Source organism: Vanessa tameamea, chromosome 9 (genome assembly GCF_037043105.1).
Source record: "Vanessa tameamea isolate UH-Manoa-2023 chromosome 9, ilVanTame1 primary haplotype, whole genome shotgun sequence".
NCBI classification, from domain to species: domain Eukaryota; kingdom Metazoa; phylum Arthropoda; class Insecta; order Lepidoptera; family Nymphalidae; genus Vanessa; species Vanessa tameamea.
The window spans coordinates 9,004,045-9,076,133 of NC_087317.1; the positions used below are offsets into that span (position 1 = coordinate 9,004,045).

At 30.5% G+C, this 72,089-nt stretch overlaps 6 protein-coding genes and 1 long non-coding RNA gene across 9 annotated transcripts; 3 read left to right on the forward strand and 4 right to left on the reverse strand.

The window, feature by feature from the left end:
- Positions 1-9,937: 9,937 nt before the first annotated feature.
- On the reverse strand, positions 9,938-10,415 carry LOC113394988 (uncharacterized). Its single transcript, XR_003368623.2, has 2 exons — positions 10,326-10,415; positions 9,938-10,239 (listed from the first exon to the last, which is right to left on the reverse strand). It is a non-coding gene; the product is annotated as an uncharacterized LOC113394988 (long non-coding RNA).
- A 628-nt stretch (positions 10,416-11,043) lies between these two features.
- LOC113394960 (DNA polymerase subunit gamma-2, mitochondrial) lies at positions 11,044-16,675 on the forward strand. Of its 2 annotated transcripts, none has more exons than XM_026632459.2 (7): positions 11,044-11,325; positions 11,544-12,091; positions 12,701-12,853; positions 13,079-13,250; positions 13,321-13,433; positions 13,765-13,869; positions 16,395-16,675. In XM_026632459.2, exons 2-7 carry the CDS (start codon positions 11,699-11,701, stop codon positions 16,449-16,451), a joined length of 993 nt encoding a protein of 330 aa, XP_026488244.2. In that variant the 5' UTR covers positions 11,044-11,325; positions 11,544-11,698; the 3' UTR covers positions 16,452-16,675. The 2 variants fall into 2 exon arrangements, with proteins under 2 accessions (XP_026488244.2, XP_026488245.2); XM_026632460.2 differs by having other exon boundaries at positions 13,079-13,238.
- Kdelr (KDEL receptor) lies at positions 16,538-19,356 on the reverse strand. The gene is made up of 5 exons (XM_026632461.2): positions 19,159-19,356; positions 18,816-19,075; positions 18,479-18,625; positions 18,251-18,356; positions 16,538-17,880 (listed from the first exon to the last, which is right to left on the reverse strand). Exons 1-5 carry the CDS (start codon positions 19,247-19,249, stop codon positions 17,846-17,848), a joined length of 639 nt encoding a protein of 212 aa, XP_026488246.1. The 5' UTR covers positions 19,250-19,356; the 3' UTR covers positions 16,538-17,845.
- A 128-nt stretch (positions 19,357-19,484) lies between these two features.
- LOC113394979 (translation factor GUF1 homolog, mitochondrial) lies at positions 19,485-30,355 on the forward strand. The gene is made up of 11 exons (XM_026632484.2): positions 19,485-19,636; positions 19,724-19,907; positions 20,575-20,697; positions 21,829-22,342; positions 22,443-22,653; positions 23,855-23,986; positions 24,421-24,536; positions 27,755-27,987; positions 28,423-28,551; positions 29,455-29,538; positions 30,196-30,355. The coding sequence occupies exons 1-11, from the start codon at positions 19,569-19,571 to the stop codon at positions 30,319-30,321; spliced, it is 1,920 nt and encodes a 639-aa protein (XP_026488269.1). The 5' UTR covers positions 19,485-19,568; the 3' UTR covers positions 30,322-30,355.
- A 909-nt stretch (positions 30,356-31,264) lies between these two features.
- LOC113394980 (WD repeat domain phosphoinositide-interacting protein 3) lies at positions 31,265-35,725 on the reverse strand. Its single transcript, XM_026632485.2, has 6 exons — positions 35,536-35,725; positions 35,137-35,418; positions 34,910-35,061; positions 33,563-33,766; positions 33,174-33,411; positions 31,265-32,672 (listed from the first exon to the last, which is right to left on the reverse strand). Exons 1-6 carry the CDS (start codon positions 35,600-35,602, stop codon positions 32,569-32,571), a joined length of 1,047 nt encoding a protein of 348 aa, XP_026488270.1. The 5' UTR covers positions 35,603-35,725; the 3' UTR covers positions 31,265-32,568.
- Positions 35,726-49,815: 14,090 nt separating this feature from the next.
- On the forward strand, positions 49,816-52,848 carry LOC113395113 (kunitz-type serine protease inhibitor A-like). The gene is made up of 5 exons (XM_026632674.2): positions 49,816-50,111; positions 50,973-51,051; positions 52,176-52,285; positions 52,417-52,507; positions 52,725-52,848. Exons 1-5 carry the CDS (start codon positions 49,889-49,891, stop codon positions 52,846-52,848), a joined length of 627 nt encoding a protein of 208 aa, XP_026488459.2. The 5' UTR covers positions 49,816-49,888.
- A 1,353-nt stretch (positions 52,849-54,201) lies between these two features.
- Positions 54,202-59,220, reverse strand: LOC113395061 (ubiquitin carboxyl-terminal hydrolase 7-like). 2 transcript variants are annotated; one of them, XM_026632605.2, is made up of 11 exons: positions 59,155-59,220; positions 58,957-59,033; positions 58,462-58,781; positions 58,227-58,390; positions 57,896-58,155; positions 57,618-57,792; positions 57,155-57,347; positions 56,814-56,967; positions 55,882-56,015; positions 54,612-54,708; positions 54,202-54,414 (listed from the first exon to the last, which is right to left on the reverse strand). In XM_026632605.2, exons 2-11 carry the CDS (start codon positions 59,011-59,013, stop codon positions 54,382-54,384), a joined length of 1,587 nt encoding a protein of 528 aa, XP_026488390.2. In that variant the 5' UTR covers positions 59,014-59,033; positions 59,155-59,220; the 3' UTR covers positions 54,202-54,381. The 2 variants fall into 2 exon arrangements, with proteins under 2 accessions (XP_026488390.2, XP_064071890.1); XM_064215820.1 differs by having other exon boundaries at positions 54,369-54,521.
- Between the last annotated feature and the right edge of the window lie 12,869 nt (positions 59,221-72,089).

The following is a 72,089-nucleotide window of genomic DNA, read 5'->3' on the forward strand; positions in this document are numbered from 1 at the left end:
CCAATATTAAAAAATATATTATATACCTACTCTTTTTTATATTACTACATTTTATATGACTACCACTCCTCATGGACATCTGCAACACCGAGGAACATGCGTGAGCGTTGCCAGCCTTTAAAGAATGAATAGGCTCTGTTCTTGAACGTTCACAAATCGTATCGGCTCGGTAAAACCACCGGCAAAAGCTGGTATTCATATGTAAATCATTCCAAATTCGAAAATTTCGATCTTTCCACCGAGTGTCATGAATTTATTTAATAAATGGCAATAAGTAGTATAAAATTAAACAGAAAGCCTTATTTAAAAACAATATATAATATTAAAAGAATAAAACTATGTAGTTAATTTTAATTGGACGTGAGTTTGCAAAGTTGACGCCTCATATCACTAGCAACTCATGTTTTTGAGCACATGCTAGGTCAAGGTCACCCCACTACATCTGTCAAGCTTGAAGTTAACGAATAAAATATAAAGCTCGATTCACATCTACACACAAACTCATGACTTTTATCCAAAGTTTGTCCAGAAGAGATATCGTTCTTAGTCATAAGACCACCTTTACACACCATTTTTTTGTCATAACTGTATTTTGTTTTACTCTGCTGGTGATATCTCTGTAATATCTTATGAGTACTAGCACAAAATAAAAACATTATTGCGTATATTATTACCTAATAACGATTTTAAATAGTGAACAATAGTGTGAAATATCCGCTCAATCACATTTGGTACCGTCAGGCATTCTCGGCGACGATGTTTTGTCTGAACCGCTGTTGGTCATTACTAGTCCATAGTAACTGATGATCTATACGGTTATAGGTGATCTTAGATGCAATCGTAGATACGGCGCATGTGAGTGTCAGTCAGACGTCTAGCGGTAGATATGTATAAATACTAGTGTGTTTGCCGCCTAGGCTACGCCTCAAGCTCATAGATATGAATCGACCTTAATTCGTTCGTTCTATAACATAAGAGCATGTATAAAACAGTAAATGTTAATGTTTTAGCTCTTATTGTATATACTAAGCGTGTACACATATAACTGTTCCAGCTCTTAGTGACATATAAATAATTTTAAATTATCAATGTACATTTGTTTACCATTAAATTATCAATAGCTTGTGGATTCTTGGTTGTCTTGTAATAATGTGTACTGTTCCACATGAAATTGAGAATAAATGGTTTCTTGAAACCAGTAAAAATTCCGTTAAAACGTCTGTGTCTTACGTTTATTTTTTTTGTAAAAGATGCAGGCGGTTGAGCAAACAGTCCACCTGACGGTAAATCACCATCACTCTTAGAAATATGAACCATTCCTTAGAACACCGATGCGCCATCAACCTTGGGAACTAAGATGTTTTGTCTCTTGTGCCTATTACACTGGCTCGGTTACCTTTTGAACCGTACACCGGGTGGCATATTCTATGGCTACTTTAGCTTTTAACATTGTTTCCCTGATCTGCAATGGGGCTAACATGTTAAGGAATTTAGCGTCTGACACTGTATACATAATAATATAATATAATAACAGCAGAAATGTCAATACTGGCAATACTAATGGGAATTTATTATTTCAAATCTTTATTTTATACCCATCTAAGATTACGGATAGATCGTTATCTCCGATTATCAGTAAGAACTTATCTATCTTTAATTTGCCTTTCACAATCAAGGATAAGTGTTTTATATATCTTTAACCAATGACAGATTACTTTTTCGCTCTCATCTATTTAAGTTTCTTCGAACGTTTCGTTTTACTTTAACTAAAACACAATTTTACGCTCAAAATTTAATTTACTTTTATTTATTTTTAATTTTCTCATTATATCAAATACAGTAATAAATTATTTTAAATGTATATAAAGTTTAATTTATAAATAGGTTTGTTTCGTTTGATTTACAATGCTTTTTAACGTTTATAATAATGAAACAAAACGAAAGTTTGACAGTTTAAAATTGCTTTTCGGGAGTTTATTTTTATGTAAATATTTAGGCTAACGTATCCAAAGTATCACGGCCGTAAGCGAATGACGTTACTAGAGACAGCTTCGTCTATCCGAGAGTATCTCGAAACTGTTTTTGAAATGCTGGTAAGCATGATTTGTATAAGCGTTCCTATCTCTAGTAAGCTATCCGTCCTCCCGATGACAGATGGCTCGTTTCGAAAGGAAATGCTAACCGTCAGTATTGAAAAGAAAGTATTAGCAAAGTAACAGAGTTAACTATCTTTAGTTACTGAAATTAGAGAGAGATAAGTTATTGAAAACGGCCGTTAGACACGCACAAACCAGCATTACCGTTTTTACCATAGGGCACACGGGGCACGTGCCCAGGGCCCCCATCCTTAGAGGGCTCCAAAGAACCAACAATTTGTTTCACACGTTTATGCTCACGTTGACTGCTATACATTATATTTTCGAAATTGTCATATTTGTAAGAAATAACTAACATATTTATCAAAAAGCTAGTGACGACAGTCGATATTAAAAGTAGAAAGCTATAGACGTGCTCTTCATGATAGAAATTGATATACTATAGCCATAAGATTGTACAACCAGATTCCTACGAATTTACGAAAATTACCGCACCGTTTATTTGAAATTATACTTAAGGCCTGGCTATAAGCAAATTATTTGCACATGGTAGTAAATATCTACCAAAAGGGCCCTAAATTCATGGGTGCCCAAGGGCCCCAGCATAGCTTGCGACGGCTCTGCAAACCAGTTATTTTTTAACAAACGGTCACAGAAATAGTAAACTGCAATGTATGAACTCTTTCGCTTTGTTTGCGAATCATAAGGAGTTAGCAACTTTAATAACGAGAGGAGGTAACATTTTTGTTTGAGTTCCTCGTGGACTGCATTTGTTTTCTGGTAATTTTTTTGTAGTCTTTAATATTTATAAGTAATCCTCTCGCTTCAAATGTATTTAATATTTACTTTTACTTTTTCATACTTATTTTTTTCCATGTTATATCAATCGTTTGTCTCATTGTCATACTTTAGATAATAATGACGTATTTTGATTAAGTCATTTTTTTAAATTATATTTTTAATATAATTAACGGCTAATCATATAACCTGATTCTCCCCAGGGATCTGGATAAAGGATTCCTTTGTAAAATTGTAAAATAAAAATCTGGTTGGCGCCAGTACAATGTGATCGGGGTTTTAATCGACTTTAAAAAACAAAGGAGGTTGAGAACCTCTTTCATTCGACTATATTATTTTTCAAGTGTTTCACCATAGAAGTCCGTCTTTTTATCGATTGATGTAGAATTGATTCCATATAAATTTAAAGAAAATATATCACGTTTAAGGCAGAAAAACGGGATTATTTCTTTTATATACTCAAATTTTATTATTTATTTTCTTGTAGTATTTGCAGATAATTTTTTTTTTGTTAATATTTCATATTAATTGATCAAGAAATTCTCAGTAGCGGCCCCTACTACAAAATATAGAAGTAAGCGGTATTACAATGTTCTTGAAAAATCAGCGTCTTAATCATTTATAACGTCTCTATCCCAGTAACGCGAGCTGCATGACTTCAAAAGACCAAAAAGCAAGATCGAACCTGCGACGTTATCTTTGTTATAAGTTTCGAGAACGAGAAACACTAATGATTTGTTTGTTACTGACAATGATCTCTAACGGCTACCTACCTAGATGTACTTTTATAAAGATCTACCTCTACTACTCTACGATGATATACACATTACATATATGTATATATCAGTTTGAAATTAATAGACTTCACACCGTTTGACCGATCACCATGAAAGTTGGTATATACCTATATATGTTTATTCATGAAGATCGTTCTTATAGTATCCACTTTGTGGATAACTCGTCGCTTTATAGTGATTCAGTTTATCAACTTCTGTCATTGTAAATACACCTATAATACATCTTTCATATCACCTACTCGACGAACGCAAATGTCATCAAAATAACGATATTAACAGAATAGATTCACTCGTCACACAACCAAGCCTTTTCTCACGGATTGTGACTGACTGCGTAAATTGCTTTCCGTGATATATATTTTAATCCGATTGATGGTCGCTTATAAATTAATTGTATTTTAAAACTTTATTGGAAATTCAAGCGCTGACATTGTTTTAAACATTAAAGTTTCAACCATCTGATGTCACCATGTATTGAATATCACAATTAATCTTAATTTTGGCTAAAGTAACTCTCTAAGATAGTATTATAAATGGAAAAGGAAGTTTGTTTGTTCTGGTTTTACGGTTTAATATTATGTTTAATTTGATCTTCACGAAATACGGATAATTAAAGTCCACGGTAACGTGAATATACCGTTTTTTATATTTTATCCACCGTCATTAACTTCCAACCGAAAATAATCATACTAATACCATACATGCAAAGTATCGTAAAAGTTATGAAAAAAAAATATTTTTTACATATATTGAGTATTTTTTAGACTTTTATCCATATCATATTACACTATAAAAATATATGTTATAAATTACTTATTACATATGTAATAATTACTTTACTGTACAAACCATTTTAGCTGGCAACATTTTTTCGCAATTCGGATTATTATTGGTGAGAAAAAACGAACCAGCTCTCTTGTCACCGGTCGAATCGATAAGAAAGAAAAGAAAACTTTTTACCTTTTTACTAGGTCTAAATAAATGGCATAAATATTTAATTTGAAATAATAGACGAATTTGCTCCGCATGCTCGCTTGAGCATTTTCCGCCACGGATTCTGCTCTCCTAGTTAATTTTAAGGTATCTTCTAAAATCGGTCTATTAAGAGCAATATTTCAATGGACATCTTTTTTACAAATAAAGAGGCATAAATGATAAGAATTTTCTTAGAAAACATTTAATTTCTAATATTTTAGCATTTAAACAAAATAAAACGTTACGTCGCGAACGCTTTAATTTGAAAAGGTACAAATAAAATTATTATACTGAAATTCATTCTTGGAATACTCTCATCCCACAGAAATTCCACTTCAAAACACATTTAATCACTTTCATTACTAAATGTTTATATACTTTTAATAGAACCTTTTTACAAATATCATCTCGCAGGAATCAAAGTGAATCTTAAGTTTATGTTGGAACGTTTATTCCTTTAGAATGTTACATTTTGGGTTTCTCCGAAGAATTCGAGCTTTGATTTCCCGAGATCAAACAGTCAGCGAACTGAAACAGCACGCGTGGAAAACGTTTGGCCGGATATTACTTGTTTCACCTACGCTATTGACGTTGACGTTGTGTCTTATATAGCGAGCTACAGTACTTTATCACGAGTAAAGGTTTTTTTTATCAAAAAGGGCACTATAGCACATATGTATATTGTAATTTTGTGATAAAAGCAAATTGTAAACAGACGTCAATGTGATAAGGCATTTTAACAGCCTTAATAGTTTAGTAAGTAAAATATACGCTTATCTTAAGGGTCTGGTATAGAATACTGGTTCAGAAAAATAAAAGTAATTAATTGTGTTTTCTGTCAAAAGATTTACGTAAAGACGTTGTTTTCGGGGCCTAATCTCTTATGCTCGTGCACAAACCTGTGCACAAGATTACTTTCGGCGTAGTTTCGTAGTCTTTGAGACTAATAACTAGTACCGTTATAGATCACAGTCCCATCGGCGTTATCATCATCGTCATAAATTTATTTCAATAATATATATAAGCACCGCTTGAAGTATGGACGAGTATCCTAAGATTTATCTTAGGATACTCGTCCATACTTAATCAAAACATAGTGACTGACTACTTACTATTTACGCTTATATAACTCGACTAAAAATATACTTACAGAAAAGCTACAGGAACCCTAAAAATAATCAAATTGCAGTTTAAGTTCAGCTTCACGAGTATCAAGAATCAATTAATTATATATATAGAAATAAGATAAATTTACCAATATGCGATGAATTATAAAAACATATTAAAAAGTTGCTAACATTTACTTAAAATAAGTTATGTGATAAGAGGATCAGATAAAAGATTTATTACATATGACATTAATTATACCTGTGTAGTGTAGTAACTACAGCATGTATACTATCAAACATGTTAGGTTGTGATTTATAGTAACGTCCTCTAATTGACTCCTTGCTAGGATCTTCTCCTTTTCAAGAAAAGGTTTTGGGACTTATTCCAGTAAGGTGCCATCGAGTGGATTGGTAGATACACATTTGGCAGATTTTCATCCGATACATTCAAGACTTTTTCACAGAAAATACAACGCTGCTTTCCTTTTTATCTTTATTGATATACAGTGATTAATTTTGACCAAACCTTAATATTAATCATGGCATCTTCAAATCAGATATCAACGCTCGTCAATCAAGCAGACGACAGACCTGTTATCTGCATAAATTACTCACTCAGCTTGAGCTGTGAAACGCCTGTTACAGTCAAGGCTGCTAATGATTGCAAGATCCTTCACAGATAATTTGAAATCCTACACATTTAAGCTGTGCATTTCATGACATTAATTTATCCAGATTTCGCTCCTATCATGGTCTCATTAAATATCAAACACGCATTCAAATATCACACACCAACATTTTTAAATTAAAAATCCGTATGACCTCGGTTCGTTTTTCTATTTATTTTATATTTGTTTATCAAAATTAGTCTTACTTATTGACTCTTATATATTTTTCGTAATTTCATGTTAATAAGCTAAGTTAATTAAATATTAACTTAAAAGAGCCTTCTAGCACAGGCTTATAAGTATGACTTTCACTTAATTAAACTTTGTGTATGAAATAAATTTATAACTATTATTATTACTTTTATTTTAATGAGCTACTTTTAACTAGTCTACAAGTCTTTGAAACTGTCCCTGCCTAACTAAGACAAAAAACAATGTTTAATATTTGATGAGTTACAGGTTTCATATTTGCAACTTTTAAAACGCGTTCAATCTGAATTGAGTGAAAGTTACTAAGTCCAAAACTCTTAGTTAAACCGTTCTAAATATCCATGGCTTTCCATGAATCCGTATAGTCAACATTGGAATAGATTACTTTTCCATTAGGCGTCATTGGAAACGGCTTATTTCCTTCTTATAGACAAATAAAATAAATTCTGTGTGCACATAAATTGTTACATAAAATAGCTACTTTTGATACAAGTACGATCCCTGTTTCGATCAAATAATTAATGCCTATTTTTCTTTATCTAATCTTTATTACTGAAAATAAATAACATTTTTTAAGTTAAAAATACTGAGCAAAATAGCAACAGTAATATGTACAGATATATAAAATTAACTTTTATTAGGTAATTGAAACATTTAAACATAACAATTAAAAAAATTTTGTAAAATAAGAAGGCCTACGAAAAATTCTACTCACAGCCAAATCTTAAAATTAAACCTATAATCGTACTATTCTATAATTGTACAGAAAGGAATTTGTAAAAAAAAAGACTAATTAGGGCTTTTTCGTAAGTTTGTTTTCAGATGCTTAACACACTTGATTGTCAGGAAAAGATTTTGGACTCTGATAGTTTTCTACGTTTCTACTACGAGATTTAATTTAGTAGTCTTCAATGTTTTCGTTTCTAACGCATAAAATCAATCAAAATAAAATATACTTTATTCAAGTAGGCTTACTCTTTTACAACATTTAAAATAAAATGTTATGTGACTTAAATACAATTGTATATACCTAATATATCCTGTCTGGAAGTCAACAGATTTTAGCTCTACGTTTTTTTACCTTCTGTATAATATTGTGTTGAATAATATAATTTTTTATTAATGTGTAATTTACAAATACTGTGAATGAATTAATCGGCAAATTAAAAAAAATATATATCTGCGGAATTTTATTATAGAAACGGATACCTTGCCCAAAGAAGGATTTATTAACTTTGAGGAGTCGAAAACTTGGTGTTACAAGCTTATCCTTACGTCTCGTGTACATACAATGATTATCATTGATTCTATCAAAGTGGTCAATGTTACTGTGAATGTACCTACCTATATAATATTGTCATAAAATATATATTGTGACGCAAAAGTGGGTATTCCTACTTTGTTAAAAAACATTCGAAGGGAGTCTCTAGCTCCAAGATTATAAATATACCGGACTGCTCTGTTATGTTAAATAAAAACAGATTCAATATATGTAGCGTTACCCTAAAATAATATGCCATATTTCATAATACTATGAAAATAACCAAAATATACGAGACCTGCGGTATCAATATCAGTTAGTTGTCTAACTTTTCTAACCGCTTAGCTGCGGAGCTGAGTCTTCCTGTTGGTCATCATAAATGAGAACTCCACTGAAGTTTAGAATCCAATGCTATCCCTAAAACCACCGTAGGATGGAAAACATAGACTTACTTTCTAAAATTTGGTAGCTTAAAAACTACACGTTTTTTTGTTTGAGCATTCAAAACTTTATATCTATTATGAACCAATCGTGTATCTATGATTACGCAATGTTGAAATAATCATAGTTAGTTTTGTTCCTGTTCACTTTAAAAATGAATAAGTATCGTCAGCAAACAATACTATATGACAAATACATTTAACATAGAAAGGAAGGTCATTTATATACTAAATAGAAAAAAAAAACAAAATTGATCCTTGCGGACCACTTTTTAGTTACAGATCCAGAAGACTTTATTCCATTAATGCAAACTTGTTGGACTCTTTGACTTAACTTTCCAGTAATGAGAGCTTTACTTTTAATACCGTAGTAGGTAGGTAGTCTACACAATCAAATGCTTTAGACAAATCACAAAAGCTTCTTTGATTTTTCCTCATGCATCGTAAATATGTTTGTGAAGTGCTATTCCCACATCAATTGTCGAGCGACCTCTGGTATAACCGGATCGCTCGCTATAAAACATAGTATTCGAAATGAGAAGTTATTTTAAAATATTTTTTTTCAAATATTTTCCTTTGCTTTACAATCTTCGAAAAGTACAGGTTTGATCTCCATTAAATTATATTAACAGCAGTATGTAAACTATCTCAATTCCGTACTAACAAAAGAAGGTATATTAAATCACTAATCCAACTTAAATTGTAATTAGGAGTAAACATTTTAGCGATTTGCTTTTGTTTTTTTTTTAATCTAGGTATAAATATGGCTTAATTGTATCAGACATATGCAGGCCGAACATGGTGTAAGTTACAACATTAAATTTCCACTCGAAAACTCAGAAGTATGTAATTATTACTGACCAATCAAAATAAGGAAACTACTCAAGAAAGAAACTAAGTTTTTAAGTATGTACTCATATAGTTTTTTTATAATTCAAATATATTATATATATCTAAGACGAAAATAGAATGACATTAAAATACAATGATTTTCTTACAACCAATGATGACCTGTGATAATAAATAAAAAAGGGCTAAGAGTTCTGTCGGAAGGTAATTGTTGTGTTATATCAATAATTTCATTTAACCTTTTAACTATTTTTGTGCTTCGGCATAGTCAAATTGGCTGTAGCTGACATTAATAGCATTGCATACTTCACTAGGTCTTACCTTTAAATTATAAGCATTATAAACAAATGATTGTAAAATTGTTTTTTTAATAATGTAGTAGCTCAAATTTGAATATCCATGATTATTCTTCAATAACAATAATTAAATAATGAGAATAAATTTGATATACCCTAGTTCAGTTCAGGTAAATTATCTTTACATCAATTTCAATATAGAATATTTAAAATGTTTTATTTTTGAACTACAATCTTAAAAACATTGCAATAAATTATACACAAACAAATTATAAACAATGTACTAATTTGCAAAATTTAGAAAATCCAGTAATATGATTGTTTTTGAATAAGAAACAATTTTATTGTAGAGAATTAATGAAATGTGGTAATATATAGACATGATTATACTAAAACTTAATATCTATACATCCATCCATTAAGCAATTAAACAAATAATAACTATTAAACATTGACTTTATTATGTACAATAAATTAAACTAAACAAAACATTACTTAACATAATTATTAACTGGAGATTATGTAGTTTTAAACCATTTTATCTGATGAACCTTCTGCTAAAAGTTCTTGTTCTGCAGATGCCTTCGCTGCTTGTATTTGGGGTCGAACGTATTTGAAATACTTATATACATGATCTCCAAGGATTAAAGATCCATATAAAGTTAAACCCACGCAACACAGCACAGCTCCTCGGTGCAATTTGTCGTATAAAACACTACGTGCATATTTTTTCATATTTTCTGTAAAAATAAGTGTAATAAAAGCTACTATGAGAAACATTCAATCACTCAAATAACATTACAAACATACAAAATTTTGATATTACCTAATTATTGTGGTAGATTTTTGGAAATAAATATAACCTAAATTTTTATCAGATAAATGTCAAATGAAATTGATAGTTGGGTCAATACAATGACAACCATTGTCAAAACTCAAAAACCATACATAAGTATGATTACCTATTATAAATATCTTAGGGATAATATTATATACGAGTTATTAATAATTGCACAAATAAAATTAGTACAAAAACAATATTTACATTAATCTATAATTTCTAATTCATAAAATATATATACCTTTAAAATATTATGTAACTTGTATAATTTACTTGTTAACTCTATGATTTTTCAAATAAATAAAATCACTAGAAAATAATAGAAAAACTATCTATAGAATAATCATTATGTAAAAAAAACTTATTATCGATAAAAGCGATTCATCGGTTAGCTGTAAATTAAATGTTTATTATATGTAAGAATCAAGATTAGGTATACATAATACATAAAACCAGTTTTTAGATTTATCGGCCTAAATATCGAACATCTATATAAAAAATATTCTGTATATCTAAAATATCGATAAGTAGTCGATGCCTCAATATCCCATTTCCTAATTCGATATGTCAGTCGCAACACTAATTTATAATATTTTTTGTTTATGTCTATAATTTTTTGAGGTTATGCTAATAACTTCTATCTGCTAACAAAATATTTAATAGATATTAATATTTTTATTTAATAGATTTCAAAAAATATGCAGAAGAATTTTGTTTCATTTTTTAATAAAACAAAACACATTTTGCAGTTCAATCAATTTTCATCTAAAGTGCCTTCAATTGCTGTAAAAACATTAGTAAATAACAATACAGAAATTACTAAAGTGGATACGACCACTATATCTTTAATAGAAAGACTTTCTTTGGTGAAATGTGATACAGATGAAGGTGTAAAAGTTCTAGAAGATTCTATTTCATTTGCTGATAAAATCCTACATATAAATACTGATAACATTGAACCTCTATACACTGTGTTAGAAAACCAGTAAGTTGATATCTCATATTTAAAAATCATAAATGAAATAAAACTATCATAAATGTTGTATTGTTACAAAACATACAAGTCAGTTAAGTCCGTAATATGAATTATACTTATCAAAAGTTAAGTTTCCTAATTGTGTCTGTGGTTAAATGTAAATGTATACTTAAGATATGAACTTTAATGAAACTAATTAACATTTATTTCCATTTCAAATATTTCAGAAACCTATATTTACGGGAGGATAAAATAACACAGGGCAACTGTCAAGCAGATATATTAAAAAATGCAGTATTAAAAGAAGAAGAATACTTTGTTGCACCACCAGGCAACATACCATTACATGAATTACAAATAGAATCAAACACACAAATTAAAAATGAAAACTGAAATTCAGAAACTTCTAACATTACAGAAGTTCTTTAAAAATGTACAAACTTGTAGAAATAGAATAACAGTAGATCTAGAAAAACCGAGTAAAATACTAGTCCAAAATATTCATCATAGTTGGCTGAGATCAATTAACGGGAAGACAACCCATCATTTTCCTGTATATTTTGATAAGACTATTGCTGACAAATATGCTAAAACTTACTATGGTATTATTAATCAACACTCGTGTGATGTAAACCAAATAGTTTATGAAGAAAAAGAGATTGAATATGATGTACACAATAAAGTTCAACTTAAATTTGACCTCATGATCCCTCAATCTGATGTTATGCAATATTTCATACAATGGCAAAGATATAGAAAATATTGGTGGAGTTCTGTAAGTATCCAATGGCTTAAATCTGACTAATAATATAAGATTTCATGCTGTACTCGATTTTGTATTTTTTTTTGAAAGATTCTTGTACAAGTGATAACACTGCCATGCAATGCTTTTTAGTTTGGATATCATGATTTTGAAATTTATATATTTATAAACTTTTAAATGATCATGACTGTTTATTTTCATACCTTATAAGTTGTTGCACATACTGGTGAGGGCATGTAGAACACATATTAATGTAATCTGCTATACATTACTTTTAAAAGAATGTGCAACGGATGCCATTCTTGTAAAGAATAAAATAGATATGAAATAGAAATATCTCCTGTAACTAAAATAATAAAGAACAACATAGATGTTAATATTGTAATGGCTTATTTGTATCAACAGATGTAGATTTCTAAATATACTTTAGGCTTAAGCAAATCATCGCCATAGAACAGGAAAAACTTCTTTAGTACTGCTTAATTCACTCTATTTAATAGAAGAGTAGCTATATAAAATTATCCCCTTTAATAATTTGCTGACATATGCTATATTCTAGCTAGTCTAGTCTAGAAATTCACTTGAGTTTTAGTTTAAACTTTAAACAGCGATTTTTTTCAGGTGACTACCACTCCCAGCCTGTTTTCCATAAATGACATGAAGCATGGTGTAGGAAGATCGGATGTCAATATTATTGCTAACTTCAAATGGGGTCAACAAGTTGTAGAATCTATTAGTGTAAATTCTAATGGATCAGATGTATCACCAGAAAGTGTATGTTTTCAAATTTGATTTCACTGAAATATCCTTGTATGTTTAAAATAATTGATTTACCGACATAAGTAGTTATTAAAATCTCGAATAAGCAAATATTAATAAGCAACAGACAGAGTTTTTCTGCATTTATAATATTAGTATAGATGACGAAAATTCTTTTAACCTTTTAGTCATACTCACATGACTTTAGTAATTGGTTGTCATTCGTCATATATGTTTTAGATGGTTAAAAATACTTCCTGTCTCACTTGTACGATGGGATTAGAAACAGCATTTGTAACTATCCTCTTAGATGGACTTTCAAACGCAACCAAGGAAGAATATCTTAGACTTCACAACAAAATGGCGCCTTATAAAATATCCTTTGCATTAGATAGCCAAGGTATGCAAAAAGGTATTTAGCATATGTATATTCTGAAGCTATATGTCATAAAAGTAGCTTCTGATTTTTTTTTATATTTCAGATCCTAAAGTGTTAAATACACTTAAAGAGTTGGCTCAACTCCTCTTCCATAAACTAAAATCAAAGGAATTATCAGCTTGGCTGCCTAGTTTTACACTGCCAATACAAGCACAGGTAAATTAATTGATTTAAATTCGCTAATTAAACTAGCTACTGATTGGATAAAAAAAAAACAAACCACAATATATAGTGAGTGAGTGTGAAGTCTTCCTGGTTATAGCCAGTCGTTGTATGGGTTTCCAGGTTTGCCTCATCACCAGGGCCCTATTCGCTTCATTCATTATTTTAGGCTTGTTGTTATTTTCAGTGGATATGTATATATATAAACCCAAAGCTACCCTAATATTGTACATATTATATAATGGTAAGGTCAGTCCAAAATATTTTGTGCTGCTTTTTAAGGATCAATAAAATTGCACAATTAATAAATCGAAATTATTTACAGGTAAAAGAAAATCTACATTTGGGCGTAACATATACAGCAATTTTGAATGAGAATACGCTATCAAAAGGAATCTTTCACTTATTAAATAGCAGTACTATGCTAAAAGTAAGTTATTTGGTATATTATAGTGATTCATACTAAGTTATTACATAGTATTAAACAAAATCACTTACCGCTGTCTGATCCTATTGTATGCTTAGATTTTTAAAATTACACAACGGATTTTGATGCGGTTTTTTTAATAGATAGATTGATTCAAGAGGAAGGTTTATATGTATAATACATGCACAATATATTATAGAAACACTGATCATTTTAGAGGTTTCTGAAGTGATGTCGTAAATAAACAAATTTTTTGCGCTTACATTGCAAACGCAGGCTGAACCTTACGAGATAGATCAAAATAATGTTATACAGTATTGTACACCTTAAAAAGGTTTTTAAAAAAGTCTGCGATGGTCTATTTATATCTCTTAGGGATAACCCACAATAACCATTTTTTATCCTTTAATTTTTACGAGAAATAATCGCTTATTTTCGAAGCGATTTTAAGCAATGCAGCATTAATCCTTATACAATTAAGTACCTTAAATACATTGTAAAATTAATATAGATCAATAAGGCCCTTTACAGTATGTAGTTTTAATGAATATTTTCGAAGATATTACAGATTTAAAACGCAGGGCATAGCGGTTTGTATTGTTTAATGACTGTTTGTGAACGTTGTAAAACATTCTGTAGTATATTTAGTATCACCCGTGCGAGGCGGGGTCGGGTTGCTAGTAGTTTATATATTAAAAGTCACATTACCAAGTTTGATGAAGTTGTCTAACATTATCTATTTCTTAAGAAATATATGTATACAATATACATATTTCCATATTAGGTCAAAACTTGTGACCTTTTTTCAACGTTCGGTAAGTTGGAAAATGACAAATGCGAATCGCCATTCGTTTTCCAAGCGGGCACCTCGGTCCTCGATTCGATTCGTCAGGAACGGTCCTCGGAAGGATGTTAACGAGGATTAGCAAAAATGTACACAACGCTGATGAGTCGTTACTTGTGTCTACGGGAATGTTTATCGAAAGTTTGGTCTTGTATCGAAACGCTAGGAAAATCTCACCCTTCGTATTTATAACATTAGTTAGTATTATTAAAAGTTTTAGAACATAAAAAAAATCTACAAATTTGATCAGCAGTCCTAATATTGTAAGACATATTGTACCTAATATCTGACACCACGCCTGTCCTCCCCGTGGGTAGAAATTATATATTTTTTCGTATAATTATATGTTTAAAATGTATGCTATGTGAAAGTATACAAATATGTATATATATATCTAATACCCATATTGGTTTTCAAAACCTCTCTCGTTTAATTATAATTAAAGCATACGTATTGCGTTTAAATTTAATTAGTGAAGGTTATAAATGTCATTCATATCGTTGTTTCATTTACTATTTAAAAAAATTACGGTATTTTTAATAATGATTTAATTTTAATATTTTACATATTTGCAAATTTATGCATGCTGGTATTATTTGATTGTAAAATTATATTTGATCTGAAAAATTACTAATAATATAATATACATAAAATTACTAATAAAATAATTAATGAAAATTAATTAATTGTCATCGAAATGACAATTAATTAAAGTTTGTACAAATTTGTTTTTTAATAGTCAAAATATACTAAATGAGCTCAAACTCGCGGTAGGGGCGGAGGTTGTGATGTATTTTACTCGTAGCCATGATGAGTCCACTGCTTATTTCACAGTTCGTCGTCAGACAATAGCTATATGGTATGGTACTAAATTATTGCATGTATAATCTACCTGTAATAAAAAATATATTGAACAGTTCGACAGATCAAAATAAAATATTTTTATCGATAATTTAACGATCCCTAGTGACTAGCTAAATAGGTCAGCTCCGGTTTTAGATATTGGCATCTAACGAGCGACATTCTTTATTCGATTATCAAGCGTTGTAACTTATCATGAAGCGGTTTAATAAATTATACGTAAATAACCATAGATAATTATCTGCCGTTTTTTTTGTCTAGTTTTGTTTTGTTGTTGTTTTGTGTTTGTATGTTTTGGAAAGCTGGGAGTATAACAATATCCCTCCCGCCCGTTCTCTTTCCGGTGTGTCGGATTATCTTCCCAATAGCGATTGTGTTTGATAAGATACTTATCTGTTCACTATATCTCTTACAAAGCAGTTGTTGTTGGATATTATTCCGAAATAAATATTAAGTTATTATATTTAAATCATTTTGTTATATTATATGTATTGCTTACATTCTTGATATTTCTTTTATTTATGACTGGAGTTAGTGAATTGAAAATTAAATTTCGAACACAAGATCTCGAAAATTGAAACGGTTAATTATCTAATTTAATTGGAAACAATTATATGTATTCTAGTTGTCGCCCGTTGTTTCTCTCGTATTTTAGGGCTCGTCATCAGGTGTTAAGCATAAAAACTATAATCTTAAGTTTAAGCTTGCTTCATACTCAATTTCATCAAATTAAGTTCAGCGGTTTAGCCGTGAAAGAGTAACTGACAGAGTTACTTTCGCATTTATAGTTTTAGTAAAAATTCATATTATTTCTTTGTTTCAGGAACAAGTACATGTAGCTGATTTCGATAGTTATGCAGCATTACTATGTAAAAAATAAAATATCAATTTTTATATAATTTGTATTAAGTAAAATGTCCATTTTTATATAATTAAACATTTGACACTCAAGATCAAAACAACCAATTAGTTCACTTTAAAATTTTAATTCTTATTGCAAGAAATTACATTAGAATCTTATAGGCTATATTTAAAGGAAATTAAATGTTTGATCTAAATTACAATATTCTGTAATCAATTAAACCAAATGTAGAATAAAAAAAACCTCATAATTCATATGAAAAATCTACACATATTTATATTAATGGTTTAACCAGTTTGTAATAAATTATGCTAGTTATATTATGGTCTTTTATTCACTAAGAGATTTATTTAACAATTTTCTGAACTTTACTTACCAATTCTAGTTTTTATTTAATATTTGAGTTGTATTAAATTTTGCAGATTTATCAGATAGTTATATATTTGAGGTACCATCAAATTAAACTGGTGGAAAAGAAATACTGACGACACAAAAAGATCCAGTAATTTTTTTATATGATTTAAATTGATTAATTCATGATTATTATGTATTTATTTAAAGCAATCTGCTTTTAATTTTTATCAATTTATTTTTAAGCATACCAATTAAGATAAAATTACATATATATTCATCCTCTGTAAGATTTTTTACCAATCACTGAATACACTTATTTTCATGTAAGTTTAATGTGTAATAATTAATTTTACTTGGATACTAGTTTATTTATTAAACAGAATAGTGACTCATAATATTATTCTCTTAGTGGAATTTCAATATGTTGAACACTGCCTTCATTAATTCTAATAAACCACAATAATAGCAACTGTTATTAATGTTTAAATTATCTTTTATAAAAGTTGTGCAACATTTGCCTCTTAGTGTACAGTAATATTGTCATAAATATATCAAATTTTGTTTTAGTGTAAGATAATATATTAATATATACTCTAACTTATTTAACTGTCACACTATTGATGCACAACAATGCCTGCAAGTTAAAATGGCACGTCCCCAAAGTTTCGTGGCCATGCCAAATATAAACATCATTACGTAATACTAACTTGGTTTTAGTACAAATTTTAATAAAACATGCACTGTATGAACTAAGTCATAATGAAAATAATAGCAGCACTTTTGGTTTTAGGATAAATGTTTACTAAATTATGAATTTCATAACTTTATCTGATCAATTTTAATATAATGAAATGAACCAATAAACAGATAGTATAATTAAAAAAAAATATGTCAGTTAATTTAACATTGAAGTGCATACATGTCCTAAATAAAAAATGTTTTCACAGCTGTAAAACGTCACTTGTTAAACTAGATCTTAGGTAATATTATTGACTTATATAAAATAACTTGACAAACTTTTGTGTCACTTCATATTGCACCCAAACATACTGTGGCATTTAAGCTGGCAGCTGCAGTTTCTTTCCCTTAAGAACTGAAAAAAAGTGTTATTTAGATAGTCTATGAAATTATTATAGTATATTAAAGATTAAGCTAGTTTTTAAATAAAAATAATTGATAAATAATGTGTTCCTAATATTGTAAACAATTTTTTTGTCTGCCTATTACTAGCAGTAAACTCTAACTGCATTCAGATGTTATGTCAAACAATTAGTCTAAAATGTTAATGTTAGTCTCTTTTAAATATACTACAATGGTTTGAATACTCTTCAAATTCTGAGCATAACAATATCAAATATATCCATTATTGCAATAGAGTAATTTATGGGTAAATAAGTTTATGAAATGAAGTAAAATTTACGGACTACTTTTAAGCGCTAAGTATAAATTATTGGCTTTTTTACCTTTAGTAATATAGAGATAGAAGAAATCACAATACAGTACAGTCTGAACTACACCGGCAACAATTGCTATGAGTTCATAATGGTCTTCAACAAAGTAGCGGTATATCTGTAATAATAATCAAGATACAGTTTATCAATTTACATATAGATTAAATACAATACAAAACAAGTTAAAGTAATTAATGGTATTGTTGATTTATATCTGCTTTTTTTTCTAATTCAACTCACCCAGTTCAAGAGATATAATCCTCTGTATGATCCCAACGCAAACAAATAATGGGATGTAATGCTCTCTGCCTCTCCAGTCTTAGATACCAAAAACAGTTGTGGCAGGATTGCAACGGACTCCAAGTAAATTGAAAATGTCCATAATACCTGAAATTTTTTAGTAAACATTCATGTAACAGAACTGTTAGTTTATATACATTTATAAATTTATAAATTTGTTCATCAATTTTTATAAATTGAAAAAAAAAAGAACTTCTAAATAAAAACAATCTCAGCCATTTGCTTATAGATAAATTTTACATATCAAATATAATCTGGAGCAATGAACGTTACTAACCTCCATTAAAGTGAATTCACGATTAATGAGTAGTGCAAGAATAAGAGAGGGAATAACTAGGAATTCAATCCTAAACGTGTCGTGGTTGTGGTCGTAGGTGGCTTTAAATTTGACATACATCAAATAAACCGTAGCATAGGATGCTGCGATGAACACTATTTTCATTATAGTGTTATACGGCGACACGAATGTTGTAATTAAGTCCAAATACCGCGTTGTGTATACTATTGAAAATAGTATTTGCGATTTTCCCGATATTCCTGGAAAGATAAGCAAAACGTTAAAACATTTACACCCTTTCAGTACTAGAAAATAAACGCAGCATGCCGGTCATTATAATTACCTGCACATGATCTAGTTTTCCAAATTTTTAGTAATAATATTATTATAGCTAGGAGATGGGACAAGTCCGCGAGTAAGCGAAATATATTCATGATTTATTATTTTACAATGAAGCCTAAATTAGACGCCGCGTAAACTAACTCAACAATCTTCTCATTCGTGCAAAAATGACGTGGCTAACTGACAAAGTATCAAGTGTTTACAGCTATAAAATAAAATTGTTACTCGGATAGTTGTACCAAAATACAACGTTGAGCTTAATTTTTTGTGACATATATACTCAGCTGATTTTGACAGGACAGTCCGACAGGCTAATTCGTAAATCTTATTAAAAGTATGGATCTTTGAGTTTATTTATTTAAATATGCTTACGGATTGTGAATAGATAGATAGTAGATAAATATAATAATAATGGTTAGATTTATAAATAAAGTAGGTGCTTTAAATTCATGTGCATCAAGAATTAGAGTTTATGAAAGGTATTTTGAGTTATTAGGTTATCTGAGGTAAACAAATAAGAGCTTATTTTTAAAAGATCAGTATGTTTTAACTATTTGATATTTCAGTTTCATTAAAAGGTTGTATAGTTCTGAGGCTGATTCTAACACGATTGATGTCGCTAAGATTAGAAATTTCAGTATTGTAGCACATGTTGATCATGGCAAAAGTACTTTAGCTGATCGTTTACTTGAACTAACTGGTGTTATTAAGCCGGGACATGAAAATAGGCAAGTGTTGGATCAATTACAAGTAAGTTTTTATTACTACTGCAATGCAAAACAAATAAGGTGTAAACACCAAATCATGGGAGATATTTTATATTTTAAATGGGCTACTTAATGGTAAGTGGTCACCACCTCTTTCTCCTGTCTTTGATCTCTTTTGGCTGTATTTATAGTTTCAGGGTGGAAATTGGCTATATGCGATGATTTTGAGATATAGCTTATAATTATATAAATTATTATAAAAAAAATATTTATATGATTATGTAAACAGGTTTAGGTATTCCAAGCAAACACTGCTAAAACTATAACATATATACAAAGTATGTATGTAATGCACACTTTGTATGAAAGATTTGTATTTAACATAACATTTCTCTTATATACTAGTCACAGCAACTTTAGTTCAAATCATTATTCTCACAGAATAATCTAAATCAATTCCTTTAAATAATGTCTGCAAATTAATCTTTTCAATTAGGACAATTTGGCCTAGAAATTATACGATATTTGTATAAATGTATATACAAAAGATGTTAGGTATATGGAAATTTACATTAACATTGCTAGATCCTTTATACAGATTGTATTAAATTTTTATATCAAAATAATTTTAAGCTTACAAATCAATGTTGGGACCTGCATATACATTGTATATCGTAAACTCAATTTAATATTTCGTTTTATAATTTTAGGTGGAGAGAGAAAGAGGCATTACAGTTAAAGCTGTAACAGCATCACTAAATTACACATTTAATAATGAACAATATCTATTAAACCTTATAGATACTCCAGGTCATGTTGACTTTTCCAATGAGGTATCTATTTTGGCCTATTATATAGAAATGCATTTGTACTACAATAATCCAAAAACCTATGCTTATCAGTAAAAATATTGGGTACTTACGTATTAACGCCCCCACAGCAAAACAAAATTCTGCGAATGCCTCAATATAAAGCCTATTCCAATTGATGTAAGAATAAAGATAAATATTTCATGCGATTTGCTAATAACTTAGCTATATTGTGCACTACTAAGAGTAACTGATTAATATATCTTTTATAAAACAATACTATTACATTTAACTGCTTAAATCCGTTTTAACCGTTCTTCCAAAATTCCGATTTGTGACATTCGAAACGAAATTTTTTTGCAAATCCATAGTGAATATCATAGATTAATCTAGCTCTCGACCAATGGTATCGCGTCAATTTGCTGTCAAATATTGTTTATTTGGCTTTTTTCCTCTTATGTTTGGAATAGAGTATAGGTTAGGTTTTATTTAATTATTATATATACAGTGTAAACTCCATGTAATGTCACTCGATTTATCGACAAACTCTAAGTCACTCGACTTTTATTGGTTCAGCTTGTCTTCCATACAATGATACACTCTAAATTGCGTTACACCCACTCTCAATAACGGCACATTAAAATAATAAAAACTTCTTTTTTAGTTGCCAAAATTAAGAAAAACTGAACTTAGAAAGTTCTGCATATATATAAATTGTGATTGCTTGCACGCATAAAGAAGCTCTGGGAGCAGCAAAGTTATTAAAAAAATAATTTGATATCACCAAGATGCCTCAATATCGCACCGATATGTATAAATATAAAATTACAACAAAATTACTGGTGCAGCAAAAGGCGTCAGACAAAAATAACGTACCATACGCAATAGCGTTCAAATAAGAATAATTGTTTTATTTAATTACTAACACTAGTCTGAAATGAACTTTTTCTTTTTCTAATACAGATTTTTCTTCTCTCCATTTAACGACAACTCTTTATAACGTCCAAATACATGCAGTCCCTTGAGTGTCGTTATATAGAGTTTACACTGTATATAAAAAAGAAAACCTAACCTAACTTATATTGGAGCTTTTTTTGGTGAAGTGGCGTTTGTATCTATGAACCAATTAATGTTAATTTCTATATGTTTACTTAGGTAGTCCGCAGTGTCAAAGCTTGTCAAGGAGTAATACTATTAGTTGATGCTAATGAAGGAGTACAAGCTCAAACAGTTGCTGTCCACTCACTAGCCAAAAGAAACAACTTAATCATTATACCTACTCTTAATAAAGTTGATTTGCCTCGTGCAGACCCAGAAAATGTTAAAGCTCAGCTAAAATCCCTCTTTAATATAAATCCTGATGATGTTATGAGTATATCTGCAAAAAAAGGTTGGGGAGTCCAAGAATTATTACAAGCTGTTATAACCAAAATACCTCCACCCCCTGCAGATTTTAAAAAGCACTTTAAAGCCAATATTATTGACACATGGCATGACAAATATAGAGGTATAATGTGCTTAGCATATATTGAATCGGGGACCATACAAGTTGGTCAAACAGTGAAGTGGAGATCTGATTTGAAGCAACACACACTTAAATATTTGGCACTTTTACGACCAGGCGAAGAACCTATTGATAAGGCAGTTGCGGGACAAGTAGTAATGGTGGGTAAGTAAACTAAAGTTAAAAGAAATTCAAGTTCTATAAGATATTGCAAATTTTATAATTGTGGCATATTTTAATATGTCAAAAATTTCCTTATTTTTAGGCTGTGGTCCGAAAGGCGGCGGTTGTGTGGGAGACCAGCTGCTGTCATTAGAATCAGCAGAAAATATAAAAGTAGCAACAGCACCAACTGTAAAACATATGGTTTATGCTGGGATATATCCTGCAGATCAGTCTCAACATACACAGCTTAGTGATGCTATAAAAAAACTTGCTTTAAATGATTCAGCTGTTAGTGTGAATATAGATTCTAGGTAAGTTTTTCAAAATATTGTAAGGTTTCTTGAATACTTTATTATAATTTTGATTTTAGTGATTTAAATAAAGTAATTTTAAATCTTTATTGGACCTGATTTTGTTGTATACAATGAATACATTATTATGGCAAGACTAAAAACATTTTAATTAAAATGTATTCTGACTAAAACCGTTTAGTTGCTCTAACAGGCCACAGATTATTTGGTAATTTATTAATTTCTGTTTTAAAAGTAACTGATTCATAAAGATAAAAGGTCACATGTGAAAAGATATTGAATCTGACTGACAGAAATGAAATTGCGCAAATTATTTTTAAACATAATAATCAGGGGGTTCCACTTTTGTGGCCCTGCTTGAAAAATCAATAGACCATTAATGGCTTCTATTATGCAAATCTTATTCCAAAAGAGCGTAAATCGATTATTATTTTTTACGTCTCGGAAAACTGTCATTGGACATCTTATTTCGTTACGATGAATGTTCATCAATCGGAAGTTAGTAAATCATGTTAAATTTTAATAAGATATTCAAATATTAAAATTAAAGAAGCATATTTTTGGAAATAAATTTCACAATGATATGTCGATTATTGTAGAGATTCATAGGATTTTTCGGCGATAGGCATAGAAAGTTAGATAAAACTTTCTCAAAATGTATTGAATTAGAAGGAAAGCATGCAGAAAAGTAAAATATTTTCCATATTTATTTCAAAACTTTTCATTTTTCGAATATGTGAAAACAACACACCTGGGTTCACGTATAGCCTATTCCAATGGATGTAGGAAAAAAGATAAACAAACCTTAGATTTACGTATTTCATGCGATTTGTTAATAGCTATGCTATGTTGTACACTATTAAGAGCTTATGATTAATATATCTTAATTTATAATACAACACTATTGCACTTGACCACTTATTTCCACTTTAATTTTACTTCCAAAATTTCGATAACAGTTTCGTCGACGTTCAAAACGCCATTTTTTCGAAAATCCATAGTGAATATCATAGATTAATCAAGCTCTCGATCAATGATATAATGTCAATGTGCTATCAAATACTTTGCTTTTTTCCTGTTCTGTTTGGAATAGAGTTTACATTTAATATTTTGTAATAGTTCTCTTTCTTTATGCGATTTAAAAGGGCAGCAAGTCCTGTGAATAAAAACTAAATAAAATAATATTTGTGTTCAATTTCAGTCCGGCTTTAGGTCAAGGATGGAGAATAGGCTTTTTAGGTCTTTTACATTTGGATGTTTTTACACAACGACTTTTACAAGAACACAAAGCTGAAGCCATATTAACAGCGCCATCTGTGCCGTATAAAATCAAGTAAGTGTGTGTAAACTGTAAAATTAAGAATAAAGTATGTTAACCATAACGAATATAGATACAGTTTGTATTAAATGAAAAGAAATATCCTGTCTTCCACTTTTGAATTTATTTTGCTGAGATGATTAACTTCTGATGGAGATGGTTGACTACTAATATAGAATTAAATCCGACAAATGCCATTTTATCAACAATCGGATTTTTTTATTTCAATGTTTTGAGGAATAGAAGTTTTATTGAACTTTCGGATGAGTTTCTCGTCTATATAGTCGTAAAGGTAAAAAATAAATAACAATTTAAATATGTTGAATGCGAAATCTCAGCAACATTAATTACCATTTGAATGTTCTTTGAGTATATAGTCATTTTATTGAGAAAGAATAGTGTTAAATAATTACAATAACTTAGACTGATGTAGTTTTATTTGCTTCCAGAGTTAAAGGTTCAAAGCTTATCAAACAATACAAGGGAGACGAAGTGTTGATCACGAATCCTTTACAACTACCGGAAGCAAGCAATATATTGGAGTATTATGAACCATTAGTTATAGGTATGTTAGTAAGTTAATTAATTAAATTGATTCGTCAAGATCTATGTATTAACCCAAGGAACATCACTACATAGTATAAAACAAAGTTGCTTCCCACTGTCTGTACCTACGTATGCTTAGATCTTTAAAACTTCGTAGTTTTAAAGATTTTTGAAAAGACGGGTTTTAATCCAGTTTTTTTTTAAAAATTCAGTAGGAAGGTTTATGTATATAATACATGCATAATATAGTAGAGAAACACTGATAGTATTAGATGTTTTCTAATGTGATGTCGTAAATAAACTCATTTTTTGCGCTTACAATGCAAACGCTGGCTGAACTCTAAGAAATAGAGCAAAATCATGTTCTTAAACGTGTACAGCATTGTACACCTTAAATAGTATATGCCTATCTCTTAAGAATAAGCCACAATAACCATTTTTTATCCATATTATAAAATAATTACTTATTTACGAAGCGATTTAAAAAAAATACAGCATTAATCCTTATCCAATGAAATACCTTAAATACATTATGTATTAAATATAAAAATAATAAGGCCCTTTACAGCATGTAATTTAAATGAATATTTAAAATGCAGGGACATAGCGGTTTGTATTGTCTAATGACTGAAAAACTGTGAACGTTGTAATTAATTATTTTATATTGCGTTATAATTAATTCTGTAGGATATTTAGTATCAGCAATGCACCCGTGCGAAGCCGGGGTGAGTCGCTAATACCTGTATAATTAACAATTTGATTTTTATATATTTTATTTACGTATCCCTAGAACTATTTATGACACCAAATTTCATTTTCGTTATGTATTGAACTGTTGGGAATGTCCTACTAAGTTTAAGGGGACTACATGAGCTAAATGCAAGTTTTATAATGCAAAAAAGTATATGATCCAATGCAGTAAACCAAATGAAAAAAATATATGATAATCTTCAGGATACATGCTAGTTATTTGCTATTTTGAAAACATGATGTAATTAATTTGGTACGATAGAAAAAAATCACAAAGTTACCTCTAAAAAAATCTTTTAATAAATAAAAACTATACTTATATACATTCAATAATTCTGGTTTTTTGTCAGATTATTCTACAAGCAATATATTACTTAACCTCTGCGTCACTTTTTTAATAACTTCAATAGATTTTTTTTAAATCAGATATTCTTATTTTCGAACAAAATTCGTACGCATGTGTGCGTAAACGCCGTGTACAGACATTGCCGGCCGAGGCCTGATGCTATATAGACGTGTCGATCTTTTCGTTACGAGCATCATTACGTTACGAAATATTTTTTTGTAATTTTAATTGTAAATTCATTGTTTCATGTTTTCTTATAATAAATATTATTCTTTCTTGTAGATAAATATATTAAGTTAAAATAATGTAGTAGTAATTAGGCATTTGTTTTTTATTATATTATTTGTCATAAATTTTAATTGTGTAAATATGGGAAATGGAGTGAAACGCGTGAGGAAAACTAAAACACGTTTATATAAATTAAGCGCCGAACATACATATGAACGATATTAAAAGGTAAGAGTATTTTTTTAGTAAACATATTTTTTTTTTATAAATTATGAATATTGAAAACGTCTATTAGAAAAAATGTGCAATCAGTTCGCATAGAATCAGATTTTTCGAACTGTTCTTCAAATATTATGATAGAGTATTTGGTGAAAGTAAGGATAAAATCAATTGAGAGTGACTACGTTCGATCCCCATGATCTCGAAGCAATTTGATATTTTTCATTAAAAGTACTATGGGGCATATTTAGTTACATATTTTTTAAATACATAATTTTATAATTAATAAAAATATAATTACTAACATATATTTATTTTTTACAGAATAAAGAAAGTCGAAAACAATAACACGGAAGCTATTTATATTGCGTAAGAGTTTAATTTTATCGATTTTGTTTATAATAGGAATTAAAGTTATGTATGAACTAATTTTAATAATAAAAAAAATGTAATTGTTGTGAACCAGAGAACTAGAATATTTAGAAGTGTCATTTGTACGTAATTCAAAAATTGTAATTTTTAGTAACGTCCGCCATATTAGATTGAAAATGGAAGCAATTCATGAATCGTGGATTGTCATCGAGACTAAATATGTGTGCCAACTTTCAGCTCCATAGCTTCAATGGAAGTAGGTGTAATATTGATTGCAAGATTTCAGGACATACGTACATACATTCATACATACAAGTGAAATTAAATAAAATATTTTAATAAAAAAATTAACACTAAATGTTTTTTTTTTGTAGTACCAAATCCAAATATTTTAAGTTTAATTAAATCAGTTTTATTTTTTAATCATTTTCGAATAACAGTCCAAAGCGAAACAAATAATTCTAATATCCTATCTATTTTTATGAGATTTATAATTAAACCTAGTATGATTAACCTAGTTAACCAATGATTCAACCAAATCGACTTGACGACATTTTTTTCTTGTAAATATTTAGATGTTTTTGTTTTAATTGAATTTTTTTTTTTTCTTTGTGAACCGATATTAATAAAACGAACAAACACTACGCTATATGTTACCCCACGGTTACTACGCTACAGGTTTCGAACACTTACGATTTTATTATATAGATTATCAAACTTTTATAAAATATTAAAAATTGGTATGTTTTAATATTTAGTATAACAACTAATTGTGGTAGGTATAATAATATAAATAAAAGAAAAAAGGTTAAAACTAACAGTCTATTTTATTGTGTACAAAATATAAATAAAAATATTGTAAGTTTAATTGAATCAGTTTTTTTTATAATCATTCGTTAACTAACATCGAAAGAAATAAAAACAATTCTGTTGTCCTATCTATTTTTTATGAGATTTATGATTGATCTTACTTCGCTCGGTTTGGCGCCATCTATTAGAATATTTGGGCGTAACCTCGTTACCTCGCTTAACCCTTAGTTCACGGGCTTGCCGTTTTTGTCGATTTTGTAAGTGTGTGCGTGCGATTCTCAAGGGCACTTAGCTCTTGTAGTCCTCTTAAGCATGAACGTTACTCATACTAATGCACGCCGGTAATTTAGCATGGGGGACGCGCCTTCGTAAGTTTGTATTTGGTTCATACCGGTACCACTCTTCAATGATTTGGTCTTTAAAGCGAAAGTTTATATTAATATAATGCGGTTTACCTCCCATTTTTGATTGAATATTATATGATTTTCAAGTGTCTTGTTTTTTATTCTAAGGAACAATAATAACACCGGTAGAATACATTGGAGCAGTGACAACCCTATGTGTCGATCGGCGAGGCACACCCCTGCCATCCAGTGCGGTCGATGACAAAATGACAATGATGCAATTCGTCCTGCCCTTATCAGAAGTTGTCATTGATTTTCATGATACTTTGAAAAGTTTGACATCTGGGTTCGCGAGTTTTGACTACCAGGATCATGGATTCCACCCAAGTGCATTAGTCAGAGTTAGTATGGTCTATGGTGTAATGTTTGACACGCTCTACACAATTTGTCTCGTGTGTTCAAAGTAAATGACCGAAATAATGGGCGAAAATTTTTGGAACTTATTTCATACATGTATGCTGATGCGGTTTTGTTCACCTGACATATGTAGGTTGAATATATGGGATTCCTATTTCCGCCTGATGTTTTCCATCGAACATGGGATTAATTGTAAACACAAATTAAGCACATTACAGATAAACCAGCTATTTTCGGTAAAGATATTTTTAATATCTTATTAACTTGCTAGTGTCCAAATAAAAAGATCTCGAAAGTATAATTTTTTTGAGTAACAAGATATATTTCATCAAATTTAAACCCGATAAGAGTTTTAAAACTATTAGCAATCGAAAAGACAAACGAACGAAAAATATCTCTTGATAATGATTTATTTTCAGATGGACATTGTTCTAAATGGAGTTTTAGTAGACGAGTTGTGTACAATAGTGCACACAAGTCGCTTAGAGTATACTGCCAAAAAGTTAACTGCTAAATTAAAGGAAATGATACCACGTCAAATGGTGCAGGTAAATATTGATAATTTGTTTTAAGATACATTAAAGTACAGTCGGAACGAATTTTCTACCTTCGTATGAACATTGCCGCGATGGCGATCGCAGTACAGTGAGGAAGACAAAAGTTATCCATACTCATAATATAAAACATGTCTTAGTTTGTTTATTGTTATTTAGTTGATAAATAAAAGCGTATTATATTTTGATCACATAAACTATTTAACATGGAAATAAATGGAAAAAAGAGAAGCAAAAAATTTAACTTATTAATAATAAAATGATAATAAAACACTCCATTATTAAATAATACATGAAAACGCATATTAATTTTTACCAAATTTTCTCTAACAAGAATTTTAAACTAAACTAATTTGACAGTACTGTATTCTCTTTCTTCGTATTTTTTATTAAACTTAGTACTGTTTAAATAATGTGCGCATCCTCGTAACACATTCCGCCTGCTCAACTTAGCTTGGTAGCTTTTTCTTGAGATTACTATTATTACTATGGAATAAATAGTTTGCAAAAATTGGGTAGAACCACAATCTACAAATAAAAAAAATACACAGAGTATTTATTTATTTATTTCATTTATGAGTCTTCACCAAAAGATACCCACTAAATACATATTCTTAAAATAAAACTATATAAGGGTTACAAATTGTGTGCTCTTTCAATTATAGGACACCACACCATGCACTAGCAAAACATATTTTTAATATATATATTTGCTATTTCGGGTGTTTTAACATGCTTCTTTGACTGTAGTAATAAAATATTCTAACAAGTTTTGCAGGATTATACATTTCTTTTAATGTAGAAGTTTACATTGAATTATTATTTAAATCATACTGAAACCGTATTACTCTAATAATTATAACTATTAAATAACAATTTAATGTTTATTTTATTCAGATCGCGATACAAGCTATTGTATCAGGGAAAGTGTACTCTCGTGAAACAATCAAGGCATATAGGAAAGACGTGACTGCTAAATTGGTACGTTATTACTTACAATATAGTGTAATTAATCTCTGTTTAATTATATGAATTTGACTTGTATATTATGTATTATCTATACTAATATTATAAATGTGAAAGTAACACTGTCTGTCTGTTGCTCTTTCACAAACAAACAACTGAACCGGATTTGATGAATTTTTGTACGTAGCAAGCTTGAACTTAACACCACTTGAACATAGGCTACTTTTTATACCTCCTTAACTAACCTTTAAAACATGAGCCAAGCCACAGGCGACAATTAGTTCTTTATAAATCATTGTACAAAGCGTTTTAACCTTTAACGTGTAATTATACTCACTTATCTTTCAAAAGGGTATACAGCATTACTAATGTTTTCTTTACTCCCAGAATTAGTCAGCGGTTCCATCACTTTAATTTTACTTCCATCATATAATATCATAGATTAATCAAGCTTTCGACCAATGATATCGTGTCAATGATGTTTATTTAACTTTTTCCCTATTATGGTTGGAATAGAGTATATAAGTTCAGTACATATTTCATATACAAATAATTGGCAATATTTGATACGTATGAGACTAGAATAGAATATAAAATAGACTGAGACTAGAATATAAAAAGTAAATTCACTCGAAGTTGAAAAATCTAAATAAATAAATTTTACTATTTCAGTATGGAGGTGATATTACACGCAGGAAAAAGTTGTTGAAACAGCAATCTGAAGGGAAGAAGAAAATGCGAAGTGTTGCCAACATTAAAATACCAAGAAATACCTTCATAGATGTGTTAAAACGATAATAGTTTGTAGAGATAAATAAAATTTACTGAATTTTATATTATTTTATTTATTAATGATTTTCATACAATGAACAATGCGTTGATTGTCAGATATATTTATTGAGTGATTATAAATAGTAAAAGTACCTGTAAATTATATTAAAATAAATTCTCATATTTTTAAATATGGTGCATTTATTATATTCATATTAACATTCGTTTGATACAGGGACATATTCTTGTAATTTTATAGAGTATTTAAAAGAAAGAGGAGAAGTTTTAGCAGAAGCGTTTCCCGAACCTTTTGTGCATAGCTTTCGATTATTTCGATTGAGTTTAGGTGTTTCCTACCTGCGTGTGATAAATGCCATGCCGTCACCAAATTATTTTATCATTAGGGTCAGCGGATATATTTTACGGTATAAATATTAATAAAAAAAATACTTTACATATATACCCCACAGGTGTTTTGTTTTTGCGTCGGTAAGAGGTCACCAATGAAATTTTAATCTTTTCTTTTACATAAGCAATGCGCCACCAACCTCGGGATTTGATATATTTGATGCCGCGAGCTTGTTACATTAGCTTACTCAGAATTATTACATAATTAACCGAGATCAAATCCAATGTCAAATTAGTCGAATATTTCAAAAGTGCGTGTCTGAGCTTGAACTAATATTCATAATTATAAATAAAGTCTATTTGAATCTCAGGATCCAACAGTATGATTTTTTAAAGGTGACAGATTATATTATAACATCACATTTTGATACCCTGGGGCCAGACTGATGAATGAAAGGAAAAATTTAAAGGGCGATACAGCCAGTGACTAAAATATAATAAGTATAAATTTATTACGAATTATGTAATTCGTTATCACAGTGAATTGTGGCGTTAAAACATATTTGAACGTAACGGCATTTTAATGGTCGAAATAATTTGTTCCACAGATAATAAAACACAGTTGTCTAATATAAAATGCTTACCGCTATTTATTACAAGTTCTCGATTACAACAAGGTCATTGCATAATGAAAAAATTATAACAATAATTTGTAAAATATCAATTAATTGTATGCTTGTCTGAAAATAAAATGAAATAATATATTAAATAATTAAAATTAAACTACAATTAATTATAAAGTGACAAAGAAAATTTGGTACAAATATGTATTTTGTGATCGCATTACTAAATTTTTTCAAGTATGTGTATCCTAATTATAAAAATAATAATAATGATCCAGCTTTAAAGTAATGTAAATAAATCGCATGTAAAGCAATGTCTCGGTAGCCCTCAGAGGCAAATCTAAGGCACTAAATTATAATAACTCCAGCATTAAGCTTTTAGTTTACAAATAACCAATAATACATAATTTTGTAATACTCTAACTAATCAATTAATTACAACAAGTTAAATCTCTAAAATTTTCCAATTTAATTTTAACGAAATATATTTTTGAGATCCTTAAAGATTTAAAAAATGATATAATATGGTAGGAATTTGATACGAAATGATATTTGATAGTGATATTTTTTTTCTAATTCTTATAAAATTTCCTTATTTAAATACATTAATAACAATTTATAAATATACAAATGTGTATCAAAATCAAGCATGAGCGTGGCATTAAGTATTTTGTCTTTTCTTAGCAGTAACAAACGTACTTCAGTACTTATTTGCACGCACATCCTTGATTCCTATGGTACTGTGTTAAGAAAATAATAAGACTATTTATATCAACTATCAGCCTCTAAGCGATATTTACATATAAGAAATGTTTGAATATTTTATTGGACACATTTTAAAATTTAGAATTTACATCACAAAAGTTTTCAATGCATGTTATGATACGTTTGACAATGTATACATTATCGTTTGTTAAAAAAAAATATAGATATGTATTTAATTCGAACTACATAATTAATTTTTTTTGTTTTATTAACATATATATATTTTTTTTAATTTTTCTAATATTAATTTAATAATGTTGCTACTCATGTTTTTTTGTGTAAAGTATTATGCAGTTCTAATTACAGTACAGATGGAAAAATAAAATATGCACTAGTCTTATCACTTAAAATCACCAAATTGTTCGATGATCTTTAAGGGCATATCACATTTAAAGAGACAAGCGCATTTGACAATTGAAAATAAAAAAAAGTTATCTAACACAGTACCAATATAAGCATTGAAAAGATATTAGGTTAAACCTAACTTGATGCTAATTTCATTAATCACATTCCAAAATTATTACATAGCATATCACATTTATCTGTCTTCCGATGTCTCCAAGAATTGAGCATATACATCTCTGGTACATTCACCTTTCTCATTAAACTTATATTTGTAGTATGAACCGTCTGCACATATCACTGCAACGGAAAAGAAAGTTTAGTGTCATTTCTTGAGATTCTATTTAAAATAATTAATTAAGTAAATTGTGTATTAATAGTCAGCAGAACAATTACAAAAGTGTGTGATATGTAAATTGCTGACTGATACTGACAGACTGAGTCTTTATGTCATAGATTAATCAAATATAATTTTGTTAAATTTTAAATGTAACCATATAGCAGCACGGTGAAATAAGCCTAAAACCTTCTCTTTAAGAAGAAAGGAGACTTTTGGCTCAGAATTGTGAGAAGTTATAAGCTGTTACTTCATTATGTTTATGTAATTGTTTTGTCAATACTCCAAGTATATTTCCTTTTTTTTCAATTAACATAAAATTGTTTTCCATAAAGAAGAAGACTTTGCTTTGATATTATAAGGATATAGTAAAAATCCTCAAATATTAGTTTTATTAAGCAAATTACCTTGAAAAATTGTTTTAATTAAAATCAATTAAATTTTGTAAAAATAGAACAACTTACCAATAATAGAACTCTTATCCACACCAAATGCACAAATACATGGAGGACCGTTAGGTATGGTGAATTTACAAAAGCTCCAATTACTTGAAAAATATTTTGGTAAGAAATTAACTGTCGCCAAACTTGATTGTTTATTTAATTTTTCATCCTCTAGACTGAAGATATGTACCGTGCCATGGTCTGATGTTACACAGAGGTTAGTGCTTGTGTGGTTGAAGTTTATACAATATATTGTTGCCTGGGGAAAAAAGTTAATGATATTTTTTTTTCATTGAACAACTCCAAAGTTTTTATTGAACTTAGAAGCATGATGAAATTTATAATTTCATTTCCAATATAAGCTTGCATATGGCAATAAGTATAATTATATATTTTTATATTATCTTTACCTGATGCGCTCCTCTTCTTAATTCTGCTAGCTTTTGCCCAGTACTAGTATCAAAGACCCGGATTAGAGTGCCTTTTGTAGATGCTGTGGCCAACCTAGTACCCCCTACATTAAGGGCTAAGCAACTGAGGGGAGCTTCGTGTGCAGCAATAAGATGACCTTCTGGTGCAGTACTGGTTCCTGCGTGACTACTTAATTCCACCAACTGTAATATTACAGCGAAAAAAAAAAAATATATATATTATATCAGCCATTTCATAGTAAGAAATTGAAAATACTCCTCAAATTAAATAAGTTACTTCATTAATATAATTGGCTAATAAATGCTACAAAATTTATTTCTTTTTAAAAATATCTCTTGCCATTGAAATTACCAGAGAATTAGCTTATTAAGATAAACAGAAAAAATACTGAGATTGTTATAGTGGTTGTTATTTAAAGACAGCAATATCAAATTTCTTGAAGAATACTCAAAATATTTGTTAAGATTAATTTTAAACATCACATCTGCCATTCAAGAAAGAACTAGTTTTGTTTATGTATGGTAGGTCCATAAACAAAACTGGTTAATATCAGTGATAATTTTCAACAAAGTATATGAGGAGGCTAGCAAGATTATCTTTTTTTTTAATATCTCAATACCAACTCTGTATCTATCTATTTACTAATACATAATTAGAGTATATTGTTACTAAGTTATTTTATTTGATTATATAAGAAGTATTTGTTTCTGACCAAACATTACACAATAACAAACAATTATCTGATAATGATTATTTATTTTGATTGGTTTAGTCTATCATATTACTAAATAAGTTAAATTTGGTAATATCTTAAAAATGCAAGATTTTTCTTTTTTTAAATTGACGTTTTATTAAAAATTACATATTTTTAAAAAAATTTGGAACTCTTGATGTGTGGCAGACTAAAGGAGTGGCCTTCCACATGTCTATGGTCTTGGGGGACCTCCAAACGCTTCTGTTTCCAAGATCAAGTTCTAAACAAGGCTTTAAAGATGTGCTTCTTACCTATCTAAGATGTGGTTTAGAGTTGGAAGGTCCCATACAGATAAAATACAAATATATATATACAGGTTGAAGCAGTAATGTAAAATTAGAGAAGCATGTATTACCCTTTTTAAAATAAAATGAATACTACAGGTAATCTTTCTATTTTTGATACAGTTTATGTTTCACTTTTGTATTGCATTTATTTATGTACACACTTATTAATAAATAAATAAATAATTTTACATCAACTCTTGAACTGCGGGTCTGCGATTAATATTGTTTTAAAGTGTGTTAATTAAAATGTATTAATAAAAAATCTAGAAAAACTGTTTTCTTACCTGAACATGTCCAGTTTTACGACTAGGATATGCTACAAGGGCATTGTTACTGTTCGGACATACAACACAGAGCCCTCGAATGTTTTGGCATGTCTCAAACACATGCAGTAATTGGGGTTGTGCAGTAAATGTATAAACTTTAATCAAATTTTCTGCAAAATAAATTAATCACAATTATTCTTTGTCCGTCATTACGAAAGATAGACCTTTAACTAAACAGCATTTACCCAAAACAACGACGATTCTATCTCTTCTCAATTTCACAGCTTTAACAGGGCTATTGAAATCTAAGGATATTGCAGAATCTTTTTTTAAATCATCCCATATTATTACTCTGTTTGGAGGATACACGGGAGTCTTGCCACCACCGACTAACGCCATATAATTACACCTAAACAACATTTCGACGTATGATAGTCCTCCTTCTGCGAAATTTTGACGTTCCTTTTCTTTAAGTGGATCGCTATTAAACACTCTAAAGCCATTTTCCGTTCCACAAGCGAAGCAGCCTGTAACAATTTCGAAACAAAAAATTTACGAAATAACTGTAAAGAATATCATCACCAGACAATAAAAAAGTAGGTATGCAATTACTTTCGACGTCTCACAATTTAATCAGCTATTACCTTGGTCCTGATTAAAGCCCACATATAAAAGGCCATTTGAAAAATTATTTTCCTCTGACAAATTCATGGTCAAATTGTAAAATCTTAAATTACACTTTTAAAAACAAGTAAAATCTTAAATAATCATAGTTCGACTTTGCGGCAATTTGACAGGATGGATAATAGACAAACATGTTGACGTTTAGTTAATAATAAACAAATCTTTTTCTAGAACAGATTATAGTTTACATAAATGGTTTTAGAACAAGGTACAGAGTAAAAATGTATGAAGTACTAACACTTAATTAATTTAATATCTAACAGATTTATTATTTTATTCAAATATTAATTTACTAACACGTCTACTGCTTTTATCTTTAAAAAAACAAGTCAACTACCACTCCTTTTATCATCATGGGTAATAGTTTATTAAAAAAGTTACTTATGTTTGATAAATAATTTATAATCTAAAAGATTATTTTTAAATTTTAATAATAAAAGTTGAATTTATTAAATAAGCAAAAACCTTTCTTAGTCGTTTTTCAAATGTTTCCTAGATGGCGCTTGCCGCTCAAAACTTTTACCCTCTCTAGAAATGTCTATTTAGAACCTAAATTTGATTCTGAATCGAAAGAAAATAAGATAAAAAATCTGTACTAATTATAAATGCGAAAGTAACTTTGTCTATTTATCTATCTGTTACGCTTTCACAGCTAAACCACTGAACCGATTTTGATGAAATTTTCTACAGTACAAGCTTAAACCTCAAGGATGGCAAATATGTTTCTCAAACATTTTGCTTACACTGTATTCCAAGCCAAGCCTATTCTATACAGCCTATAGATTTTTACCGGGTAGAACTACAAACACAAAGCTTACACTGAAATAAAAAAAATAAATAATAAATATAGATACTCTTGGTTTCATTGTAGGGTTATTGTGACATATTAGACCGCAACATTTTTTTTTTGTAGTTTTTAATTCTAGCGCACCTTGACCTTTTGCTAACCAAAATTAAATTATCTATAGTACCACTAAACCACATAGCACTACAGCCTATAAGTGTAGTACCTACATTAGTGTAGTTTGGCATTCACGTGATTAACGTCCTTTTGGTTATTTAAGGTTAAAGTATACACTAATGAGTTCTTTGGTATTTGTCGCACTCTAGCAAGCTTAGAGATATCATTAGTTATTAAAAACATGAAATAAGTGTCTACAACATCATTAGACTTCTTAGATATGCCTTTTCTAAAGAAGCTACTCAGAAATTAAATTGATTGTACTAACTTATTATAGTCCAGTTATTATATACATTTGGAAATGTAAATGAACAGAGAAGGCTAATTTTTGGATATGTTCTCGGTTTATTTGCATTTCTCGGCCTGTTTTTTTTATATATAATGACTGGACTATTATGCAGAATAGACTTTAAGGTACAACATAGATAATAGTAGTAGTAAATAAATCATGCCATCTCTCAGACGAACTGTTCCCGACGCTCATTCGACTATATTAGTGTCTGTCCCACGTTACTCAGTGAGCTTAGTGAAACTGTAGGGTGGCAATTATAACTCACTCGTAAGTCGTAATTTTCGCCGTCTGATAGTAGGTAGTAGACCAATTAAATAATTATTCACAGCAAAGTGTCTGTTTTAAATTTTATTAACTTTAGTATTTTTTTAATAATATAATGTTTTTAATAAACAGCTATTAACATAAATGATTTTAGACGTCGCGACTTTTGTATGTTGTTATTTTAATTTTAAAATATTTTTCCAATTCATTACTTGAAATTATAGTATCTACAATTTGAAGTTATTATTATTATATTTTAATTGTACTGGTACAAGTAGCATGTAAACAATAATTATTATTTACCTAGCTATAAAAAAAAGTTATTATAGCCTAATACATCACAGTTTTCACATGGTCAGATTTAGGTAACTACTAGCAAATGAATACAAAATAATACGCCTCGGATCAATAGCTTATTAATAATAATAATTCGATCTTACTGTAATTACATCACACTACCACAATATTTATTATGATATATGTAAATAAAACTATGTTCAGACACTTTATATAAAAAAATCAAAAGACATTCGTATAGTTAAATATGTATAAGAGTAATGAATGAGAATTAAAATGTAAAAGGTATCAAAATATACTTACATTCAGTAAAACAGCGTCGAAACAATGCTGTAATTTCATTTAAGCCCCGTTGTTAGAAATCTTTGTAAAGCTTTTGAAATGATTGAATTTTTACGCAAGCATTTCCATTCTCATTACTTTTATGTAGCGGTATGTATTTTCATTGTTATGTTTTCTTGGAATTGTGTTTTTTGAAGAACAATGTAATTATACACGTGGATAGTTTAGAAGCAAAACTTAATAGAACTTTATGTGTAGCAACAAAGGAGTATATAGACTGATAGATAGATTATCTTATGAAATATAAGACAAATGTATCTAATAATGAAAAGAAACTATAGATTTATTTGTGGCATGAAGTATTTCTTTATATTAAACAATGTTTTTTTTTTATACTAGGACTTTTATACAGTTATATTCTATCCCGACCGTATTCGGCCACAGCGACTGGAATCTGACTAGTAAGAACTTCTGTTGTGTGTTCTCAAGTGACTGATATAGCCAAGTTTTGCATCACAAGTACCACTTTCACTGTAGGTCAGCACCTCTCCAACATAACGATGTCGGAGAGGTGCCCATACATTATAACGATAATGTATGGGCACAGGTGGTCGGGCCTTGAGCTCGTCCCGCTTGGCATCGAGCTTTTCTTTCCGTTTCTTCTCAAAAGCAAAGACCTTAGCGCTCACGCTATGCCTCCAAAGTTGCCCGTCGGCTGCCAATGTTTTTTTCCATTGTGACGGTTTCAGTTCACACACATAAAAAAGTTGTTAACTTTTCAATGTTACGGTTATTTTATTTACTTAGGTATATAATAGACATACTTTATTAAATGAAAGAAATTTCATGGTAAAATCAGTGGACTTAAATTAGGCATTCTTTGCCTGTAATTTTTTTTTATTGTTACTATCTTTTATTTCTTAGTTGCATGAATTTGTTACTATCGAAAAAATATATTTTAATTTCACTTTCAACTGTTTACGCCACGTTACTTTGAGACTTATGCTAGAACGAGTTTCATATTAAATAATATATAACTAGTTTTTAATAAGACTTATTAAAATATATATTTCATTCAACTTTTTTGCCCATATTTACTGCGTTTGTGGCTGTTTTTTAATTAATGCGACAAACGTGTTGATCTTTTAAGGCTTTATATTATGGCTTTACGTTCAATTATTATTGTTTAATTAGTAATTGTTTATAATATAAATTTATATAAATGCATGACTGCAGTACTATTTAAAATTTAACTTAATTATTAATTCCTATACGATTTTGTTTATCTAAATTCTAATGCTAGCGTAAAAATTACCAACGATGCTTTTGCGCTAAGGAAGATTCTAAGAAGTACATTTTATATAAAAAAAATTCTTATATATACCTATGTACAATTCAAAGCACTGACTTAAACTAAAAAAATAACTTAAAGATACTTTGAAATGTTGCATTCAAAATTTCAACAGGAAACGTTATTAAGACTTTCTGCACTAAATCGAAGAGGCAATTTTCCTGCAGCCGCAGGGTAGATTAAGTAATTATTAATCGTCGCCGGTCCCTGTTGCAATCTCGTCTTCACCGACCAGACGATAAAAAACCATACCTAGTACTAATTAATACTGCGGCTCGGGTGCACTTTAATTTTGCACGTCCAAAAGCTTTTGTTCATAGCTATCCGTTCACGAGGATTACTTTGCCTCTCTTTAGAGAAATTTTAATGTATTGGAAAGATATTCAGTTTGCAGTTATTGTTTTTGTTGCAGTCTACACTATGGCTGTGAGCCACTTATTATGGCACTTTGTTGCCTCATAAATAATAAGGCGATTTTTTTATAAAATAATATAAATATAATTTTATTATGAATTTAGTAAACATATGTGATATAAGCCGAGATAGCCCAGTGGTTAGAACGCGTGCATCTTAACCGATGATTTCGGGTTCAAACCCAGGCAGGCGTGGTGCCTTGCGTTGTGAATTTTCATGTGCTTAATTTGTGTTTATCTCGTGCTCGGCGGTGAAGGAAAACATCGTGAGGAAACCTGCATGTGTCTAATTTCAACGAAATTCTGCCACATGTGTATTCCACCAACCCGCATTGGAGCAGCGTGGTGGAATATGCTCCATACCTTCTCCTTAGCCCAGCAGTGGGAAGTTTACAGGCTGTTTATGTATGTATGTATGTATATGTGATATAAATATATGTAATTCAATTCATACTATATATACTGTTAATCACTTTGGCGCCAAATGTAGATGAGTGACTTGCAGCTTACAATGAAATTAATATCAAAACAAAATCTGTCATAGGTTTCTTCAATCTTCAATATTTTGAATAAAGTATAACCCACTCACTAGTATAAGTTTAACTTGTTTAAACTTTTCTTAATTTAAAAACAAAAGAAGAATATAGATTGATAGAATGATAACATTTTTTCAATATTTTAAATATATGTAATTAATATATCTATATATGTATATAAAAGCGAAATACTACTCACTCTAAGTGGGTAAAACAGGGTTTGGAAATATGTGTTTTATAAATTTCGCGCGGATAAAGCCACAGTTTCAGCTAATATATATACATATACATTTCAAAACTTTCTTGAATTTAGTTTGATAATACTCAAATTATTATGTTCTAATATCAAGGGCTAGATGAACTGCACAAGTGCCCAAGTGCGCATACACGAGTGTACACTATTAACTCACTCATGTCCGAGTGGCCGACACGACCGGAGAGAAACTGGACACAGAACCGACGGCTTTATGATCTATTTAAGGACTATAGTCCAGTCACAGAATTGTAATTTTATTGATTTCCTCACTCTGATTTGCTATTGTACGATTATTAACATAAAAATCAAGTAACTAAATAACTCGGGATATTTCAAGTTGTAGCCACTAAATCAATGTGGTCAATAAATAAATATACATACATTTATTATTTAATACAGACATAATATTTTATTTCTATCTTGTTTGAAAATAAATTATGTTAATAGTGATATATACCCAATGGGATATCTCAACGAAAATATTATTTCCGAATTCACCAATTTTTTTAAATATTATAGTTTTTGTAACCTTTGCCTCGACTCAATTCTAAATTTGGAACTGTGTATATGATGCTTACTTTTGGTTTATAATATACAACTACAGGATATTTGATAGGATTATTAATTAATTTAAATTATAAGGTTTTATATATAGATAGTAGACTGCGAGAGAATGAACACCGATGCTGTAGTCTTGCTGAATAGTGCATCGTTAGGGATAATCCGATTCGGGAATTGGAGCATTCGAGTATCCGAGCATTCGGGCATTAGGGCATTCGGCATTCAGTCGTTCGTCCCGCGCAGTTCAGCAATGCGAGTCCAGGAATTTGAATGCAAATTGAAAATGCCATTAGATCAGCAAACATCTGCCTCCCGATCAAACGATGCAATTGTGCGCTCGTGACCGAGAAATCATTATAATTTGTGAATACGATGGTGGCGTTGACAATTTGGCTACTAATAGATCAATTATTATTTAACAATTAAATGACTCGCAATCAAATGCCGTTTAAATATAAATTTTTTAGCTAAATTCAGTTTGCAGTTGCATATGGAGTGTGCTTAACAACTCCTCGCAGTTTAAGCGGACTTTTTATACTTGACTTGAGTTTTCTTCCATTTTCTCACTCATTCCAGAGAACAGCTAAGTATGCTCTTATTGCTCTTACTGTTTTGTTATTAGTTTCAATACTTACAAGCTACCGGGACCGGCTTCGGCTTTCAACGTTTACGAATACGATAGATAAAACATATAACACTTTTGCTTTACGCGCACGCCAGTAAAGCTCCTCAGTCAGTATTATTTTATATCTTCAACAATTATCATTGTATTTCCGAAAATTCATGCAAAACATTAATTAATACACCAAATAATACAAATTTTATTTTAAGAAGTTCATATTTTATTTTATTTTTATGCTTTTTTCGTCGTGAAAACATTAACTGGACTCCATTTTAGCTACAGAGCCATTACCAAGCAGTTTATTCTCATCTAATTACGTTCCTGTCTCGTTAATGACAAAAAAAAATACATCGATTGCAGAATAATATGCGCAGTATTTTTTATTTTTAACTTTCAAAATGTAAACATAAATTTCTTTAATTTGATTATGATAAAACATTTTTAAAGACGAATTGTATTGATTAATATCAATATATTTTAAGATAGCTTATCACCAAAATAAATATCATAAAATATAGTTTTGTTAGCAAATAGTGTAATTTTTTTTATAAATAAAAGTTTTTAATTTTGTAGATAAAATTTCGCGTTTGCGATGTTGATCCTTGAAGAGTTTTGGAGCTTAACATTATTATCGGATCTGAACCAACATGTACGATTTAAACTCTGTAATATAAGAAGAAATTTAAAGGGTTTAAATTCAGCATGTAATGAGGCAGAAAGTGTTAAAATATGCTAAGAGGACTGTATTAAGAGGGAAAGAAAAGGAGGAGTTATCTCGAAATCCGAAAATCCGGGTTCTTATTCTCAAACCCACTTTTATTTTGGGAGTTTTCCCTTGGTCATCACGAAAAACACGAGCCAATGGTTGATATTAAGTTTAGGATAGGAGAAGGATAATCGTTCGTTACTTTACCTAACTTTAAAGCGCGGTGCACTTACAATATTCCCGCGTCCGTGACCCAGACGTGAATGGAAGAACGTCATACGTCAAAATCATACATGGATAATAACTATCGTTTCAATATATGGATTAACTTAAAAACACTACACAAACTAACATTTCAAGTAAAAAAGAAGCTTGTAAATTCATAAAGTTCTGTCGATGAATAGTTCTATAATGGCAGTGTGAAATAGTTATGTTTGGTTAACTTGCATAAACATGGCCAATACTAAATGCATGTGTCCGCTCAGTCGGCAGTTTTGAGTTACATATGAAATAATTAAAAAAATATATATTTATATTTTTATATAATATTCGATATAATATGAGTCGAGATGGCCCAGTGGTTAGAACGCGTGCATCTTAACCGATGATTTTGGGTTCAAACCCAGGCAGGCACCACTGAATTTTCATGTGATTAATTTGCATTTATAATTCATTTCGTGCTCGGCGGTGAAGGAAAACATCGTGAGGAAGCCTGCATGTGTCTAATTTCAACGAAATTCTGCCACATGTTTATTCCACCAACCCGCATTGGAACAGTGTGGTAGAATATGCTCCAAGCCTTCTCCTCAAAGGGAAAGGAGGCCTTAGCCCAGCAGCGGGAAATTTACAGGTTGCTTATGTAAAAAAAATATAATATTCATATATTTATATTTTGACAGTCCACACGCACGCACAAAATCACACCATCGTTTCAAGAATCAGCTTAACAGCATTGGTGTTATGCTATGTTGGCACATTTCATTTATTTATAGAAGTATCCATGCGTAGATGTCGTGTTAGCAATATTAATGAATACGCCCGGCCAAATGTTTGGTCTAACAAAGCAATATCGCTAAGCCAAGTGCCACCTATACAGGAGGATATTAATAATTTTGTGAAGATCTACGATATGCCCGATTGAAACCTATCCAAAATTATAGAGCGTTAAAAATAAAGATTTCTGAGTGGATAACATATATTCGCAAAATTCGTACAGTCGATATATTTTGATACGAAATCCACAACAGCGCGATTTTTACGACATTTTCTGCCTCGCACAACCACTCTGTGGAACCAGCTTTCGCCGACGATTTTTCCGAACCGATACGACTTGGAAACCTCCAAGAAAACCCGAAAAACCGTTTGTTTATCACATAAAAAAAAGAAATTCAACACATGACAGTTCAACGGGCGGCCATGTTTGACGTTTACGGGTGCCTTCGTACAATTCTACTCATCGCAAGTGAGCCTGAATATCTGTAATATTATAAATGCGAAAATTTTGATGGATGGATTAACGGATCTGGATGAAATTTGTCACAGAGACAGTTTATAGTCTGGAATAGCAAGTAGGTTCACTGCACTTTTCATGGAGGAAAAGGGTACGGTTCCCGTGGGATGGATATGTTTTTGTTTTTCAGAGCTAGGGATCGTGAGGTTGTGCATAGTGATAGTTTAGGGGTCAAAGAATGACATAGGCTACATTTTATCCCGGAAAAAATTACCAGTCCTATGGGATAGATGAAAGAGGAAAGATTTGTTTTTTGTAAACGATAAAGTCTGAAGTATCAGAAAGTGTTAAAGTCGGTAAACTTACTGGATTGATTTTTTGTTTAGTTAACAATTATTTTATCACCACAAAACCAATTTATTTATGAGTAATTTTATGTAATTTCAGTAATATTAAGAGAAATGATATTTATGAAACAAGTCGAAAGAAAAAACTTTACCGAGCTGCTTTTTCCACAGACGCAGACTAATTGGTTTGTTATACTTACAATACCTACATAACTTTTTTTAAACATTTTAGTTTTTAGAAGACGAAGACAAATAATTTTGGTATTACCATATATTTATATTTAAATAAATAATTGCAAATACGTATGTACTGGGCGATATTAGAGGGTTACCTCGATGACTATTAATTATGAAATTTAAATTAAGTATATTAACAAATAGCATTAAGGCTATACGTAATGATTGAACTTCCTTATGTATACTTTCCTGTATGTATGTATTTATGTATGTATGTACGTAAACTCTCCAAAACAATTCGACCGATTTTAATTTAATTTTAATATATGCTTAATTGGGTCCACGGATGGCCTGTGTTGAACCCGGTAGGTGGCTGCGATAGGGTTACATAAAAAAATACTGTATAGGTATATATGAAAATAATAATAATTAATTTTCATAATATACTATTAATCCGTTACAATATCCCCGGCGAAGACGCGGATTCATTTTATTATATACATATGTAGGTATTTATATACTATACAAATATGATGGCCCTATAACTATTATTATTTAAGTATGTAATCATAAAACATAAATTCTATTCTTACTATTAATTACCATCTAATATTTAAAAACATGTAATTTTAAAAATGCTTCTTTTTGCATTTTATTGTCTAAATATACATTGAATATATTAATTAATAAATAAGTTTAATAATTATTATAAAAAGTAAAAAAATAATAGATTTTATAAATATTTAATTAATTTATTTATTTTAGAAACACTTATGCATATATTTAAAAAAAAAAATGAATTATAGTTTGTGGCGGAAAATATCGTAAAACGTTCATATTATTTGCGAATGCTTATCGTTTCTAAAGCGGTGGCTCAGTCAGAAAGCGTGAAAGGATGCTAGATCAATTTCAATGAAAAGAATATTAGAGGAAACTAAGATCCCACATTTTAATGAGCATTTACTTGTGAGGGTTGAAGTACGACGAAAGGTAAATAAATTTTGCAGTTCAAAATATATCCACGAAGGTATACTTGATCGAGTCGAACGATTTGGAACATAATTATGTAAGAATCATTAAATCAACAAATAATTAAACACAAACTTCTCTTCTTCTTGCATTTAAAGAGGAATGCTAGGAAATTATTCCACCATCGGTTCCCGTATGTTGTGGTATTTTTTTTTTATGTAATAGTTAGGCGGTCGGGCAAATGGGCCACCTGATGGTAAGTGCACCAACATCGCACATAGATATTGACGCTGTAAGAAATAATAACCATTCCTCAGAGTATACCAATGCGCCACCAACCTTGGTAGCTAAGATGTTATGTCCCTTTTGCCTCACTCACCCTTCAAACCAGAACACAACAATACTATAAAATAATAAGTACTGCTGTTTGGCGGAGGAATAATCAGTGACAGTTAAACCTACCCAGACGGGCTTACACAAAGCCCTGCTATCAAGAGATTGTTACATGAAATGCATCATATGAAATTCTTCCACATGGTGCATGCAGGTTTCTTCTAGTTTTATCATCACTAGATGAATCATATTCAATGAATAATATAATATTATATAATAATGTGATGACTGATGACACGGTTTTATAAGTTAATCGTGATATTTTATAAGGCGTTTATAAAAATATATAATATCTCATTAATAAATAATAAGTTAGACTGATAGCTTCGGTCGCTTTTTAGGGTTTGGTCGTCGTTTATTATGTGTAAAAAAGGAACCTACATCTTTCCTTGGAGTTCAAGCTAACTTTGTATAAAATTTCATTGAATTAGGTTAACTGGTTTGGCCGTCAAAGAGCAAGAGGCAGTGAGACATACAGTTAGACAGAGCTAATTTCTAATTAAAAAAATTAATATGAAATACTTAGCATACATTAGTTCAGTTAGAACTGGAGTTTGTCGAAAGCAATTAACTTTAATTTTTGTTTATGTTTTTCATTTTTTTTTTCTTATATATACCGCTCTCTAACCGACCAGTAACCGCTCTATAAAATTAATTCTTCGTTAAATCGTATCAATTTAGTAAATTTCAATCAAGAATCCTTTTTTTCTGTATATCTACAGCTAGAGCTCTTCAAAATGAGACCATAACCGATTTTTTATATGCAGCTATCGTCCCATAATTACTGGGGCAAAAATCTGCTTACTCTATTAATATACAGGAGATACGACTAACTACCAGCTCTGTAATTCACGTAATTATTTTTATGATTAACCTGTACTTCTCATATTAAGTTCATTTTATTTCTTGAGAAATTAAATATTCGAGTAACTAGAAACGAATTGTTTCATTGTTCTTTATTCGAATCCATGTAATTTTAAATTAATTTCGATATAATATTTAATAATAAAGATTCTTCTACAAACGCCGTGTGCGGAACCAATCGTAACTAGTTATATGTTTAAAAACGTAATTTTATGGCTTCATACGTCCGTTGCGATCGAAGGTCGAAAAGACCTTTGCAATTTTTTCTCATGCAGGTTTTAAATTTCGAATTCTTTCTTCATACGGATAAATTACTACTTTTATACATCTAATTTTAAATAGCGTATATATTGCCGAAATTGTATAGACAAATTGTCAATTTGGATTCGAATTTTAAATTCTTCGTCCATTAAGATACATATTGCGAAAATTAACACATTTTCTTAAAATATTTTAATATTTGTACTGTAAAACACAAAGTGATATGCAATATTGTTTGATGATTATTGTAACATTTAATGTATACTCGCATCAAAATTGCTTATCACCGTAAGTCCTCTTTCAACATTTTAAATGACAACAGTAATATTGGTTTGATTAGTAGCTCCGCAAAAACGTGTTAAGATACATAACATGTTTTAATTACGAAGGAAGTGTAATAAATATTAAGAATGTCGTAACTCATTTGAATTTTCCACTCAATAATAAATTATCGATATGTACCAGTATATAAAAACACAAATATTTCGGCTTCCATTCGATTAATATTTCGAGTTTCCTACGTATTGGTTGGTTCCTTCCGGTTGGCTGATATTTGAATTTCGAGTTTCCTTGGTTTAAAAAATATGGGAATTAATTTAAAAGCAATTCAATGTACCCTGATACTAATAAGTTTTGGTTTATCTGTGCTAAGTCACAATAATACTGATTTAAGCCTTAAAATGAATAGGACGCCTTACATTGAAAATGGAAACAGAGTTAGTCTCGAGGAAGGTAAGATTAAAATTTTATTAAATCCATAAGAAATACCGTTTTAATATTAATTATAATTTTTTGCTTACATTAGGCCATATGAGAAGAAAATAAATCTATCTGCATAACTTAGAATCAAAATGTTTAATATATTTTATTTATATAATCGTCTATTATCATTTTGCTTCGTTATGTTAGGTTATCAGAATGCAGATTTCAGATCAATTATATTAATGAATTCTTTTGTCACAATTTTCTATTTATCAATCTGGGTTTTTCTACCATGCCTCAGAAAACACGTGAAACAGTCCATGCCCCATCGGGTAATAGGGGATGTATATATACTTAGAGGGACGAGAAACTTGTGTTTACGCACACTTAAGATGATGTGTTCGTGACCAATTCCGGCCGCGATATTACATCTGAAGGGAGCCAAGCTAACTACGCACACATTACAGTGCAATCAATGTGCATTTTCTTTTATCTCACACTTATAATCCGATGCGACGCCAAATCCGACACGACCGAAAAGACACCAGGACCAGGATCGAAAGCTTTCGAGGTACGGGAGTGTCCACACTAAGATAACGGGCTGTCACTAGAAGTTCGTCGGACGAAAAACCCACTAATATTTCAATCGTCTTGATCTGGGGATCGATCACTGCACCTCGGGATCCGCGGCCTTAACGGCCTTGTCCTGCGTACTTGGCCATCCTTCACTGAGAATGAATAGGTCAGGTCTCTTTATCATATCACAACTAGTTCTATATACTAAAAAAAAAATCGTTTAAAATGATAATCCTTACTTTTAATGATATTTAGCTTTTCTTCGGACAAGAATGAGATGGAGACGACCGTTATTCTGTTATCTCAATTATGAAAAAGGATTGTGCAAAGCAATGATACCTAGGTAAGCAAAAAAATTATATATAGGTAATAGAATTAAAAACAATAAATTTAATTATTTGTATTCCTGAGACGATGTTTGCAATTAAAAACGACAAGCATTTACATGAACTAAAATAGTTTGGACATGAGAATTATACTTAAACATGTATTGAAACATAAATTTTCCAAGGATCCCTCAGATACATACAAAAAAATCGGTAGATTTATATATGTAAAAATAATTAAAATATTGTCTGTTACTAGGTTCTACTATGACAGAAAAACAAAAACTTGCAAAAAATTTATATATGGTGGATGTTTTGGGAATCGAAATAATTTTCAATCTTACGACAAATGTACGTTGACTTGTAATAAAGATGAGAAATTAAAAAATCGCTATTATTAGTATCGGTGTTTTCATTTAACTAATTCAATCCCTAAACTTTATTATTATAGAAGAATTGACAGTGTTAATATAATCTAATTCTTCAACTACACGAGTTTAAGTTTGAGTTTAAAGATCTAATCACTAACATATCGTGCGTAGTATATATTTGTACATCGATGGAATTTACTTATGAGCCACTTGTACTTGTTTTTTTTTGCGGCCTGGCAAATGGTCTCTAGAGAGCCGAGATGGCCATGTGTGTAGAACGAGTACATTTTAACCGATGATTGCGGGTTCAAACCCAGGCAAGCACCACTGAATTCTCATGTGATTCATCTCGTGCTCGGTGGTGAAGGAAAAGATCGTGAGGAAACTTGCATGTGTCTGGTTTCAACGAAATTTTGCCACATATGTATCCAACAACCCGTTTACGCTGTTAATGTTGTGTAAATAGTCTCCTGATGGTGCAATGGTGATGGAGTAAGTGGTCATCACCGATGTCAGACATTGGCGCCGTAAAAAAATTACCATTTCTTAAACGGCAACCTGCTTCGGGAAATAGGCAGATCATTTCGTCAATTGTTTTTTTTAAAGGAAAAATGTTTGAATTTCTAAAATCTATCAGGTACTATATATATGTGCAGCACTTAAACAGAACTCACATTTCATTTTGATCTGCTGGACACTGATCTGCCAAATTCACTTATGTATGTTTTACATGCTAATTCAGTTCGTGATGTGATCAGATCAGAATGCGTTTTAAGAATGTCCTGATTCTCAGGATTGGGTCCGGATGATGAATTTCCAGAACGGTCAACAACTTTTTAAATGGGATGGTGGTAAACATTGGGGTGGCCTCCTGCTACTTTACGCACTAGCGAGAGGAATCCCCTATAAAGTGCACCCACTCCTGGAGCCCGAAGCTTTCTGAAAGTTTCCACTGTTAAAAAGTATATTGTATGTGGTAGACGTTACAGCCAAGGTCATTACAACAATACGGGATGTAGGAATTTTTACCTTCAGTGCCGAGCACGACGAACTATAAACACAAATTTAGTATACGAAAATTCAGTATTGCTTGAATAGGTGTGAGAATCCTCAATCATCGGTTAAGATTCACTCACTGCAGACGAAAAACAAACGCAATATGCAGTATATACAGAAACATTAACTTCGTTACGGAATCCTAGCAATAAAACATTTTTCAATGTAGAGTTTATTTGTATAGTCGATAAAAACTGTAATGAAAAGTGTGTTCAGTATTTTATGAAACATAAATTTTATCGCGATATACGTGCTTCATATTCATTCAAGTTCATTTAAGATGCGTTTTCTATGTGTGTTAATATCGATATTATATAAAATTGCAAACGGTCATGATTCTTCGGAAGTAACATTAACAACTGCGAAATTGCAGAAGACTATTTCCCCAAAGCCCACGACATTGTATAAAAGAATAAATGTTGAAATATATCATTATGAAGGGGCTGCCACATTGTTAGATTTAGTTCGTCTTGTGGATACAAGGCGCAAAAAACATAACAAAAGTAAGTAATAACATCATATTATAAAACCGTATAAAATTATAGAACTGGACGGGGTTGGCATGGCGATGACTTCCTAAAGAGTTTCGGCTTTTCTCAAGATAGACTAGCCAACTGTGCGGGAAATATTATATATACGTATGTTTTTATAGACATACACACTACACTAAACTACACTAGAGTACGCCAATACAGGTGTACTTTTTTTTTGAATACTCTCAAAATCTCACAGGAGGGAAAATCCGACACGACCGAGTTTAAGCGTAGAAACAACAGCTTTGTATGCTTTCAAGGTACGGGAGTATTAACACTGCTGACTTCCAGATTATGAGCTGCGATTAAAAATTGCCAGAAAGAAAAAATCAAATAACTTTTATTGGTTGATTATCTATCTATAATAGGTTAATAATAATAACTATTCTTATTTCTATATTTATTTGCAAAGCCTACAATAGGTGGAGCGGTTATGAAGTTAAAGTTATATGCGTTATAAAAAATGCAATGCATAAATTTAAAAGATTTTAGAAAAAAAAATCAATTCCAAATATTGTTTCGATTGGTATACGAAAAACTTAATTATTTAACTCTACAATCAGATCAGAGAGACGAAGGGGATCATATGTTTTAATAACAAATCAGTACGAGTTCAACAATCACCATTCTTAAATAAAATAGTATTAAGATCGTTGATAATGTCGTGTGTTTTAAATACTTTTATTAGTGAATTTTTATTAGTGTTATAATACATTAAGTGAACAAACAGCATTTAATCAAATAATTTAGAGACAGTCGATAATTGCCATTAACGATACATTAAAAGGGAGCATACACGACGATGTAAATTTAAACGGACTACAATTTTAGGATATTCGTATATATGGAACTGGGATCACTGGTGTCATCTCCAACCGATAAGAGGATATTGTAAAAAGTCGCTAAATAGGTACGTTTCATGTAAAATAACAACTAATTCACGTATTATAATATTACTATATTATTGTGTTTTAATTATTGTTTCACACGAAGGTATCAATTTCAAAATATAAAATACTAGCTGTTACCCGCGGCTTTGCCCGCGTAAAATATGAATATATTTACAAATTAACTTAAAATATTACGTTAATGTAATACCTCTTCTTAGGGTAGAATATCTAGAAACGCTTAAATGGGAATCAATTTCGAGCTTCTAACTTCAAAATGACAGACTTCCAGACTAACCTGAATACGAAATGTTAACACCTACTTTTTCCTTTAGCCCTAAAATAGCAAGAAACGCTTAAATACGTATCTACTGATTTTTAATCGGTAGCCCAAAAATAAAATTTCATGCTTCTAACTTCAAAATGTCAGGCTTCCAGGCTAAACTGTATACGAAATGTCAAACTCTATTTCTCTCCTTAGGCGTAAAATATCCAGAATCGTTTAAATACACGTCAACTCATTTTTAAACAGTGGCACAAAAAAAAATTGCATGCTTCTAACTTCAAAAATGACGGACTTCCAGACTGACCTCTATACGAAATGTCAACCCCTACTTTTTCCCCTTAGGCGTAAAATATCAAGAAATGCTTAAATACGTATCTTCACATTTTTAATAGGTATCCCAAAAATAAAGTTTCGTGTTTCTAACTTAAAAAAATTACGGACTTCCAAACAAACGTTCAACCCCTATTTCACCCCTTTAGGAGTAGATTTTCAAAATTCGCTCCTCAGTGGGTGTTATGATATGTTAGTTAATAAGTGTACAGCCTAAAATGTAAGTTTTATGCTTATCGTTCTAAAAATGACAATACTTTCAACAAATTATAACCTTTTATCCCCCTTTTCAACCCTTTACAGCACTTTTTTCCAAATAAAAAGTAGCCTATGTCTTTTCTCAGGCTCTAGACTATTTGTGTACCAAATTTCATTTAAATCGATCCAGTAGTTTTGGCGTGAAAGCGAGACAGACAGACAGACAGAGTTACTTTCGCATTTATAATATTAGTATGGAAGTATGGATAGTATGGATTATAAGTATTTAGAATATTTCGTCTGGTGTTTATTAATATTTATTATGACTTTTAGATTTTATTACGATGCACAGTTAGATCAGTGTTTGCCATTTATATACACTGGCTGCGATGGTAACAAAAATAATTTTGAAACACGTTTGGAATGTGAAAGGCATTGTAAAGGTAGAAATATGAAGTCTTAGAAAACATTAAATTATAATAAACTTTTTTAAAATGAATTACTTTTAGCAACATTTTTCATATAATTATTAACTATTTTTGAAATAATTGATTATTATTATTATATATTTTAGGAATTATTTACGTCAATGTTAAGCATCCTACGCAACCAGCGGCTTGTTTTCTACAACCTGACACAGGTTACTGCTTGGCTCTTATACCTAAGTAGGTTAATAATTATTTAAACTAGATTAATAATAATAAGTTTTAAAGACTTAAAATAAAAAAAAACCATCAATATTATTTATTAGAATTAATTGAACTTTATTTATCTCGAAGTTTATTAGTATTTAGTAAAGCAAACATTCTCCTCGAAAGGAGAGGCCCAACTGTGAGCAGCTTACAGGATGTTATTTTTATACAAAAAAATATATAATTTCAGATATTACTATGACATCAATGAAAAAACTTGTAAGAAATTTATGTATGGAGGCTGTGGTGGAAATCAAAATAAATTTGACACAATGTTCTCATGCATGAGAGCATGTTCTGTTGTAGTAGTTTAGTAGTATAATTAGTCTATTACATAAAAATAAACTTGTTATAATAATTTTTTTACAGTTATTGTGTGTGCGTGTGTGAAATATTTATAACCCCAAAGAAATAACGATAAATTACTTACATAATTCCTTATTTGTATAAAACTGTACCAATACGAAATTGATAGTTTACGCAGATCAAATCACGTCCAGATCATTTTTATTCTTGTGGCGAAATGTGCCGAAGCTGATTCAAGCTTCAATCTCAAGGTAATCTATCAAGGTTTGGCTCGTTAAGTGGTTACCCGCAGTTTTAGTAAACGGAAAATAGACCTATAAACGAAGAAAATGACTAATAGGCAATTTTTTTCTTGTATCGAATGTAATTAAACTGCGTAAATTCTGTATCCGATTTTCATTATATTTTTTGTGTCAACGGTAAGTTTACCTTTTAAATGAGTTTCATTACACGCTATACCATACCTAGCCTAAAAAAGCTACATCAATGTGAAATATTTTTTGTTGTACACGTGTCAAATATATAATCAGTTTTCAACCAACTCAAAACTAGAACGTAAATTGAAGCAAATTCTTTAAAATGATTTTCTTAAATTATAAATATCGTTATCATCGTAATTGTTATACGTTGCTAAAGTTAAAATTTTGGTCTGCAAAAATCCTTGTCTATATTTTATTTCAAGTAGAAATAAAAATATTTAAGCTCGGTTGGCGGGCTAGCAATTACTGGGAGACCGGGCCTTAATCCACGTTGTGACGAAGAAAAACTTCCCTAATTAATAGTCGAGCTGGATTAATTAGCGAAGACATGCTGAGCTCTTACCATTTAGATTTTTTTAGTTTTTAATAGAAGAAATTAGTTCTATAATACGATCTAACTGGAAAAGCGTAGCTTTCTTATCCCATTACTCGTTAAAATTTAACGAACACGGCTCTTTAAATAATTCGTGATAAAAATTCAAATGAGTAGTAAAAAATATTAGATACACTGTATGTGTATAAAAGTTTTTAACCTAATCTTTTGTAAAATGTTTAAGCTAGGTATTAGTCTTTATCAGATTGGCTTAAGCCATCAACATGGAGATTGGAGGTTTTACGGCGTCGTTGCTGCTCTCAGATTTTTTACTGTCGCCCGGAGCGAGCATTTTGCAGCGTCAGTAATTGGAGACTAATTTATCGCGTGTTCCCGCGAGATTTATTGGCAAAGGATAAAAACTGTTTTTTTTAAATAAATATTCACACAAATTGTAGATCTACGATAAGAGTTTTTATTGATGTTAAAACTGGTGATATATATTTGCAGTGTATTCTGAATACATATCTAATAGAGAGAGGGAGAAGATATTTAATGACAAAACAACATACATTAAAACTGTAGCAAATAATTTTATTAATAATCGTACATAAATAATAATTACAAGAATATACAAAGTAAAATATAACAAGATCAATCACTCGGTTAATTTACACCAATCGCCATCGGCACTTTCGAAATAAAGGCAATCAAATTTACTGTTTTAGATCTCCTTTGCTCCATAATTCTTATCTTCCTTTAAATTTAGAGCCAGCTATGGCCTGTAAAGTGAAGAACTGTTTTAAAGCGCTAAAAATCTTCGCGTAATACTTGGCCGAAGTTACTGATGTATCGGACCTAAATTTTCTGCATTTTATTTTTCTGCCGCCTGAAATATGCAATATTTCTTTGTTTTTACTAAACAAAATAAAAATAAAAAACTATCGGAACACTAGAATGGATATTTACATGTCCTTACCATCTCGTATCGCATTTCTTCAGTGATTCGCTCGCAAAGATCATTCGGTATGTCGTTCTGTGTAACGTCTTGTAAGACATATTTAAGTTGAGACGTTCTGTAAAAAAGGAAATATGGTACAATATATATTGGACAACATCACACACATTACTCTGATCCCAATGTACGTAGCTAAAGCACTTGTGTTATGGAAAATCAGAAGTAACGACGGTACCACAATCGCCCAGACCCAAGACAACATAGAAAACTAATGAACTTTTTCTTCATCGACTCGGCCGGGAATCGAACCCGTGACCCCGGAGTGGTGTACCCATGAAAACCGGTGTACACACTATTCGACCACGGAGGTCGTCAAAATATTTGTACGATCTGAATTTGAAATTGGAATCATAAGATTTTCGACTATTTTGATCGGAATAAGAAATTCCAGATGTATACCAAACTTAGTAACCAAAAATACGAAATGTCCCAAAAGATTGTATAAGAGAAATTTTTAACCGTGAAGTAGGTTTGTACTTTGCAATAAACATGTTTTTAGAGTTAGTAAAAATGATCTAAGAATGGCTATTTTAAAAGAATTATTTAAATTAATTTTAAAATCTACATTAAAAAGGAATTGAAGCTGCAAGATTGATGGAGCAGTACAACTTGGAGAGTCGTTGCAAGATAATGGCAGATAGATGACCGAAGAGAAACATTTTCTCTCAAAACAAATTTATGATTAGTTTTTAAAACAACGCAAATCGATATCTCATATAGCTGGTCTATTTCTGTATCAATTCATGGGCCGATATTTGAATTGATAACCTGCCCGGCTTGCAATACATGGTTATAATGAACATGTCGCGAACAGGTTGTTAGGTCAACTATAGCAACAAGCAATTAGTGTTCAACAAAGTACTTTTCATCACCTTTTTGTTTCGGCTTATAATTACTAAGTGTTTCATTTATAATTACGAAGATGTAATTAATGTACTTTGTTGTAAAATTGTATCAAATATCGAAATGTTTCTTTAAATATTTTTTAAAAATAAGCGATAGCTGACTGACACATAATGCGGTTAGGCAAAGATGTTCCTCCATATTGAAAAAAAAGAAGTTTTTTAACTAGATTGTCCTAACAGTGCCCAATAATTTGAATATGTTTCCAGACTAGGTTTTGTTTTTTGTCTGAGCCGCATACAAGGGTACAACCCGTTTATAGTTTGCAAGATTTGAAATAAATACAATTTAGAAACGATTTTTCAAAAATTTTAAAAATATAACTCACTGTATATAAATAAGCATATATGCACTCGTAGCACGTCGAGCAAGGTACGGCGCATCCTCTTTACCTCCGAAGTTGTACTCGATCGCCTCTTGTTTGCTGCAGCGTGAAACAACGTCATCATCGAACTTACACCACTGGAAATATGAACATTTGTACTTCAACAACTGTCGAGAGCAATTATTTTTATTTGAATTTATAATAATTTTTATTATTTACAAGTCTATATTACTAATATACAATTATTATCAATGTAACTAAATTATATGCTTAACCTTATTGAAAAAAAAAAAATCTATATCTTCAAAATTACTTATATAAAAGCGTTTATACTTTATTAGGTCTTAGTTTTTCTGAATTATTTAAGGAACCATTTCATAACATAGGAGTTCTATTTAATTTGCAATAAACACGTGAATTTCTAAGATGGGCGTGGGTGAGTAAATTCACAATTATGAGGAATGGCAAAAAAAATATTGAAGGGACTCTCAGTTCTGATGAAAATTGCATCGTTGGATTTAAAAAAAATCAATATTTCTAGCCAGGAATCGAACACTTTAATTAAATTAAAAAACAAAATTTGTAATATCACATTAAAATTCAACATCTTCAATAAGTTTGCAATATCTCATTACTTCCTACAATCTGATTTCTATTACCAACAATATCGAATAGCATAATAATACAGAATCCGTTTTTTTACCAAAAACTTCGAAGAGCAATTTAGCTATTTCTCATAGTTTCGGAATTGCTCATCATCGGAATCCTACATATAATATTATAAATTGACCTTTAAATTTGATCTAAGAGATATTGTATGATTTAAAATCGTTTAAATTTTTCATGATTATAGATTTGGGTCTATCTTTCATCGAAGTATATTATCAAATTACTTTTATCTCAGTTATTTCATCAGTTTGTCAAATTAATATTACCTTTCCGTCGCCTTTAGGATTAATAAACACAACGTAGTGTCCGCCGTGATTATCTCCTGAATGTACGAGCACCGCATGCAACGTATAATGTGCGGGAATTTTAGGCGTCTCCTGGAGATACTGATCCAGATTTACTTCCTCGTAAAATTCAAATCTGATCAAATTAAAACAAAAGTTACATGAATATTGATATTTAAATTCATTTTTGATTAGACAACTCGATAAAAAAATATTGAAAGGGAAAATGCTTACAGAATTTAGAGAACATTTTTTATAAAAATTCAGGCTTGCTTAATCTATTCAAAAATTTGTAATCTTAATTAAAATCTGTCACTCTTTACCTATCATTAAATTTAACAGAGGTGTCACTTTGTGGATCGTACTGAAAACGCATTAGGTGTAAATGTAGAATAGGCGGGAATACATCAAACCGAACACCTTTCTCAGCTTCTTGCAGACCATGTTCTCCTGCATCATATTTGTTCTCGCCCTCCAACAATTCCGTACTAATGTAGTCTTTAAATGATTCATAAACTAAAAGTATTTTTCGTAGTTTGTAAATGAAAACCAGTTAAAATATATTCTCTGTGAAGATTCTTAACTTAAAATGTACATTCTATGTTAAAAAAATATTTAATTATTTGTTACAAAAATGTATTTCGCAAAACATTAAGTTGACTTGCAATGCTGAGTTAACTATAGGAAACTTAAGAGAATGTCTTTGTAGACTTACAAAAAGAAGACCAATTACTTAATTTAAAAAAAAATATCTAGCGTAAAGTAAAACAAAAGAGGAAAACTGACTATTATTTTTCCCCTTAACGCTTAGTTGGATATCGTAAAATGTTTCGACGCGAGTACTTGTGCAATTTACATTCTTGCATTTTATAAATGAAGTCATTTTTCCTTCAAACAATTTAGGCACCGTTCCTTCAACTACAGTACCTTTCATTTTATTTTCTAGTTTGTCTAGTAGTACCTTAAACAACATACGAAATTGTCAGAAATTTATATGAAATGCTTTGAATTTGCATACATTTTTGTTGGAATAAGTATTTGCTAAAATAAAAAAAATCCTCTACCCTAAGAAATTCTTGAACATCATGCTGCATAAAAGAGTCTAACGTTTCCCAGCCGAAACTTTTCGTAAGTTTTTTTGTAGCTACTGTCTTATCCGAAAATTGTAGATCGTAGAAAACTCGTTGAAGAGCAAAAGCAACTGATCTAGAACTATCATCACCGACGGTAGGTATTTTATAAACGGCTTTCCGTAGAACATTTGTGAAGAAAAGAGTTTGCAAAAGAGAATTCATATAACAGGTTGCTCCTTGATTTTTCAGTCCTGTAAATATCAAGCCTAGTTTATTTGAGATCTTTTATTAGATTAAATTCTTATCAAGTTATATTTCTGACCAATATATCCTGTATGCTTCTTAGAGTCCCATGAAACTCCATGTGGAGCTTCTGCAACTACATGAGCCTCGATTACTATTGAATCATCTTTTACAAATCCGTTATCAGGATCTATTAAGTTTTTCCATGATATAAAATGAGCAAAACCCCAATCGTCTTCTTTGCTAGTAAATAAAAAAAAGTATTGTTTACTGGAAATAAAGGCAAATAAAATATTATTCTGTACCAATCATACCAGTGATACATATGATGTAGCTTCCTGCAGAGATGTTCACCATCTGGCTTGTGCGACAAAAGTTTTAATTCTCCTAGTCCATAGCATGACCATCCTGGAGAGTCGCAATCTCCGTTACATTGCAAAAAAATCCCCAGCGCTTTTTGTTGTTGTCGGTCCGGAGTTGTTGTATTTCGAATAAGAACTAGAATTTTCCACGGTAAACATCTCACATAGCACGGCGGAGATAAAACTTGTTCTCTAAGCTGGCTAATATTTTGGACTGTGTAACGAAAGGTCGCGTCCGGACGGGAATTATCTTCATCGTCTTTAGTAAGTTCCTAAAGATTTGAATACGATAATATATATAAAATATAAAATAAGAAAGAGTACAATTTAGCTTCGTATTTATTATTTTAAAAAGTTTATGTAACTTTTATTTCATGGTATGATATTGATATGAGTTTTTAACTGTGTGCTTGTCACAAATATTAAAAATTAAAAATAAAATCTCACTGCGTTGGCTTGTAGTGTATCGGCTGTTGTATTTTCCGCGCTGCCGGTTTCAAGCATTTTTCAGCAATGTGGTTAAACTATGAGAATTAAACGTTATTTAAATACCGTCACTTTTTTTAAAATAAAATACATATTTTCTTAAATTATTAGTACCTAAATGTCTAATTTATTAAACAAAAATTAAATTAAAAATATTACCTTACTTTAAATTGTAATACATTATGACTGTTATCAAAAAATATAAATTAATTTTGTAAATTTTAAGCCGATGACAGATGTCATGAAAGAATTTGGTGTCATTTTTTAAACTCATTCAAACGGTGCAGTTGTTTAAATTACTATTTAATTTGGCACAAAGAGGTTGAATAACATTGAATATACAATTAAATGGTGCAGTTCTATTAAATATACTGAAAACATAAAGAAAAATATCTATACTAAACCTTGAGTAAGTGGTATTAAAAAAGGATATCCTCTAAGCATAAGTGAGTAGTTATTTTATCTTATTTAATTTCGGATGATTGGACATTGATTCATGTGACACATGACTTACTTAAAAAAATACTACCATACACACTTGCGATCAGACAAATAAGCAACATATCGTTTTAAATTTTATTACAATATTCGTAAATAAACTATAACTAGGATCACAAAAGAAAATTTTATTTATCCACTGAAAATTGATAGTGTGTAAAAGCACTAAGCGGCCGTTTTCCGTTTACCAGTATTAATTAAATCCCGAGTCATCTTGCGAAGACATTATTCAGTATTTGGAGATTGACAGACAGATGCTGGGACCCTTAATTAAAATTTGTAAATAGCCTCCTATTAATGACAAATTATGCAAACATATTAATTACGAAGACTGTCATTGTAATCAGACTTTCTAATGAGACAAAGGGAAGAATATTGAAATATTAATTTATATTAAATTAAATAAGCATAATTGAAATGTTAATCTATTGAAATTTTAACAATACTTAATTATATTTCATTAAAAGCATTGTTTGTTCATCATTAATGTAATGAAAAGTCAATTAATACGCTTTCACAGATAACAAATAAAAAAAAAATACCTTGATTAATTAATAAATAAAATGTAATTCAATAAACAGAGTCAGTCATTGTTCAGACGTCTATATGTTTAAAATGTAGCTGAACGTAATAATAATCATGGCTTACAGAACAAAGGACATATTCACACAAAGTAGTCAAAAGGCCTTACTCGCGTACCGAGGCACGTGTACATGTATGCAAAGTGAAAATAATAGGGAAAAAATATAGAGGGAACTAATTAGCGAGCCTTGTTACTGTCTCTCGAGTTTCCTTTTATATTCTTTTTATATATAGTTAAGTGGCGTTCGCAGGAAATGTCTCGCTCGTTTATTTGTGCGTACGTTTTAATGCATTATATTTTATTTCAGGCCTTATTATAACAATGTGGATCGATTCTTCTTTTGCGACGAGTTATGCGTTGTTTTATAACGTGAGGATAGTTTTTAAATAACGCATGTACTATATTTAAGAACTGGAAACGATTATTTATTTATTAAATAAATATAATAGAAATATTACATTTAATACAATATGAATATAATTAATATTGAATATCTAAAAATGTAATATTTTATTTAGATTTGGCGTAAAGTCCGTGTTAAACCGATATTGGCGATGCGGCAAATTTCAAGGACTAACCAAACTGTGAAGGATATATTGTTATAGTGCACATTTGTGTCATCTCATCTCATCTCTCAGCCGAAGGACGTCTGGTACCGAAGGACGACTGGTGGACTAAAGTCCCGCCACAACGACCGGTCTTGTGCAGCTCGCAACCAGAGGCTTCCCGCGACCACCAGGTCGTCGGACCATCTTGTAGTAGGCCTACACGCTGCGTCTTCCGGTTCACATTTGTGTGAACGAACATAATTTCTATATATATCCTCACTCTTATAATCCGATTTAAGGTTAATCCGATACAACCGGGTGCACATAAGGGATTTATAAGACGTGCCGTGTAAGTGCGACTCTACCTAAACTCTGAGTTGGTACTTGATAGAAAAACTCAATAACTTTTAATTAACTTTGTAATTTGAACTAATTACCTCTGGTAATGCACGCTCATAAGACAGCCACTGAAACATAAACGGATTTAAAAATAAAATATGAAAGTATATTATATTATAACAATGTACTGAATTTTGCTTTTAAAATATGTTAAAATCTTTAGTTGACACAAAAATAACAAAGTTCACCCGAAAAGGCGGTAAGTCTATAAGAGAATCAAGGCAGTAATCCCTTAATAAAATGTATCCGACCGAATAAAGGACAAATCGGAATAGTAGGGAATTCGATCCTCCATTAGAGATACAAACGATTTAATACATTAACGTTAATGGGACATGCGTATTCCAACGGGTTATTCTAATATTATTAGACGACGATCCGTAATCGAATGTTCTATTGTGTTATTACTTTAAAAAAATTATAAATATTGTTCTTTTTCTAAACGCGTTCATCTAAACATTGTAAAAACTGAGACTCTATTTTTCTTATCAACATTAAGTACTGTGATAATTATTTTTGTCATAATAATACTCTTTTTATAATAATATAAAATATATACATAACATACATAAGCAGCATGTAAATTTTCCACTGCTGGGCTAAGCCCTCTTCTCCTTCTGAGGAGAAGGTTTGGATCATATTCCACCACGCTGCTCCAATGCGGGTTGGTGGAATAAACATGTGGCAGAATTTCGTTGAAATTATAACACATACAGGTTTCCTCACGATGTTTTCCTTCACCGCCGAGCCCGAGATGAATTATAAACACATGAAAATTCAGTGATGCTTGCCAGGGTTTGAACCCAAAATCATCGGTTAAGATGCACACGTTCTAGCCACTGGGCCATCTCGGCTCACATATAAAATATATGTAAGCAAGAAACTCATAATAATCTTACGAAGCCGATTTAAACCTTTAATTGTTATATACATTTCTAAATTTGTAATTATATGTTACTCGTTCGACTAAATATTGTGGCAACAGCGAGCTGAAATGTTAAAGCGAGGAATGAAATTGCAACTATTCAATGACCACTAAGTAAGCTCCTCCAAGAGCTGATTTGGTTTAACGAGATCCATTCATTACACTGAAAAAGGCTTTTTTTTTATTATACCTACATTATTTTTACAGATTAAAAATTACAAAGTAGTACAAAAAAAATATATAAATATTTACTAACTTTGAAGGAGATAACCTATATTCCAAGATTTCTGTTTGAAACAATTTCTATTGAATTGTCAGAGGGGATTAAATCTTGACTTCGTAGTAATTGAAACAAGGACCCTGTCGAAATCCGATTAACTGTAAATGATGCTGACGCGACCCTATTATTGGAGAGATATTTTCGATAGATATCCCTAGATACACTGGTAAGAATATTTGACTGGAACAGTTCCAAGATTTTTATGTACTCGTATTTTGAACATATATTAACTTTCGATATCTGTCATTATGAGTTCTATTTTTAAAATTCAAATTTTGTAAATGTTATGTTTTTATAATTTTATTTGAGTTCTTTATATTTGCGCGTTGTATTTTATTGTTATCGTATAAATAATTATTAGCTAGTTTTATACATTATACATATAAAAATATTTGTAAACGTTGTGATGAAATGGTATATATATGTATAACACTGGAAATAAACTCGTTAACAATCAAGCAAGTTATTTAATTGTTTATTTGAACGTTCCATTTTCAATTTAAAACAGATTTGCTCGTTAATAGAAAAATAATAATTAATTTTACCTTTATTGGTTGAAATAAGATATTGGATTTCTGTTTGGAATAAAAATTATTATGTTCGTAAAATATTTGAATAAAGAAAAAGGTTTTAGTCCATTTTTAATGTGCAACACACACTCAACGAAAACAAAGAAAAAGGTGAGATAACTTTACCTTAAAGGACATTGCTTGATTTAAGCGGCACTTTTAGATGGTCGTTTTCAAAGTCATCTTAACTAATTATTATGTATTTCTGTTTACAGTGTTTTTGGTTTCAAACATGATTGATGTGAAAACATTTTGATTCATTTAGATGTTTTATTTTTTGTTTCTATCACATTAAATACATTTTGGTGATCAAATGATTATCTTTAAATGACATGCCATCTATCTTAACTCCGAGAAAAGTAAGAGTATTCTATAATATAATATAAAAATAGTTGCAAAATGGGACGATATTTTTTTTCAAGCGTAATGCACTCTTTGATTCTTCCTTGAGTACCAATAAATATTTATAACTGAAACTTAAAAATATATTTTATTACAAAATAAATGAATTCCCTTATTTATTTTTTAAGATATATATTCAAGTGTAGAACGAAAGGACGTCATGGTTGCTCCGCTGTAATATATTTATTAAAGATTCCTAGCTACCTTTTTCCCAAACGAGTGTCGTATAAAATGGACCACTTTGTCTTACCGTTTTCCTTGTAAATAGAATAAAGTATACATAATACTTATTATTATTACAAATTTCTCAAACATTACATTTTAATAAGTCAGTCGAGATATAAAGGAGAGGATCTTTGGAAACCACTATTAGTTATATGCTAATTTCCGTGCCGACATTGAATACAAATAACCTCATTAAAAAACAATGTTCATTAGCTCAATATATGATCAAAAATGCAAACTATATGTGCTAAAAGGTTCAATTTTATGAGAAAGTACTAATTATGAGTATATCAAGTCAATTATATACATATGATTATAGTTGCATTACAATATATATAACAATTCATTTACGATTCGTTATTACTTGAGATGATTAAGTTGTCCAAGTAACCGAAGATTTCGGGTTCAAACCCGAGCATGTATCACTAAAATTTTATGTTTTTATATTGTTTTATTTCGTGTTCAACTTTGAAAGAAAATATCGGGAGGAAACCTAGATTTGTATTCATCAACCCTAGCCTACGGAATACGTTCCAAACTCTCTCAAAATGAAAATAACAAGCAGCATTTAAATATTTATATGCTTACATATTGAATAGCAATAAAAAGTTCGTTCAGATCGACTGTCACATGAAGCAGTGCACATGTGAAACGAAAGGGCTTATGCATAATTACGATAATTTGATACGTCATATTTCTATGCTTTAAATCTTATGGCTGTTATACTTCATGTCGGATATGACTATATGACATTTTACGGTTGTGTTCTATAGAGGTATTCCGTAAGAGGAAATTCGAAACTCAGCGTAGAATGCTAGCGTGAAATGTCACAATGTGATGCGACATTTATAAAATGGCGTATCACCGTAAGTCGATTGTCACCATTTCACAAGTGAGATAGGAAGTGAATTTTTACAGAAACGCACTACAGCTGCGAGTTCCACGTGTTTTCGCTCATTCTACTATAATAATGTATAATTCATTGTGTTTTTAGCACAACGCTCTATACAGATAACTGAATAACTAATGGAACAATTAACATTGTCTTTTTAATATCATACCTACGTCTTATTTTGCTTTACTTAATTTTAATTAATTCAGATTCTTATATAAAAATAATAACCTGTTAAAATTAATGTTATCAAAGTTTTTTAAATCCCGTCTTTTTTAACACGAACGTGTTATTGAAGACAATAATAATATTAAAAAAGAAAATAAAACCCAAAATAATTTTCGGCTCGTGAGGGATTTGAACCCCCGACCTCCACTTTAAAATTTTTAATTGGGCGCTCTAACCGCTAAGCTAACGAGCCGCTGCGTTTGATAGCGAATACTGGAACGTATTCGAACACTATGACAACGTTATCTCCATAATATCATCAGATAATCTAAATTTAGATAAATGAGTAAGGCAGCGAGCAGTATGATGTAATATCAATCTTCTTCGCTTGTATTGTAAATAAATAATTTATTGATATTAAAATTATTTTGGTATTGTATTTTAATAATTAGTATTTCTGTTCTCTACTATACTTTATATTTTCAGTTTTCAACTGATAAATAATATTTAATCAGTTGATTATGATCACAATTATTACAATTATCAATAACATATAAAGTATATATATATTTAATATAAAAAAAATAATCATCATATATGTGTATATTTATAAACGAGCCAGCCACATGTTGTTAGAATATAACATATAACTTATTATATATTATATTATAACTTATTAAATATGCATATCAATTTGGAATTTTAAGTTAATAGTAAGATTCAAAGGAATTAATGCTTAGAGCTGAAATGGGATAGTAGATAGAAAAGCTATTTATTAAACATTGTTTTTGGTTCAAATCCATGGAGCGCTGTTGTCATATGCGCTTTTATTTCCATATAAGTAACATAACCTGCATGTGCCCAACGAAGCTATATTAATTCTTTGGAATCACAGTTACAATACTCACTTTTTTATTTATTTATATTGTAACATATAAACAACGCTACTGTGAAAATTAATTTACAATATATGTAAAATATATATTTTAATAATTAATAGTAAATTATAATAATTTAACATGTCATTATTTGCACAGAAGTAATAAGTCACCTTTGATATCAACTATGCTTTGAGATACAAACGTTCTACGTACAAACTAACATTTAATTTCTCAAATTTAAATAATGTGACCTTTATGGAACCAGCTGCTGTGAATTTATGGTTATTATAATAAATAAAAAAGAGTTTATTAATTATAATGAATTTATTAGATATAATTGTAATGAAATTGTATAGTAAGAGCAGCGTGTACCGGCGAAAAGGGGGAACTCGTATCACAGTATAAGAGACCGTTGTATCGTTTGCCTTCACAGTATACAAGTCGGTCTCACACCCAAGGCACACCAATGGATGTTTCACGTCAAAAGGATTCTATATGTATGTAAACAATACGTTGTCAAATTTCAACTGATAGGTCGAGATAGTTATTTTCTTGGTCCATTAAATACACTGGAACGTTTTCGTAGACATCCAATAATTATTAACGACCTAAGCATTGTTCTAGTTAGTGAAACTAATTCAGACAGACATGCATCAAAAGGCGTCATAGTTTATTTGATTTATTTATTCGTTTATTTACAACTCATAATATCTCTAAATATATTATGATAGTTTGTAACTTGGTAGTTAAGGAAATGTTTATGTTGTAAATTGTTACCTACACAAATGATATTCCTAAGAAATTATTACAGTAGTTAGTATAGATTAGAAACTATATTCATTCTTATTCATATATTTGTGTGTAATATTGTGGATTAATAGTTTTTTTTAGAGATTAATTAATGCCTTTTTTTAACGGTGTCGGTATGCGGACGAGCAAATGGGCCACCTGATGGTATGTGGTTACTATCGTCCATACATAATAATGTTCCAAGAAATATTTACCATTCCCTATATAGCCAATGTGCCGCCAACTTTATGAATGTTATGTACTTTGTACATAATTGTGTCGTATTATAACAAGAAATGAAATATCTAAGCGCGCTTTGAAGATTCTTCGAATGTATCGAGGCTTCCTAAGCTCGGGCACTTATTACTTGAGACAGCTTAACAGACAACCGCATCGAACTTAGAACTCTTCTTTTTTACGTCGGTGTTTCAACAAAAACAGCGACTGCTTTATAATTTTATACTACTTGCTACTTCGTATGGTAAAAAAATGGACGGCCCCTATGGGATAGATCTGTAGACAATGTGATCATTTATCATAAAATTACTAAAAGGATTTCGATGAAATTATTATGACGGCATTTCTTGACTTCGATAAAATTATTATTGGCAGATCAAAACACAATGGATACTTCGGATAACCTCATGTTTAACATAACTTTGCAATTCCCTCACAATAAAACGACTACACTGTCTTCGATCTAATTTTGCATGACTGGCGTCGTATTGAGTGGGTAGCTAGATAAGACTTTGGAATAATAAATATTAATATACTTTTCAATACTGTCTAAATTTGCAACCTCGGTTAATTACCTTAAACTAGTTCTGTTATTGGTAAGCCGATCTGAATAAAAAAATTACGGTCCGGTTAAATTATATAAACCCATTAGACGCTTATGTTAAAATTCAAATTAAGTATAATTTATTTGGAACGCACTCGAGATTCTTTAGAGGTACAAATAACGCTACATGGTTCAAAGGGCTAATTACCAGTGAGAAAAAGAATGAACATAACTGAATCTGTACGCGTTTCTATGTATCACTATATTGAAATTCAGGATTTCCTTTATGTCCTGCCAAAATGCATAGTTCCAGTGAGATTCAAACTTAGTCGTAATTTATAACGCTTGAACGAATTTTAATCAAAGTTCGAGTTGGATTTGTATGCTAGTTAGTACACAGGTATAGTTTTCTAACGATAAAAGTAATATTAAATGCTCATTCTACGTTTCGTTGCAGTTTTGTGATTTGGACATAATTTAGTGTATAACTAAATAAACATGGATGTATAATATTTTTATTATTTTTGCTTATTACATTATCTTTTTCTAAATATAAAGAGGCAAAGATAAAACAGTTCAGTACCTCATTCCCCTCTGTTTGTCAACCGGTTTTCTTTTTTTTTGTTTGATAGCATTATTGATGAGATTTACGGATATAAAGAAACTTGGTTAACAAGAGTAATGAAAACGATTATGCTTCGAATATGATCGTGGTCAAATTTCAACCATTGGACGGACACCAGTTTGTTAATAATATTATGTAACGATTTCAGCTAATTATATTGTTTGCATATAACAATTCACCAGCTACCCTGACCGCTTTGTTACGTGTAATATAACTTGATAATATAAATTGACTTGGTGGTAGCTCGTGCACGCTTTCGGCTCGGCTTTGTACAAGCTCGTCTGGGTAGGTTCCACACACTTATCAGATATTCTACCGTCAAACAGCAATATTTAGTATTTTTGTATTCCAGTTTGAAGGGTGATTCAGCCAGTGTAACTAAAAGGGATATAACATCCCAGTTCCCAAGGTTGGTGGTGCATGGGCGATATAAAGAAAGATTAAATGTGTTTGGTGAAAAATGTAATGGTTATGTAAGAAATTCTTAAAATGTAATTTGGCACCAACGTCTATGAGCAGTGGTGACTACTTAGCATCTGGTGGCCGATTCTTGTGTCCTTCTACTTAAGTTAAATAAAAAAAAAAAAACATACATCAAAGGAACGCACCATCGAGGTCTTCAACAATTTAAGAGGGAGATATGTACGTACGTAGTGAGTGCTTTTACTGCAAATCACTGCAGGATTTTGATTTCGATTATAAGCTGATAATACATTTCATTATTTAGTAAACATGTTTTCAAATAGTACTAAATTATAAATAAATATATTATATAATTTATTATAGCTCGTGTAGTCAATATTCTATCTGATATCTTAACTTCAGTTTTAATATCCTTAGAGAATAGTAGAAGACGGGATTAGTTGTTGAGATCCGTAGCAATAATTATGTTAGACATAAAACTAAATGAGAAAGATAATTAAACTGCCTTAACCTAAAATAAAGGGTTAATAAAGATTTATTTTGTATATATTACGATGTTACGATTATTTAAGCAATCAAATATTATATTTAGTTCATAAGTTTAAGTTTACTCTCAACTAGATAGTTGAAAGTAATTTAACTTATAAAAGTTGCTTAGATGGTGATAAGTTAAACAAAACCAATTCATTGATGACAGAAAATGAGAAATCTGTGTTTATCTAAACAAACGCTACACAATGCTTATATTTTGGATTTACGTATCTGCCTATCGTTTTTATTTTATTATTATATAAGTAATGATCATGACCACCCATATACGATTACATTGGCACTGTAAGAATATTAACCATTTCTTACATCGCCTATGCGCCACCAACATTGGGCGCTAAGATGTTATATCTCTTGCACCTGTAGTTACACTGACTCACTTACTCTTCACCCGAACACAACAATACTAAGTATTATTGTTCGGTAGTAGTGTCTGGTGAGTGGGTACACAGACAGGTTTGCAAAAGGCCCTACCACCAAGTTCATTACAAAAAACATAAAATATCAACTAATTTTAGTATATAAAAAAGATGAATTTTATTAAACTTAGTTACCATTATGGATGCTAAAATTTCAAATACTAGTAATGGTCATAAAAATATGTGAATCTTTGAAGATAAATACGCAGTACGAACTTATAATAAAATTGTTATAAAAGTATGTCCTATGATTTTAGGATGTATAAAAATTACGATTTCCAACAAACATATCAAAAGTAAATATTTGGACCTTTCCACCAAAATAGCAAACAATAACATCAATCCTCGTATCAGAGTTGTATTGGGTGCCACTTACATGGACGTCGCTATCGAAAACCTTGTTCATTTCTTCTGAATGAGTGTCGCTGGTGTGTCACTTTCAGAAGTTTCTCTGATATAAATGAACTAGAAGTGCACTTTTAATTTATTTCACATTTTTTTCATTAAATTAACGCTATAACATGCAAACGTAAATGATAACTTAACATTTTACTATGTTATTAATTTAGAACCTAGTTATTATCCTAAATAATATTTTTAAATGCGAAAGTGAGACAGTTTATTTGATTCCTTGTTTATTACGTAACTACTAACCATGCTTCGTGAAAGTTTGCACACACGTTATTAGGGGAAAAGAACGGGATATAGGGTACCTAATACCTAACCTCTCCTCACACATAGGCAGAAACGAATATTGTATGTAAATATCAATAATAATCAAATAAACAAAAATAATAGAAGAGAAAAACGAGAGATGTCAACTGGTTGGACCGAAGTTGCTTTGCTATATATTATGTACCTACTAGTTGTCACCCGCAGCTTCGCTCGCGTTTTAGGAGGTTGCTTGTCATATATTAGGCAAAAGGAGTATGTCTATGGCCTTCCTTGGAGTTCATGTTTGCTTCATACCAAATTTGACGAAATTTGGTATGAAGTTTTGTTCATCGGTTTGGCAGTGAAAGAGCGACAGACAGAGTTACTTTCACATTTATAATATTAGTATAGATTAAGCAGTAGACACTATGAAATAAATGAACAACGTCTGAGAATAATTACATGACAAGAAATACTATTGTTGTTTAAAAACACGTGTGAATTAAAACAATAGCAAAAAATAAGTTTAAATAATATTATGTATAAAATAGAAAGAGACAGAGGGAAAGAAAAAAAGAGGGAACGGTCCATGAAATCGAAACAACTAAATAATCCAGACGAAAAAAAATATCTGCCAATTCTTCTCTACTGTAAGCCACATAAAAGAACTTCGTTCCAATAAAAACTAAATTCCACAATAAAATAAAAATCCAAATGAAATTAAATATGTCACCGGCAATATTTTATAATTTATTGTAAATATATCTTATCTAGTATTACATAATTCCGCAATACGTATCTAGTAACTCGATCCCCTGCAAATGGGTACTCGGCAGCCACGGTATTGCGTTACATAGGCGACATCGGACATCCATTTCCCCAGGCTGAGGCGTTAACTCAATCACCGCTACAGTTTTTCCTCTCCGATTCTCAGTGGGAACGTGACCTGGGAACTTCAGGCTGTAAAGCTGCGGTCATATGAGATTATTAAATCCTAAACAGACATAAATATTATGAAGTTAAAGAAAAATGAAGTGAATACATCAATAAATAAATAATGTGGCTACAAACGAGGCCCCAAGAGAGCAGGTAGCAACCTATTCATGGGTTAACTATAATAAATATATAAGTACCAGTACAAGTCTGTCGGATACTCTGTGCTGTTTAAAACTAATTAAGTGGGTATTCGAATTCTAATGTATTTTTTATGGATATTTTGCTTCTACTATCTACACAATCAAATTTCAAAATCATTCAAATCGTCTGACATACAACGCACATCCTAAACTAGTGGGTAACATGATGAAATATTGCAGGAACGCCTTGTGCAACAAAGGTGGGTTTTCCAAAATTCATCTCCTAAAGGGGGATGAAAGTTTGTATGTAATTTCGTCATTTCTGATGTTAGAAATTTAAAAGGTTTATGTAATGAGTCAAAGTATTACGCTAGGGGTCTGTAAGTACGAGTTAAGTTATTCATTATATATCGGACCTATATATAATTTTATTCCAAGCAGGGTATGAATTGATTTCAAATACGTCACGTTAGTTATTTATCCATAAAAATTATAAATGTATACTAGTAACGTGTGACACAGCCCTTATGCGGTGGTCTTTTACTTGATATACAATAGTAATAGTCTAAGATCCGGCTGCAGAATCAGTGTACCCATCGAGTGTTTGCTAAAAACCAAATTTTTACACATATTTATGATTAGGAGAATTTATATCTACCAGGTTGCCTATTAAAATGTGGCCGCTAGTATTTTTAATTGAATTATTAATAATTCTTATTGCCTAAAAATTTCATTGCTTTGTTTTTTCAATAAAATGTCGTCCATTTTACGGCGACACCTGAGAATAATTAAATGACACCTGTAAAGACTCTGAAAAATCATGGTTGCCGTTGCGCATCTGCCCGCACCTTTTCGCAGCCAGGTTTACCCAGGTATGATTTTGTTGGAAAATTTTGACGGAATAAGAATTATTAATAATTTAATTAAAAATACTAGCGGCCACATTTTGATAGGCAACCTGGTAGATATAAATTCTCCTAATCATAAATATGTGTAAAAATTTGGTTTTTAGCAAATACTCGATGGGTACACTGATTCTGCAGCCGGATCTCGTACTATAAGGTTAAGGTTACAAACAATGTTTACGTACGTGTATTTACATCATTGCGGGGTTTATATAGGAGCTCTATACTATAAAGGTGTTTGATAAAGGAAACTGGTTCGATATATAATTGACTTCATTTTACGATTGAATTTATAATGAAACCTTACTTTGATTTGATTTGCGATAATAAGGGAATATTACACAATATGTTATTGCCTGTAAATGGAGACCAGTGTAGCTGAGTTTAGAGTTTCTCCTAAACTTGAGTCCATGAAATTTTTGGAGTTTTCGTTTAGTTCCGTTAATAATCCGCTCATAATGCATGATATTTATCAATATCTATTACCAACACTTTCATGTTAA

Bases quoted from the DNA above. Each gene is read 5' to 3' on its own strand.
- LOC113394979 (XM_026632484.2), top strand. From the start codon at position 19,569: ATGGTTAGATTTATAAATAAAGTAGGTGCTTTAAATTCATGTGCATCA. The intron at 20,698-21,828 runs GTATCTATTTTG...ATGTTTACTTAG, and splicing joins ATGTTGACTTTTCCAATGAG to GTAGTCCGCAGTGTCAAAGC. The intron at 28,552-29,454 runs GTAAATATTGAT...TATTTTATTCAG, and splicing joins TACCACGTCAAATGGTGCAG to ATCGCGATACAAGCTATTGT.
- LOC113394960 (XM_026632459.2), top strand. From the start codon at position 11,699: ATGAAAACTGAAATTCAGAAACTTCTAACATTACAGAAGTTCTTTAAA. The intron at 12,854-13,078 runs GTATGTTTTCAA...TATATGTTTTAG, and splicing joins CAGATGTATCACCAGAAAGT to ATGGTTAAAAATACTTCCTG. The intron at 13,870-16,394 runs GTAAGTTATTTG...TCTTTGTTTCAG, and splicing joins ATAGCAGTACTATGCTAAAA to GAACAAGTACATGTAGCTGA.
- LOC113394980 (XM_026632485.2), bottom strand. From the start codon at position 35,602: ATGAATTTGTCAGAGGAAAATAATTTTTCAAATGGCCTTTTATATGTG. The intron at 35,419-35,535 runs GTAATAGCTGAT...AAATTGTTACAG, and splicing joins GGGCTTTAATCAGGACCAAG to GCTGCTTCGCTTGTGGAACG. The intron at 33,412-33,562 runs GTAAAGATAATA...TTTTTTCCCCAG, and splicing joins TAAGAAGAGGAGCGCATCAG to GCAACAATATATTGTATAAA.
- LOC113395061 (XM_026632605.2), bottom strand. From the start codon at position 59,013: ATGCTTGAAACCGGCAGCGCGGAAAATACAACAGCCGATACACTACAA. The intron at 58,782-58,956 runs GTGAGATTTTAT...TCAAATCTTTAG, and splicing joins ATACACTACAAGCCAACGCA to GAACTTACTAAAGACGATGA. The intron at 57,348-57,617 runs GTCAGTTTTCCT...AAATACTTTTAG, and splicing joins CGTTAAGGGGAAAAATAATA to TTTATGAATCATTTAAAGAC.
- LOC113395113 (XM_026632674.2), top strand. From the start codon at position 49,889: ATGCGTTTTCTATGTGTGTTAATATCGATATTATATAAAATTGCAAAC. The intron at 51,052-52,175 runs GTACGTTTCATG...TATGACTTTTAG, and splicing joins TGTAAAAAGTCGCTAAATAG to ATTTTATTACGATGCACAGT. The intron at 52,286-52,416 runs GTAGAAATATGA...TATATATTTTAG, and splicing joins ATGTGAAAGGCATTGTAAAG to GAATTATTTACGTCAATGTT.
- Kdelr (XM_026632461.2), bottom strand. From the start codon at position 19,249: ATGAATATATTTCGCTTACTCGCGGACTTGTCCCATCTCCTAGCTATA. The intron at 19,076-19,158 runs GTAATTATAATG...TTATCTTTCCAG, and splicing joins GAAAACTAGATCATGTGCAG to GAATATCGGGAAAATCGCAA. The intron at 18,357-18,478 runs GTGAGTTGAATT...TTATTATTACAG, and splicing joins GATTATATCTCTTGAACTGG to ATATACCGCTACTTTGTTGA.